Source organism: Sciurus vulgaris (assembly GCF_902686455.1).
Source record: "Sciurus vulgaris genome assembly, chromosome: 1".
Taxonomy (NCBI): Eukaryota; Metazoa; Chordata; class Mammalia; order Rodentia; family Sciuridae; genus Sciurus; species Sciurus vulgaris.
The window spans coordinates 194,532,504-194,604,592 of NC_136461.1; the positions used below are offsets into that span (position 1 = coordinate 194,532,504).

Consider the following 72,089-nt stretch of genomic DNA (forward strand, 5'->3'; position numbering starts at 1 on the left):
TTCCATTCCAGCATCACTCAAAAGTCCAGTCTCATCTGAGACTCCAGTCAAACTCTTTCAGCTGTGAGACTCTTTGAAATTAAAAAATCAGGGCACACACTTCCAATTGACACTGATGGGACAGGCACGGGGTAACATTCCTATTCTAAGAGAGAGAAATAGGCAAATGAAAAGAGATAGTCTGCCCAGAGCAAGACCATACCCCAGCAACACAGATATTAAAATCCAAAGTTCTGAGGCAAGCATCTTGTGTGCACTATGGCAACACATGGGTCCCCAGGGCCGTGGGAATCCCTGCCCTATAGCTTTTTTGGTCATCATTCACATAACTCTTCTCTTGGGCTGCTCAAGAACTCAGTGGCTTTCCTGGGTGTGAATTTCATATTGTTGGTAGCTGTACTTTTTGGAATTCCTTGCTGCCGCTATACTCTTAAGACTCCACTAGGCATCAAACTATTGGGGCCTCTCTACAAGGGTTTCAACCCTCTGGCAAATTTCTGTCTAGCCTCTCAGGCTTTTCTCTGAAGCCTTGGTGGAAGCAGTCATAACCCATAACTCTTGAGTTCTACATGTCTGCAAACCCAGTTCCTTACAGGTATTCCCCAACATGCCATTGGCACAAGCCACTCAGGACCTGGCCTGAGCCATAGTTTTGGTATTATTGATGTGCTAGGCTAGAGGTCTGATTTCAGGGGTCCAATTAACTAGGTCCATCCACTCGCCCCTCAAAACACAAACAGAAAAGATAATAGTAAAAAAACAGATAAGCAAATTTGAATCAGCATGGCTATATTCAAAAGGTAAAGTGAGATCCAGATCCTCAGACCTGTCTTCAGAGTGCTGGATAGGAGCTTTGGGTTCAGATAGAGGAGCATTGGAACAGCAGGTGAGAGGAATGTGTGAGTAAGCAGTCTTGGCCAGATTTTTGTCTAACTGCTCATTCTCTCAGTTCGGGTTCCACAAGGCAGACCCAGAGAAGGCTTTATCAATTGAGAGGGCAGTTGTCACTTGCTGCTCAGGATGCTTGTCTATCAGACCTGTGACCCTGAAAGGGACAATGACTGGAGACTTGTGGGTGCCACTCCAGAAGCCTGAAACAGGATCCTGCAAATCTTGCCTCAGTCTTCAAGGGGAGGATATGGGTAGGTTAATTTAGAGCAAAAATCTTGTAATACTAGTTTTTAGGTGAATATTTCTTAAAAGATTAACATGCCTACAGGCAGAGCTGAGTGGGGACCTGATCCAAAGTTTAAGGTAATAAAAGAGACAGATACACAATGAAGGCAGAGATGTCAAGCTTTATTCTGTTTTCAGTTACCCATTCAGCATTCACAGTCACTGCTTTTAGAAAACGCAACTTCTAAATTCCTGTTATCGTAGTATCCTCAGAGCACTGTTTTGGAAAGATGAAATCTCAATGCAGCACTTGGCAGTGAGCTTGAGGAAAGCACCCCTGCTCAGTCCCTGCAACAAATTCACACTTGTAGGCCTGCAGTTTTGTGATAGCAGGAGAAGTCTCAAAGATTTCCGAAATGCCCTCTACGCCTTTTTCTTGCTGTTCTGTTTCAAAACAACTGGCTCCCTTCTATCTTGCTAATCTCTTTAGCAAGTGGTTTCTTGGCCATACCCTTAACATTCTTTGTTGGTCTTTCCCTGACCAGATTTCAGATTTCCCAAATCATTCTATTGTTTCTTTTTTTTTTAATTTATTTATTTTGATTCATTGCTCCCAAGTTTCATTGCAAATCTGACTAAAAGTAGCTAATAATACTCACAGTCTGAATGCTGTTTTTTGAAATCTCCTCCACCAGATAAATCAGTTCATTATTTTTAAGTTTGGCCTTCCAAAATTCTTAGGACATGGCCACAATGCTTTTGAGTTCCTTGCAATTGTGCAATGAGACTGACCATTAGTCCAATTTCCAATGGAGTCCTCATTTCCATCTAAGAGCAGTTCCTCATTTCCCTATCTTCTAGCCCTTACCAGAATCACTCATCATGTTCACCTTATAACATTCTAGACATTTTCTAGCCTAATCCAAAATTCTTCAACTTCTGCCCTTTACCAAGTCCTAAAGCCACTTCCATATTTTGAGTTATATAGTTAGAGTAACAAACCCAGTCTTTAGTACCAATTTTCTATGTCAGTCTGCTTTTCTGTGAGTCTGTTCTACTAGTCTGTTGTTCTTGAGGCAGGCTAACCTTATAAAGAAAAAAAGATGTTTTTTGCTCATAGTTCTGGAGGTTGAAAGTTCAGACACTGGTGAGAGCCTAATAAAAGGTGCATATATCAAAATGGTGGGAACACATGGAAAGAAGTCATCACATCACCCAACAGAACCCAGAAAGCAAGACAGGGGTCAAAATTGCTCTTAAAATGACTCAATCTCACAAGAACAAAGTCAGTTTCCCATAATAACTACCTTAGTCCATTCTGACAGCATGTGCTCAGTGACTTTAGGACATTCTTCTAGGCTCACTCTCAAAAGTACCACCTCTCACATTGTCACAGTGAGGATTAAGTCTTTAAAACATGAACCTTTGGGGACAAACCATGTCCAAACTATTGCACTATCCCAAAGTGTTAAAACCTCTCACAGGCAATTGAGAGACCGCCCTTGTTGTCTAGGATTCCTTTCTATATATATATATATTGCCCTACAACAACAAACCTAAAATGAAAGTTCAGAGCAGAATGGAGTTAGTAAGGTTTGGATTGAACTTGACTCTTTGGGTATACTATTCTTGCTGAGGGATGATTTTCTTGTCATTCCCAGTATAAATGACAACAAAAATTTTTTTTCTGAAATAAAAGACAAAAAGTCACCAGCAGAACCATTCTTAAAGATATGAAATGTAATCGCTTTTCTATTTAGACATCTGCTTAGGAAACACACTTGTTTATCTATATCTAGAACTTCAATCTTGTGAAAAATGAGAGGAAGAATGATGTCAAGGCAGACAGAAGATGCAGAAACAAGGAGGTTTACAGAGTTCATTGCATGTTTAAGGAAGGAGTATGTTAGTATGTTAGGAGTATCACTGTGACAAAATACCTGAGATAAACAAGCTTAAGGAGAAAAGTTTTATGTTAATTCATGGTTTCATAGGTTTCAGTCCATGGTCAGTAGGCCCCATTGCTTTCAACCATAAGCAAGGATGAAGACCATGGACCACAGTATGGAGTATATGAATGGAGCAGAGCTGCTCGGATCATAGTGTCCAGGAAGTTAAAAGTGGTAGAAGGGGCAGAAGCCAGTGTTCCAATATCCCCTTCAAGGTTCCATCCCTTGTGACCTTACTTCCTTTCACCAGGCCCCACTCTTAGAGATTTTACCACCACCCCAACATGCCACAGCCTGGTAAGCACACCCTTAGCACATGGCCTTTGGGAGGGCATTTCAAATCTAAACCATAACAACAAGGGAATTTCCCCCATGCCATAAAAGCACAGCAACATGTAGTTAGACCTAAGCAAGCAAAGGGACTTGTGCATCCAAGAGAATTGTGCCAAGTTTGCATAACTGCACACATACAGAGCTTAACAGATGATTCTGGTGGATGCTCAGATGACCAGAATGCGAGTAGCAACATACACAACAAATGCCATTCTCACTAAGCTCCAAATGAAAATGAGGACTCTTTGGAAATTGGGTAAGAGACCATACCTGTGACAAAGAATTTGGATCCATTGTGTCCATGCTCTGATGCCCTGGTGGGATACCTTATTGGAAAATTGACTTAAAAGTGATGGACTAATTTACTTTCCAGAGGGGATATCAAGATAGGAACCATTTGGGCAGTGGCCTGGATATTAATAGATGCCTTTAGTGACATTTATAGTGAAAATCAGGAGCAAAAGAGAGCAGAGCAGACAAACTTGAAAACTTGCTGTTTGACTAAAAAGCAGCATAAAAAAGGGGGAAGTCAAGGAAGGGGTGGTTGCTAGTGCTGATCGAAAGTCTTGTGCTCTGCATCATTACACTGAGAAGGAGCTTCGAGAGCATATCACAAATGAGTGAGGCTTCCACCCTCACAAAATGAGAGTTGTAGAAATGCATATTTGTTCCAAAGACTCTAGGGCAGAATGATTGGATTCCCAGGTTCACCTTGGGAATCACTATAGAATTCATTTCCCCGTGTTGTTTGTAAGGAACTCAGAGAACACCATAGCCACAGTTCAGATAAGCCCAGATATAAGTTATGCTGGTGGCAGGACTTGGTGTTGTCCTTGTGATGCTGGTTTTCTATTCATGCAGGATGCAAGAGTTGTGGGTCATGGAGGCTTCCACCAAGATTTAAAAGAAATGCCTGTGAGGCTAAGCAGTGTGTTGTGAGGTCAGAGTCCTTTCAAGCGGCCCCCAGTAGTGAAAAGCATGGATCTGTGGGAGTGAAGCCAAAGCTTCAGTAGAGAGCCAAGGAAGTTAGGGATGCCAGGAATGTGGAATGCTGTCAGAGGGAAACTGCCAGAAGTGAGCAGAGCCAGCCCAAGACAGTAGCAAGGCCATAGGGGTGTGCTGCCCAAGCCCTTGGGAGTCCACATGCTACCTCAGTGTGGCCTGGATGCTGAACATGGTGCAGTAGGATTTACAGTTTGCTTTGCTGGATTCCAAGCCTGCCTCAGGCTGATCACTTTTCTATTCTCTTGTCCTCACTTTGGAATAGAGATTTATACCAGTGCCTATCACACCATTTTATCTTGGAAATATGTAGATTTCTTTTTTATTTTTGTAAGGACGGACAGCAAAGTTTGCCTTGAGCCTCAGATGAGACTCTAGACTTGGATTTTGGAGCAATGTTGAAATAGTTAAAACTCTAAGGACTTTTGCTGATGAAATGAGTGTATTTTGTATTGAGAGATGAACACAAACCTTTGGGGACCAGAGCCAAATGTTGTGGTGTAGATAATTGTCCCCAAATTTCACATGTTAAAGTCTTAGTCCCTAGAGTGGTGTTGTTGGGAGTTAGTAGAACCTTTAGGATGTAAAACCTTGTGAGAGGTCCCATTTGCAGCCCTTGAAGGGTATCATGGAATCCTAGTCTCTTCATTTCCTCTTTTTTATCCTAACAGTGACCCAAACAATGAAGAAAAGTGGTGAATTGTTTTGTTCTGTCATGCCCTCCTGCTGTAATATGAATCGCAGGTCCAAAAGCAATGGTCTAGAACCTCAAAAGTATCTGCCAAAATGAACCTTTCTTTGGGAATTTTGTTACAGTAACAGAAAGCTGACCAATACAAATTGGTAGACCTTTTCTAGCTAAAGCCAATACAGAGGAAAATAATTTAAGGCGTTGTGAGTACCCTTTACCAGACAACAGTGTAGGAGGAAGGTACCCATAGGGCCTTCACGTAGAACTCACACAAATGTCACTCCCTGCAAAAGGAAAACAGCATCAGATGTCTGTTACTCAAAGGGCCATCATCAATATTTGGCCAGTGCTATCCAAAGCATCTAGAAGCTAAGTTTTTCTAAAGGGGAACAGCTAATTGAGGATAAATGTGCCTTATTTTGCTGGCTTTCTTTCTTATCAAAAATAGCCAAAGTTCTAACTAGAAATAGAAGGGGAGGAAGTATCTCATAAACATCTCCCAATACAAGACACTGGCATCTAAACAGGAAAAGTGAAAGGACTGAACTTGCTCCTTTTATACGCAGGGATATGTACAGTTAAAACAGGCAAAAAGGTCAGTGGTAAGCAAGACAGTGTTAAAGACAGTTTTATTCTATTTACTTGTAGTTTCTTAAATTAGTGCTTTAAAGATATGCATAAAGGTGAAAATCACTGTGGAATATACACATATGTATATAGGATAGTTTTGTCAATTTGTTTCCACTGTTCCTCCCTTTTCCTGTCTCTCCCTCCCCTTCGACCTTATTCCTCTACTGTATCGATCTCTGTTCTAACTTCTAATTTTACCCCTTTATGTTTTACTATAAAGTGGATGCATTTGCAATCTTAGAGAAAGAATTAGATTAACAGTGAAGTTCTTTGTGCAAACCAATGCACAGATGTTCAAACTCTACTCACTGTCTTCTGTAGCAATACAAGAAGCTTAATTTTCTTGGATTCATGAAAAAAAAAATCTTCAGACATACAGCAATCATGTATTATGAATCAGCTCATGTTTGGAATGGAGTTCATGCAACTGTATTGATACATCCTATTCTGCATTCACCAAGTACTGAACTTCCTTAGCAAATACCTCCCTCTTGTTTAGATGCTCCAGTTTGAGCATGGTATTTGTAGGAAACACCACAAGCTCTTAGGAACTATGAGCAAAGTGAGTTTTGTATAGGTACAACCATATCACTGTACAACTAATAAAGAACAGTTACCTTATTAAAATAGTAAAGGATGAAAACATAATTTTATCATTCTCATAGGCTAAGAAATTTAAGTTCTGTGCACATTCAGATCATTTGTACTAAATATTTTGAAGAACCAAAGCCTGAAATGATCACATCATGTCCTTTATTGTTCCCTCCTTCCATGGGAAGAGTCAGACATTACAGGCAACAGTATTTGGGAAGTAGGTAATCATTGAACAAACTTCAGCAACCCCCAGAGTCCAAATATGGCTACCTTGTTTGTACACTAAATTCCAAGATCACTGTGAGCTTGTGAAAAAAAAAAAAAAAAAAGAAACTTTAAAATTTGTTTTTTTTTCTTTTTACCAATAGTCTATAAAAATTGTCCCCTTCTCTTTATCTATGCCAGTATTTGCCATTTTTTGTCTTTTTGATAATAGCCTAAACACCCTATTGATTCTTTAGAGATCAGAGATTACTAGTTCAAGTACTCATAGTGAATAACTCTTGACTACAAAATGTCTTATTCAACAAATATGATATTGATGATAATATAGACAACTGATACTTTAAAAATGTTTTACAAATCTATGTGCTTAAAACAAGACTCCTTATCAGCAATTAGTCTTGCTATAAACTTATGTTTACAAATATTAAAAAAAGAAAAATTAAAGTACACTAATAATACTTAGTTACTTCAGTAATTCCTTCCTTTAAAACTGAATGTAAAAGTCTCTATGCCTGGTTTTGAAAACTGTTTTTTTTTTTTTTTAACTAAAAAAATTGTATAGAGTATCTGGAGCAAAAAATGGCAAAAAAGCACAAAAAGTTATAAAGTATTTTTTTAAATGGACATAATGGACTTTTTTTCTATAAAAGTTCAAATTTTTAAACATAATAATTTTACTAATAACTTAGATCATGATTCCAAGAACCCTATTGTCTGTCAAACTTGGGCTAGAGACGTGGTTCATGTCTTTTAAAACTTGGGGAAACCAAATGACCCATAAAACTTATAGCAAACATGGTAAGTTTTAAACCATAAGAAAATTTCCACATTCTTTTAAGATTTTAGCAAACTCAAATACTAAAATATATCAAATAGAAGGAAGGACTGGAGATGAACTTTTAAAGAAACCAGAAATCCAGAAATCTGGAAAAATTTAGTTCAAATCTGCATTAGGAAACATGACTTTACAGAAGCATGGATGATAGCATATATGGAAATGCATAAGGAAATTGGCATAAATAGAAATTTGGGTATAGTGTTGGGGAATAGCATAAAGTGTGGTTAGATAGTCCTTGCAAAACTAACTCACAGAAAATCAAATCTTAATTATACGACTTATATTTAATCCAATAGGAAAAAATAAATCTCTGAATTTTTAAACAGAAAGATGCTACTTTGAAAACCAGGTTAGCAAACATAAGAAACATGACTTGAGCATGAGTGACATCAGGGAAAGTTGGTAGAACGAGAATGCTTAGGGGGTAAAAGCCAGGGCTAAAGACAAGGTAAAGATGGGAATAGGAAAAGTGATTGGATCTGGAGTGCCCTCAAAGCTCGTATGTTGAAGGCAATGCAGTGACTTCAGAGGTGAGATGACTGGATTATAAGACCTCTGACCTCATCAAACAATTCATCTTTTTGATGAATTAATCCATGTAATGGATTAATAACATGAATGAACTATTTGTGGAGCATGGGTGGAGGAAGTAAATCAATGTGGATGAGGCCTTGGAGACCATATCTCGTTCCTGGCCCCCTGTTCTTTCTGTTTCCTGGCTGCCATGAGCTGAGTTTTTCTCTGTCTTGACCTTCTGCCAAGATGTTCTGCCTCATCTCAGGCTCAGAGCAATGGAGTCAACTGACCATGGACTAAAACCCATGAATCTAAACAAAAGTAAATCTTTTCTCCTCCAAGTTGTTTACGTCAGGTATTTTGGTCAAACCACAGAAAGCTAAGTAACACAGAAATGTATATAGATGTTGTAAATAAGAGGAAAAATCCTAAGGACATTTCAAAGAAAGAAGTTATATGAATTTTTGCTACACAAAAAGAAGAAGAGAGACACATAGGTTTTTTTTGCATTGGAAAGGTAGAAGAAAAATAACACCAGTGACAAAAATAAGGTTTCACAAAAAAAAAAATAAATAAAATAAAATAAAAACATTTTGGAGGGCAAGAGGCAGAGAGAAAAGGATGGAAAAATGAAGTCCAATATTTTATCTGTTTTGCTTAGTCTGATATTTACAGGCAAGCAGAGGCAATATCTACCATATGCAGAAGGAAGCATGGAGTTAAGGAAGTGAACTCTGAAACCATTAGAATGGCTTAATTCACTATTGCAATGATTATAGGGAGAAAATGACAGATTAAGTTTGGGGGGAATCTACACATGTGAAAAAAAGAATAAAATGACAACAAGAATGACACACAGTATTTATACATGTGTTAGTTTTACAAATCCACTCCATTATGAAAAAGAATATTAAGATTATAGAAGGAACACTGTAAAAATGAAAATTCTAAGAGGTAAATTTTATTGGTGGATTTTAGCTTAAAGGGCTTTTGCTTTGTTTCACATTATTGTTTTTTGGGTTTAACTACCTCACTCGATGGTATCAATCTCTTGTGAATGTTATTTTGAGGAATAATTTCTGAGACTTACTTTTCATTAAAGTAGGCTAAGTCTGTACTTGGCCATTGATATAAACCCCCATCGAAAATAAATAAGAACTTCATCCTTTGAGTAAAGGGCTGGATAGAGGCCTGGACAGATTTGCTCTTATGAATATTTATTATTAATCTCTTCTTCCCACAGGTTTCCAAAAACATATCCCACAGAACTAAACACAATTAAATGACTTGAATGTATCTCCTGGACACCACCAGGTCAAATAGCTAACAATAGAATTAAAAGGTAGATTTGTGTTTTGTTTCTCTTTTGGTAAAGAATATTCTATAGAATATTCTTCAAATTATGCACACCCTTGTATATTCTTTTAAAAATATTTTTGAACTATAAATCTTGGTATACTAATTTAAGCATAAAAGAAACATATCTTTCTTAATTTTGCATTAGTTAACTTAGTGTATGATTCCAAGCTATATCCTGTTTCTTTGGGGAAGGAAAAAAACGAGTTGCGGTGTTGCTTTAACTTTTTCTAAGATGTGGCAGGGCTCTAAGAGATTTTACAATACCAAGGTCTTAAAGGTGACTTATTTATAAATATGTAATAATGGGCCCTGGCCTCAAAATCTACATACCTTGAGACTGCAGCTCTTATGGCTCATTTTTAACACAGGATTCCTTATAATTCTGTCTGTGCCTACATAGATGCAAAACCCATAGGGCAAACCATTTTAGTCTAAAAAGAGTTCTTGTTGGTCTTCCCACCACCTCCTTCTCGAATATTTTATCTGTATCTGAGGATCACTGGGTCAGGGTAGAGGCAAGAAACAATACACTGACATATTTCAAACAGAGGAAATTTAATACATAAAATTGTTACTCAAGTTATAAGTTTGCTGAACTACCAAAGATAATGGCAACAACAAGGCGTTGCTGTCTCTGGTGTTAGGTGGTGGTGTTGCCAGAACTGATGTGGAACTTTAGTCCAGCTCAATTCCAAAGCAGTGTGTAAGGGGCTGTAAATCCAGGTCAATCAATCTGCCTTTCCTACACTGTTGTACCTTACACGCCCAAACCTTCCATTTGAGTCTTTTATTATATTTTTCATTTCTTTCCTGTTATATCACATTTTCCACTTCCTTCATAAACATCTCATGTTCAATTATGATAGTCACTTTTATCATCTAATTGTTAAAATTTCAATGGATTTTTAGATTATTAACTTTTCAGTGAGTTTGTGTCATTCACGCAGGAGAAATATGTGCTTTTTAGGAATCTAATGACTCGATTTTTGTAATGTTCTGTGAAATTCAAGAAGAAAGTTTTGTATATATTTAGAAAATCTTATTGTAAAAATCAAATTTTTCAACAATTTTGATTTTTAGGAAATATTTGTTTCCTATACTGGTCATGGCCATGTGACTTTCTCCTTTATATCTCAGTTTTGCTTTATATGTTTAATGCTTATTGTTGGGTGTATGAAGTTTATGGAAGATTTTTTCCTGATGAATTTTACATTTTAGTGATTAAATTTTACTTTTTAGCAATTAAAATGACAGTCTTATAATTTTCCCCTTAATTTTAATACATTTAATATTATTTTGTTTAATACTGTGAAATACTACCCATTTTGATAAGATTTATATAAAGACTGGATTACATTCTATGGCTTCAATTCCTCCCCTCTTATTTATAAGCCCTTAAAACCAATCTAATTTGCCTTCATTATTCAACTACAAATACTTATTTTAAAAGTTATTGTTTCCCCTGTTATGATTTGGATATGGAATGTCAATGAAAAGCTCATGTGTTGCAAGCATGGTACCCAGTTCAGCAAGTTTTTTTGAGGTAGAGTGGTAGAGCGTTTAGTAATTGGATAACAAGGTCTTTGATCTCATCAGTGTGTTAATCCATTCGATGGATTGATTCCTTGGTAAGTGGAGGAAGTAGGTCAATGGAGGCATGCCCTGAAAGGCTTCATCTTATCCCTCCACCCTTACTCTCTCTTTTTCTCTGATTCCCGCTTGCCATAAACTGAGAGGTTGTCCTCTACCAGTCTATTCCAAACCAGACCCAGTTGGAGCCAACTGATCATGAACTGAATCCTCTGAAACAAATGAGCCAAAACAAATTTGTTCTTCTCAAGAATGTTGGTAAGGGTTGGGTACAGTGCTTTCCTTGCAAACACAAGACCCTGGGTTCAATCCTCAGCACTGCAAAAAAAAAAAAAAAAAAAAAAAAAATGTTGGTAACAGCAAGAAAATTTGATACCAAGAAGAAATATAAAATTGATAGCAAGAAGTGAGATTGCTGTGGTTATACCTGAACATGTGATTCAGAAGCTTTTGGAAGTGATTTGTGAGAGGAGTTTGGAAAAATTTGTAGATGCAGGCGTGAGAAGGCTTAGAATGTTGTAAGCAGAGCTTAATGGATGATTCTGGTGTGATCTAAGAAGACAAGAATGCTGATAGAAATGTGGACATTTAAATAAAAACTGCACTCATGAAGTTCCAATGGGAATAAAGAACTTATTGGGAATTAGACAATAAGCTATTGATCTCAAGATCTGGAAAAGCACTTATACATTTTGTCCATGTCCTTAGAATTTGTCTGAAGTTGAATTTAAAGGTGATGGACTAATTAATCTAAGGCAGGGCAGCAGTAGCAGGGGTATTTCTGGAAGTTTTTTTTTTTTTTTTTTTTTTTTTTTTTTTTTCTTTTTTCTTTTTTTTTTATTGTAAACAAATGGGATACATGTTGTTTCTCTGTTTGTACATGGCGTAAAGGCATACCATTTGTGTAATCATAAATTTACATAGAGCAATGTTGTTTGATTCATTCTGTTATTTTTTTCCCTTCCCCCCACCCCTCCCACCCCTCTTTACCCTCTATACAGTAGTTCCTTCCTAAATACTTGCCCCCCTCCCTAACCCTAACTCTAACCCTTCCCTCCCCCCCATTATGTGTCAACCTCCACTTATTAGCGATATCATTCGTCCTTTGGCTTTTTGAGATTGGCTTATCTCACTTAGCATGATATTCTCCAATTTCATCCATTTGCCTGCAAATGTCATAATTTTATCATTCTTTATGGCTGAGTAATATTCCATAGTATATATATACCACAGTTTCTTTATCCACTCATCAATTGAAGGGCATCTAGGTTGGTTCCACAGTCTGGCTATTGTGAATTGAGCAGCTATGAACATTGATGTGGCTGTATTTCTGTAGTATGCAGATTTTAAGTCCTTTGGGTATAGGCCAAGGAGTGGGATAGCTGGGTCAAATGGTGGTTCCATTCCAAGTTTTCTAAGGAATCTCCACACTGCTTTCCATAGCGGCTGCACTAATTTGCAGCCCCACCAGCAGTGTATGAGTGTACCTTTCTCCCCACATCCTCGCCAACACCTGTTGTTGCTCGTATTCTTGATAATCGCCATTCTAATTGGGGTGAGATGGAACCTTAGGGTGGTTTTGATTTGCATTTCTCTTATTACTAGAGATGTTGAACATTTTTCCATATGTTTGTTGATTGCTTGTAGATCTTCTTCTGTGAAGTGTCTATTCATTTCCTTAGCCCATTTGTTGACTGGACTGTTTGAATTCTTGGAGTAGAGTTTTTTGAGTTCTTTATAGATTCTGGAGATTAGTGCTCTATCTGAAGTATGATTGGCAAAGATATTCTCCCACTCTGTAGGCTCTTTCTTCGCGTTGCTGATAGTTTCCTTTGCTGAGAGAAAGCTTTTTAGTTTGAATCTATCCCAGTGGTTGATTCTAGCTTTTATTTCTTGTGCTATGGGAGTCCTGTTAAGGAAGTCTGGTCCTAGACCAACAAGATGAAGATTTGGACCTACTTTTTCTTCTATAATCTGCAGGGTCTCTGGTCTGATTCCGAGGTCCTTAATCCATTTTGAGTTTAGTTTCGTGCATGGTGAGAGATATGGGTTTAGTTTCATTCTGTTGCATATGGATTTCCAATTCTCCCAGCACCATTTGTTGAAGAGGCTATCTTTTCTCCATTGCATATTTTTGGCCCCTTTGTCTAGTATGAGAAAATTGTATTTATTTGGGTTTGTGTCCGTGTCCTCTATTCTGTACCATTGATCTACCTTTCTATTTTGGTACCAATACCATGCCGTTTTTGTTACTATTGCTTTGTAGTAGAGTTGAAGATCTGGTATTGCAATACCCCCCGTTTCACTCTTCCTGCTAAGGATTGCTTTAGCTATTCTGGGTTTCTTATTCTTCCAGATGAATTTCATAATTGCCTGCTCTATTTCTGTAAGGTACGTCATTGGGATTTTAATTGGAATTGCATTGAATTTGTATAGCACTTTAGGTAGTATGGCCATTTTGACAATATTAATTCTTCCTATCCAAGAACATGGAAGATCTTTCCATCTTCTAAGGTGTTCTTTAATTTCTTTCTTTAGTGTTGTATAGTTCTCATTGTAGAGGTCTTTCACCTCTTTTGTGAGACTGATTCCCAAGTATTTTATTTTTTTCGAGGCTATTGTGAATGGGGTAGTTTTCCTAATTTCTCTTTCTGAAGATTCATCACTTATGTATAAAAATGCGTTGGATTTATGGGCATTGATCTTGTAACCTGCTACTTTACTGAAATCACTTATGAGTTCTAAGAGTTTTCTGGTGGAATTTCCAGGTTCCTCTAAATATATAATCATGTCATCAGCGAACAGGGATAGTTTGAGTTCTTCTTTTCCAATTCGTATCCCTTTAATTTCTTTGGTTTGTCTAATTGCTCTGGCCAGAGTCTCAAGAACGATGTTGAATAGAAGTGGTGAAAGAGGGCATCCCTGCCTTGTTCCAGTTTTTAGGGGGAATGCTTTCAGTTTTTCACCATTTAGAATGATATTAGCCATGGGCTTAGCATAAATGGCCTTTACAATATTAAGGAATGTTCCCACTATCCCTATTTTTTCTAGTGTTTTGAGCATGAAGGGGTGCTGTATTTTATCAAATGCTTTTTCTGCATCTATTGAAATAATCATGTGATTCTTGACTTTAAGTCTATTAATATGGTGAATTACGTTTATTGATTTCCTGATGTTGAACCAACCTTGCATCCCTGGGATGAAACCCACTTGATCATGGTGCACTATCTTTTTAATATGTTTTTGTATGCGATTTGCTAAAATTTTGTTGAGAATTTTTGAGTCGATGTTCATTAAGGATATTGGTCTGAAATTTTCTTTCCTTGATGAGTCTCTGCCTGGTTTAGGTATCAGTGTGATATTGGCTTCATAGAATGAGTTTGGGAGGGTTCCCTCCTCTTCTATTTTATGGAATACTTTGAGAAGTATTGGAATGAGCTCTTCCTTAAAGGTTTTGTAGAACTCGGCTGAGAACCCATCTGGTCCCGGACTTTTCTTTGTTGGTAGGCTTTTGATGACTTCTTCTATTTCAGTACTTGAAATTGGTCTATTTAAATTGTTTATGTCCTCCTCATTCAGTTTAGGCAATTCATATGTCTCTAGAAACCTGTTGATGTCTTCGAAATTTTCTATTTTGTTGGAGTATAGATTTTCAAAATAGCTTCTAATTATGTTTTGTATTTCCATCCTGTCTGTAGTGATATTTCCTTGTTCATTCCGAATTTTAGTGATTTGGGTTTTCTCTCGTCTTCTCTTTGTTAGTGTGGCTAAAGGTTTATCAATTTTGTTTATTTTTTCGAAGAACCAACTATTTATTTTGTCAATTTTTTGTATTGTTTCTTTTGTTTCAATTTCATTGATTTCAGCTCTGAGTTTAACAATTTCCTGTCTTCTACTACTTTTGGTGCTGTTCTGTTCTTCTTTTTCTAAGGCTTTGAGCTGTAGTGTTAGGTTGTTTATTTGTTGAGTTTTACTTCTTTTATTAAATGCGCTCCATGAAATAAATTTCCCTCTAAGTACTGCTTTCATAGTGTCCCAGAGGTTTTGATATGATGTTTCTTTGTTCTCATTTACCTCTAAGAATTTTTTAATTTCCTTCCTAATATCTTCTGTTATCCATTCATCATATAATAGCATATTGTTTAATCTCCAGATGTTGGAATAGTTTCTGTGTTTTACTCTTTCATTTATTTCTAACTTCAATCCATTATGATCTGATAGAATACATGCTAGTGTCTCTATCTTCTTGTATTTGCTAACATTAGCTTTGTGGCATAATATATGGTCTATTTTAGAGAAGGATCCATGTGCTGCTGAGAAGAAAGTGTATTCACTCTTGGTTGGATGGAATATTCTATAAATGTCCGTTAAGTCTAAATTATTGATTGTGTTGTTGAGATCTATGGTTTCTTTGCTCAATTTTTGTCTGGAAGATCTGTCCAGTGGTGAGAGCGGCGTGTTAAAATCACCTAGTATTATTGTGTTGTGGTCTATTTGGTTTCTGAAATTGAGAAGGATTTGTTTGACATACATAGATGAGCCACTGTTTGGGGCATAGATGTTTATGATTGTTATATCTTGCTGATTTATGCTTCCCTTAAGCAGTATGAAATGACCTTCTTTATCCCTTCTGACTAACTTTGGCTTGAAGTCCACATTATCGGAAATGAGGATGGATACTCCAGCTTTTTTGCTGAGTCCATGTGCATGGTATGTTTTTCCCCATCCTTTCACCTTTAATCTATGGGTATCTTTTTCTATGAGGTGAGTCTCTTGCAGGCAACATATTGTTGGATCTTTCTTTTTAATCCAGTCTGCCAGTCTATGTCTTTTGATTGATGAATTCAGGCCATTAACGTTCAGAGTTATTATAGAGAAATGATTTGGTTTCCCGGTCATTTGGTTCATTTTTAAAATTTTGTTTATTTATTTGTTTGACACAACTTGTTTCCTCCTTTATTTGACAATTCCTTTAGGATAGTTCCTCCCTTTGCTGATTTGCTTCTTTGTTTTTCATCTCTTCCTCATGGAATATTTTGTTGAGAATGTTTTGTAATGCTGGCTTTCTTTTTGTAAATTCTTTTAGCTTTTGTTTGTCATGGAAGGATTTTATTTCATCGTCAAATTTGAAGGTAAGTTTTGCTGGGTATAAGATTCTTGGTTGGCATCCATTTTCTTTCAGGGCTTGAAAAATGTTGTTCCAGGACCTTCTAGCTTTTAGGGTCTGGATTGAAAAATCTGCTGATATGCGTATTGGTTTCCCCCTGAATGTAATTTGGTTCTTTTCTCTCACAGCCTTTAAAATTCTGTCTTTATTTTGTATGTTAGGTATTTTCATTATAATGTGCCTTGGTGTGGGTCTGTTGTAATTTTGTGTATTTGGAGTCCTGTAAGCCTCTTGAACTTGATTTTCCATTTCATTCTTCAGATTTGGGAAATTTTCTGATATTATTTCATTGAATAGGTTGTTCATTCCTTTGGCTTGTTTCTCTAGGCCTTCCTCAATCCCAATAATTCTTAAATTTGGCCTTTTCATGATATCCCATAGTTCTTGTAGATTCTGCTCATGATTTCTTACCATCTTCTCTGTTTGTTCAGCTTTGTTTTCAAGGTTAAATATTTTGTCTTCAATGTCTGAGGTTCTGTCTTCCAGGTGTTCTATCCTATTGGATATGCTTTCTATGGAGTTCTTAATTTGGTTTATTGTTTCCTTCATGTCAAGGATTTCTGTTTGGTTTTTTTTCAATATCTCTAACTCTTTATTGAAATGATCTTTTGCTTCCTGTATTTGCTCTTTTAACTGTCGATTGGTGCGATCAATCAATGCTTGCATTTGCTCTTTCATCTCATCATTCAATGCTTGCATTTGCTCTTTCATCTCCTCGTTTGCTTCTCTGATCATTTTAATTATGTACATTCTGAACTCCTTTTCTGTCATTTCTTCTGCCATGCTGTCATTGGGTTTTATTGATGTAACATCTAGATTTGTTTGCAGCATTTTCTTTCCTTGTTTTCTCATGTTGTTCAGATATCAGTGGACCGCTGAAATATTGCAGATTTCCTCTGTTGATTTACAATGACCCTGAAGATTTCTATATATATATCCCCTCTTAGCCTTCAGTAGGCTGAAGTCTTGGAGGAGGTTGATAATGCGGTGCTCCACAAGGAAGCTGCCTCTCTAGGAGTGGTGGCCTTCAGGTGGGGTATATTCCCTGCTAGTGGGCAGAGGTGCCTCCACTTGTTGACCTATGGTCATCCAAAGGGGACCTAGGCTGTGGGCTGAGGCAAGGCCTGTTTGGGCCTGAGCCTCTGGTTTTACCGTCCTTGTGGGAAACCTCACCCAGCAGGGAAGACTCACCCGGTGGGGAGGTCTCGCTGGTCAGTTTCCTCCTAGAGGTTCCCCTCAATTTACAGCTACTGCCTGGGCTGGGCTGCCTTCCTCTGCAAAGTTTCCAGGGGCCCGGCCCTACCTCCTGGGCCTGGGAGCCTCACCCTTCGCAGATGAATCTCCTTAGGCTGCCCCTCCTCAGAGAATTTGCCCATAGGCCTGGAACCTTCGCTCCGCCCTAAGCCTGTCTCTGTGCGGCTCTTCCACCCAGAAGCCTCCTAGATCCTGGGACCCTGTTCTGCACGTAATCGCCTGGCTGCGTGGCCCCTCCTCTGAGCAGCCACCTGTGGCCCCGAACAATCGCTCTGAGTCCCAGAGACCCGCCACAGGTCTCTTCCTCCAGACAGCCGCCCAGTATGCCGGTGCGGTCACTAGGAGTCCAAGAAACTCACTTCGTGCCTCCTCCTCCCACCAACCACCCGTAGCCCGGGGCAATCAATCACTCCGAGTCGAAGTGACCCTGCCCGTTCCTCCTCCTTCTCCAGATAACCCCCCGGGTGTTCAGGAGCAGTCCCTCTGAGTGGCTCTGAATCCACGTGACCCGCTGCACGGGTCCTCTGGGCCACCGCCCGGAGCTCTGGTGTGGTCCCTCAAGACCAAGCGTCCCACCACGCTTCTCCTCCAGGCAGCCCCCCTGTGTTCAGGAGCTGTCACTTTAAGACCAAACAACTCACCACTCGCCTTCTCCTCTGAGCAGCCGCCTGGAGCGCTAATGCAGTCACTGCGAGTCCAAAGGACCCGCCGCGCTCCTTCTCCTCCTTCTCCTACTCCTCCGGGCAGGCCCCGGGGTTCAGAAGTGGTCAGGGTCCAAACAGCTCGCCACGCAGCCCCTTCTCTGGCAACCACCTGTAGTTCCCGTATAGTCACCCGAATCCAAGCGGCTGCTCCTCTTCCTCCTCGTCCTCAGGGCAGGCCCCGGGGTTCAGAAGCGTCGTTCTGATTCCAAACAGCTCGCCGCGCGGCTTCTCCTCTGGCAACCGCCTGCAGCTCTGGCGCAGTCTCTCGGAATCCAAGTGGCCACGCTCCTCTCCTCCTCCTCAGGGCAGGCCCCGGTGTCCTGAGTCCACACAGTTCTCCCCGCCACTCCTCCCCCGGGCAGCCGCCGGAGCCCCAGTGGCTGCTCTGAGTCCCAGCGCTGTGCCGAGCTGCCTCCTCTATGGCGCTCCAGCAGGGGGAGGGGCGTCTCGCCGGCAGTTCTACTTCACAAAGTTTCCTGCGTTCCGGGACCCCCGTCCCATCCGGGATGCCCCCCCAGGGGGTGAGAGTCACCCGGCTACTTTGAGTTGGTCCCAAGCGTCTCAATATCTCCTCTCTTGAATCCTGAGTTCTGGAGCAACACGTAATGCAGCCACCCTCTAGGCCGCCATCTTGAAAAACTTTCTGGAAGTTTTTAGACAAGTTTACTGTGAGAATTGGGTGCAAAGATCAGAGTGGAAAGATTTGAATGCCTGTAGTTTGACCAGAAAAGAGCATGTAAAATTGAGACCAAGGAAGGTGGTTACTGAAGAGATAAACACTATTAAAGAGAAACCAAGTATTTTGCACAGAGACAATAGGAAAAATGTTTTGAAGGCATCTCAAGAATCAGCAAGACCACAACCAGTGCAGATCAAGAGTATAAAAGTGTCAACTTGCTTAAAGGACTCAACTGGTAATATTTACTCTGTGCCATTGTATATTGAATGTTTTGAACTTGCATTTTAAAACTTTTACAGGAGCTTACAGCTAAAAGTTTGCCTCAAGTCACAGAGGAGACTTTGAAATTGGACTTTTGAACAACGCTGGAACTATTAACACTCCGAGGGCTCTTAGAAATAAATTGAACATATTTTGAATTATAATTATTAAGCGTGAACTTTAGGGGTCATGAGAGGAATGCTGTAGTTTGGATCTGGAATTTTATCCCAAAGCAGCTCGTGTGTTGAAAGCATGGACTCCAATGTAGTAAGATTCAGCAGCAGAGCTTTTAGGTAATAATTGAATCATAAGAATTGTGACCTCATCACTGGATTAATACCATCAAATGGATTAAACCATTTATAACTAAATAGACTACTGTAAAGTGGGAGTTAATTTGAGAAAGTAAGCCATTGGAGGCATACCCTTGGATTATATCCTGTCCCTGGTTCCTCTCTGCTTCCCAGCTATCATGAGCTGAGAAGTTTTCCTCCACAAGGCCCTTCTACTATAATGTTGTTCCTCAGTGTTTTAGTAAGTATTTTTGTTGTTGTTATCACATGTGCAACAAGATCAATATTAGAAGACAAAAAATTTATTTGGGGGCTCACAGTTTCAAAGGTCTCAATCCATAGATGGCTGGCTTCATTGCTGTGGAACTGAGATGAAGCAGAACATCATGAGAGAAGAGTGTAGTAGAGGAAAGTATGTCAGGACACTGCACAAAGAATCAGAGAGAAAGAGGTGGGGGGAGAAAGAGAGAGAAAGAACCTCCCCAGATGATCCCTATTAGGGGATTAATACATTGATTAGGTTAAGGCTTTCATATCCCATCATTTCACCTATAAACTTTCTTGCATTGTCTTACACATGGGCTTTTGGGGGACACCTCATATATAAACCAAAACACATACCGTAGCTCAAAGCAATGGGGCCAATGACCATGGATCGGATACTCTGAGTCAAAATAAACTTTTTCATCATCAAAGTTATTCTCAGGTACTTTTATCATAGGAATAAAATGCTGAATAACACACCCATGTTTCTAAATCAAAGTGTTAATTCTCTCCATTATTCTTTACCTAACTGGAGCACTTGATGCATTGATTATTGCCTCTTTCTTGGGCAGTTGCTCCCAGGACACCACATTCTCTTCATTTACCTCCACTATGATCATGGTTCCTTTGCAGGCTTTTTACATTGTTCTGATTCATCCCTGGTCTTTTCCATTCATACTGAATCCTCAGTGAACTTATCCAGTCACATGTCTTTTAAATACTCTATCATAATCCATCTGTTTCTATAATTCTTCTACCAACATAAAAGGGTTGATAGTATGTGAACAAATATCTACCTCATCATACCATCAAAAAAGAATGAATAAGGGCAACAGACAGTAGACATGTGGGCGGCAGAGCAAAGCCATGAATAAGAGTGCATGCTTGTGAAGTATCACTACTTGTACAACCTTAACCAAGGGAATCCAACTGTTAATACCACAATCTTCTCATTTGAGAGTGGGAATTACATTAGTGCCTCAAGTTTAGCATTTTGAGAATATTCCCTTTTCCTCTTGTGAAAAAATTACCTAGCCTTTGCCCTCATCTCCAGACTAATAGTTTGCCTCTCCCAGTGCCCTTACAGTATATAATCCAAATAATGAATAATCTTTAGTTTCTCAAAACTGTAGAGATTGTTTTTATTCTCAAACTTTCACATATGATATTCCCTCTGCATGGTACCCTCTTTCCCATTCCTCTACCCGATGCTATAGCACACTGTACTTTTCCTACTGGATCACATCTATACTATGTTATCATTTTCCATTGATCTCATTATAGCTTCTATTGGTGAGAATTGTGGGCCAAGCACAATATCCATTTTGTTTTGTTACACCTTGTTTAAACTCATAGTAACCAATTGCTTAGCCAGCTTTTTTTTTCTCCTACACGACCAAAAGACCTAAAAGGAATGATGTAGAGAAAGAAAAATTTATTTGGCACTCACAGTTTCAGAGGTCTCATTCAAAAGATGGCTTACTCCATTGCTCTGGGTCTGCAGTGAGGCAGAACATGGTGGAAGGGCATGACTGAGGAAAGCAGCTCAGGATGTGGCAACCAGGAAGCAGAGAGAGAGAGTGTGTGCTCACCAGGTACAAAACATATACCCCAAAAGCACACCCCCAATGACCCACCTCCTCCAGCCACATCTTACTTACCCACAGCTACCACCCAGTTACTCCCTATCAGCAGATTAATGTACTGATTAGATTAAGGCTCTTGTAACCCAATTATTTTACCTCTGAACTTTCTTGCATTGTCTCACACATGAGCCTTTGAGGGACACCTTATATCTAGATCATAATATCAAACAATAACTCATTTGAATCAACGAATGAGCAAACTTTTGCCTGAGCAACCAAAGAGGTTATTACTAATAATAAATGGCAAAGGAAGAAAATATTTATGTGAAAAGATATATTTTTGGAACATGAATTTTAAACTCCTATTAATGCAAAAGTTAAGTTGTCTGGCAGAAAGAGTATAATTCAAGAAATAGAGTAGGCTATCTGAAAACTGGGAGTAGTCTAAAGTGGTAACTAAAGCTGGACTGGTGGAAGAGATTGGCTAATAAAACCACGTGAATAGAAATGGGGCCTCAGACACTTCACAGAAGATCTACAAGCAATCAACAAACATATGAAAATATGTTCGCCATCTTTAGTAATAAGAGAAAAGCAAATTAAAACTACACTAAGATTCCATCTCACCCCAATTAGAATGGCAATTATCAAGAACACAAGCAACAATAGGTGTTGGTGAGGATGTGGGGAAAAAGGTACACTCATACATTGCTGGTGGGGATGCAAATTAGTGCAGCCACTCTGGAAAGCAGTGTGGAGATTCCTTAGAAAACTTGGAATGGAACCACCATTTGACCCAGCTATCCCACTCCTTGGCCTATACCCAAAGGACTTAAAATCAGCATACTACAGAGATGCAGCCACATCAATGTTCATAGCTGCTCAATTCACAATAGCCAGATTGTGGAACCAACCTAGATGCCCTTCAGTTGATGAATGGATAAAGAAACTGTGGTATATATATACACAATGGAATATTACTCAGCCATGAAGAATAATAAAATTATGGCATTTGCAGGCAAATGGATGAAACTGGAGAATATCATGCTAAGTGAGATAAGCCAATCTCAAAAAACCAAAGGATGAATAATCTTGCTGATAAGTGGATGATGACACATAATGGGGGGTAGGGGGGGGCAAGAATGGAGGAAGGAGGAGGGACTGTATAGAGAGAAAAGAGAGGTGGGAGGGGTGGGGGGGAAGAAAAGAAAAAGAAATGGGGCCTCATTGAAACAGATCACTGTTGAGGACACTAACAACAATCCAAATGGTTGTATGGTATTGAGGTACACATGGACATTACAGTTATTCAGGAAGAGTGATATCCTATAGGAAGTAATGGTGGAATCTCCTAAAATTCCAGTTAATCTCAAATCTTGCTTTTGTTGTTCTTCCAAAAGCTTAAGGTAAACATTAGAAGCCATGTCCTTCAATCTCTAAGAATCTTTTTCTGAATTCAAAATATTCCTAAAGTATGTCTGTATAAGCTATTAACACATGTTTATATCTGAGGGAAGACTGACTTGTGTGGTCCTACCACCAGCAAGATGGGAGTCCACCAAGTGGCATTGAAATAATGAGAATTTGCACCTGTAAGAGCCAACATGGAGTGTTAGTAAATAGCAGAACTCCACACCTGACTGCTTTATGTTTAGATTTTACTTATTTTTCATATTCTAACTTTTCTACTATCCCAGTTTTTACTTTTTTACCTTGGCTGAACCATTCCATATTTTGCTAAACCTCATTACTTACTTTTCTTTTGTCTTTCCTTTTTTTTTTTTTTTTTTTTTTTTTTTTTTTTTTGTACTGGGAATGAATTAAACCCAGAGGCATTCCACTACTGACCTACGTCCCAGGCTTTTTATTTTATTTTGAGACAGAGTCTCAACATGTTACCCAGCCTTGCCTCAAACTTGCCTTGGCCTCCCAAGTCGCTGGGATTATAGGTATGCACCCCTGAGCCAGGCTTCTGTACTTTCTTCATTGATCTGTTCTCTGAGACACCCTTTAGACTCTACTCTCTTGATTCATAATGAAGTTTTTCTCCTCTTCTTCCTCCTTTACCCATAGAGAATTCTTTTTAACATAGACCGGTTCGACCAGGATCTGATATTTTTCTACCTTGTGACTAAGAGCATTCCTAATGAAATGATGTGCCAGCACAGCGATTAGTTCATTAGAATGCAGGGCTATGTGTACCTGTGCATACAAGAGGACAAAGGGTGGGAAGGTGATTATAATCAGAAGGCAGCACAAAGGATAGGATTTTTGTGAGAGAAGAAATATTTGAGAAAATCAGAAGAATTCTGAAGGAGCAATATGAACACATTTTTAATCGAAGAATTATTGCAAAAATAATTCTTGCCATTGAGGAAGAACATTGAGGATTACATTTAGAGGAGGATGAATGAACGAGTTCAAGTCAAGCTAATCTATGGCACCATTCCCACCTTCTCTCACAGCCCCTCACCCACTGCCCTTTCCTTGTTCTGTTGCCTGAGTTCCTCTGACAGACTTGTTTGACAGACAGTTCAGTCACTGTCACCTGATCGTATTTCACAGTACTTTGCTCGGAGGGCACGCTGCTAATTATACTTCTGATACCCTGGTTTGGGATCCCATGGTTTCACACCAGTGACTCTCTCAATAAGAATTCTCCATGTGGGCAGCTAATGGATGGTGCAGAACAATAGGGTCAGAACCCTGAAATTGAGTCCTTGGTCATCTGTGGCCTCCAGGGCATTAATCAAGAAAGAGTCGAAAACCATAATCAGGAGTCAAACAGAACGAGGAAGTTTCTCGAACACAGAAGAGCAGATGTTGACACTAAGAATTTTTGCCCAGGCAAACAGTTAAATCGATGTTAATTTCAGGTGGGAGAACAAAAGAGAAAGTAACGTGAGGCAGAGTCAAGATTAATTTCAAGAGAGTCATATGATATGATGAAAGAATTATAGTGCAAAATCCAATGATGAACCTGGAATTAGTATCCAGACTCTCATCAGGCGAGCGTGAGAAGCATGCTAGAAGGGAAATCTGTCACAGTGATCATTCCACACCAGCAACGTGGCCCCCCAAGATCTGGATTCATCTTTCTGTCTGTGAACCCAGGATCAAAGTGAACTTCTCTGTACTCTGATTTTATTCAGAGCCCCGGAACTAGATCTTAGCCACGTTCTACATATAAAACCAGAGAAAGGATTCACCCCTGGACTTCCAGGTGGTCTGAACAGCTGTTTAGGGCTGGGATTTAGCCTGTGCTGGATATGATAATTAGTTATGATGGCAGCGAACGTCTTGTTTCCAACAACAGCAGAGAAAGTCCCTGGAGAATAATGAGTACCTTCATTAAATCAAAACATAATAGCTTTGCTTTCCACATGTTGGCTCCAATCAATGATCCTCTTACTTACACTGGAACAAGCCAATTCCACCCCCTCATTTTCTTTGTCTTTCTCTCTGTGTGTATGTTTTGAAAAGCCAAGAAGCTGCTAATACCTAAAATGCTCATAGATCAGGGTTTCTTCAGGCAATATCAGCTGAAGTGTCCTTGAAAGGACAGTAAATCACAGAGAAGCTATGCCCACTATGGACACAAAACATAATTTACCCATAGCTGAATATTATTCTGGAACGATTTGGCAAGATTATTTTCTTAAGGTGAATTAATTTCCTCAGTTTTGCTTGGCTTTTATTGTATTCTCAAAATACACATAATATCAAACAGATGGCTTGAACCAGTGAATAAATAGGTCATAAAAGAGTTTTGTATACTTCATTGTTCTGGTTTATAGCTAAACATAGCAATCAGGTTTTGTTGAAACCCGGATAAAATTGCTAGCTTCACTTTGTTTGAGTTCCAGGTGATCTGGAAGAAATAAAACTTCTCCAGGAGCATGTGTTCTGGAACCCCTTCTTCATGTAATTTGTCCAAAAAATTGATTCAACCTTCTGAAATTCTCCAAGCTACAGCTTTAAAAAAAAAAAAAAGCTAGGCAAATCATATCTTTATCATTGGTCTTCCACACACACACACAAAAAGAAACCTGTTAACTAATTAGTTGCACAGATATCATGAATTTTAAATAGTGAGAGTGTAAAAGATAAAGTAGGAAACAAGGATATAAATATCTGTGGAGAGGCTGTGGGGATTCTACAAACACTGAGCTTAAATGAGCAAATACACCTTTAGCATCTATCAGTTAAGAACGGTCTTTGCAGGGAGGCAATGAACCACACTCAAGTGACCTTCAGGATTATATCATCTTATCTTTCCACTTTGAGATTGGATTCTATATTAAAATTGTCAACTGTGCCTTTTCTGTGTAAAATGAACTGCAAAAGTTCTTGTGATTTTTATGAAGAACACAGAGTATTAATGCAGACCTAGAGTCAGAGTGTGAAGTGAGCTATAAGAAACCTCTCAGTTAAACACCACACTTCACCCTTGAACAACAGGGGTTTGAACTATGTGGATCCAAATATGCAGATTTCTTTTTTGAGATTCCAACCCTGTGAAAACATTCACTGAAGAATCACACCACCTAGAAATATATGAAAATTATGAAAAAGATAGGTCATAAATGTATAAAACATATGTAGATGATAGCATAATTTATTATTTAGTGCCATTAAGTGTTCACAAAACTATTACAAAATTAAAATTCAAAATTTCTGCATGCAAACACAGACTACGACGGCACCATTTCTAGACAAGAGAAAGGTAAGTGAACATAAAGACGCAGTATTGTAACATAGCAGCATCAAACCAACTGTAGTATATACTGTACTACATAAGAATTTCCTAGCCACCTCTCGTTGCTTTTGCAGGAGCTCAAGTATGATCAGTGTCGACTGAAAATGCTACACAATGCTCAGCGTTGACCGAGCAGTTCATCCTTCAGTATATTGCCTATTAAAGTAAAAACTGACCTCCCAAGGTTCTCATGCAGTTTTCACTTTATATAATACATAAAACAGATCATAGGTATAAGGGCGTGTATAGGTACATATGCATGCATGCACACACCTATACACACAACTCCTCTGTGTTACTGGGTTATTGGTGAGGCTTCCAGTGAACAGCAGCCTACTAGTAGTTAATAGTCCTAACTTCCACATTGTTCAAGGGTCAAGTGTACAATGAATTATAAGACTCTTGGGAGTTGGGCTTGCAGTGATGACCAAGGGAGTGTGTGTGTCCATCTAAAGCACAAGGTGCTGCTCAGCTCCAGCCCAAACTATCAGCCTTGATTTGTCCTTAACTTTTTTTTTTTTCCTAGAGAAACAAGAAATCTTATTTCCCAGATTCCTATAGGCTAAGACAGACAAAACCTGATTGACCATCCCCTATTCTTGTCTTATGCCGCCCAATTTTCAAACAGGTCTGCAGAAAGCTACCATATGTGGGCATCACACCACTGAGTGAACTAAGAAGAAGCAATGAATCAAGTGTATTCAAATCTGAAGGGACCGAGTGGTTATCTGGTTTGGCAGTTTCATCAGTGTGGAGCCCAACTGCAGCCCAGCATCCCAGATAGGTACACAGCTCAACTCCCAATATGCACCTTCATGGAATATGATTATGTAATGTCATCTACATTTTATATACCATGGTGAATTTAAAAACATTAATTAATGCAATGCTACATTCTGGATTGAGTCTTGGAACAGAAGAAAGGCATCAGTGAAACTGGTAAAATCCAAATAGTCTATAGTTTACTTAATAGTGTATCATTGTCAGTTAATTCCCCAGTTTAGACAAATGTGCCATGGTTGCGTAAGATGTTAACCTTAGAGGAAACTGGGTGTAAGGTAAATGAGATCTATGTAATACCTTTGTAATTTTGTTGGAATCTAAAGTTGTTTCACAATTAAAATATTTATTTACTACAGATTTACAGCTGCAGCTATCAGACAAATTCATCACCAATAAAAGGAAAATTAACTTAAAACTATACCAAGGTTAACACAGAAATTAGAAAAGAGATCTCTCTGATAAAAGAACCTGAACCTATTAACTACCAGCCAAATAACCAAAACCATAAACCAATCATACTGGTGAATTAAACATACCACAATATAATTATCCTGCTTTGCCAGTCACCAACTGAAGGTTTATTTACATTCTTTCTATTATTAGTTATTTACTTTCTTTCTATTATAAGTTCAATAATGAATGGTGAAATATTTATAAAACCAGGAACTACTCTAAGTCCTAGGAAATTCAAGGATAAGCTGAACCAATATGGTACCTCCCTCATGGTGCTCCCACTGGGAACATGGACACTGAAGAACACAAATAAATTTCTGCTGACAGTCAGCCCAAAAGTCAATGACATAATCTACATCCCCAAACCATGGACATACAAATTCTGCAAGATATTTTCAAGTAGGCCTATATTTACATTCTAATCACCAAAACTAAGCAAATGTCAGCACCAGATTCTTGGACACACCAGCCTCTAGAACTGCCAGCCAAAATAAGCTTCTTTTCCACATAAAGTACCCAGTCTCCAGTATTCTTTTATAGACACAGAAAATGGACTAATAAGTAGAGTCTCAGTTTTTCAGGACACTCATGTAACTCTCTGTTACTGTGGTAGTCAGAGACTCTCCTGCAGTTTCTAGTTTGGGTTTCTCAGAAAAAAAGGGAAAATGATAATATCCTATTGTTATACAGATCCATATTTCTATGGTTTTGTTTTGTTGTCTTGTGTGTCATTCTTACCACCTACTTTAAACTGGTTTATCCTTCTGTATTATAGGTATCTTTCTAAGCTTCTATAAATCACTTTTTTTTGGTGGAGGAAAAGATACCACTTGGTTGTGGTTCTGTTGTTTTGTTTTCTTTACTGTATTGGATTCTCAGTGTTCATGTAACAAAATGTCACAAACAAGATAACATAAAACAGCAGAAATTTCTTCTTTCAGGTTCTGGAAAACAGAACTCTGAAGCCCCGGTGTTGTTGGGTCAACCTTTCTCTGGATGTTCTAGAGAAGCAGTTTTCTTTGCACTCACAAAACGAGGAATGGACCCTGGAAATCTTTTAACTTCTTAGCTTGCAGTGGTATCAATTCATTTTCTGTCTATGTCTTAACATGAACTTCTTCCCTCTGTGAGTTTCTATGTCCATCTCTCCCTCCCTGTGTCCAAACCTCCACCTTTTTCTTATGAGACCTCAGTTACTATGCTGCTGGATGAGGGACCATCCTAATCCAATCTGACCTCATTTTAACTTGATTATATTTGGAAATGGGTCACATTCACAGGTCCTGGGGATTAGGATTTGAGCATATCTTTTTATGGAACAGACAGAACTGAACTCACATTTATGTACTTATATGGATGCATGAAAACCATCATAGTCTTTTGTCTTGTGTTGCTTTCTAACCAGAAAATATTCACTTTGGTATGATTCAGCAATCATTTAAACTCACTACAAAGAAAGCCCTTATTTAGAATGTTTTGCTATAGAATAGTGATGTGAAAATTGCAGCAGATTTGGAGGGAGAGAAATTGGGGTTTCTATCCCAATTTCCTACTTATCAAAGAACCATAAATGTAAACCATATGTCAAGTGAGTTGAATTTGGCCTCCCAATCCCGACCTCCTGCCAAAGCCCAAAGCCCTCCCCAAGACATGTACTGATTCTCTGCTGCTTACTTCCTTGGGTTTCTCTCTGACTCAGCATCCCTGTATCAAACTTGTGGCTTTACTGCAGCTCAAACTAATCTGAACTTTTTTTGGAAAAAAATGGTGAAATACTTTGAAATGGGCAAAATGATTCCTGGACATCCCGTCTAGTCTGCTTTTCTGGATTGCCTGTGCCCCCTTGTCTTGGAGATACTTTACAACTCTATAAAAAAAAAAAAAAAACTGTCTAAGTGGTATAAAAATGATAGTAATACCTGTTCTTGTCCATTAAAGCACAAATGCATTTTGGCCAGTGGACGTATAATTATTCCCCTTTCCCATAGGAAGAAGCCAGTTTTACATAAAACTAGTCTGTAACATCTTGTTCTTTTATTAGTCAATGAATTAAAAACTCTTGGCTACCAGTTTATTTTCACACAAGACATACACCTTACAATTTAAAATTATCATGTAAAAGGCAAAGCCCAGTACCTTTAATACAAAATAAAATACATTAATCTCAAGCATTTAACTAATTTAACTGTTTTAAAACAGATGAGGGAGAGTAACACAGAGATGGAGCTAAAGCTAAGTCTTTCTTCATGCTTTTAGATCTTACATTTTTTCCCTCCAGCATCCTTACCTTGAAAATATTCATCCACAGACTGTATAGGATTCTACACATGTTCGTGTCCGGGAGACTCAGTAAATACTCCAAAGAATTTTACCAAATCATATCCTGACCCAAAATAGATGTCTCCCTTGAAGAACTTGTACTGACTGATTGAAAGAAATAAACCTTCTTTTTTTCATTAGAGAAAGTTGTGTAAATTGTCTTAGCCTTAGTAATTCCATGAAGCCAACCGGGCTAGTATCTTACAGGAGTGCATAAGATGTAAACATGATTTATATAGAAAAACATTTAGAATAAAAGCAAACAAAGGAGTATGAAAATTATAGTCAAACATGAAGTTATTTAGATCAGATCCTACAGGGATATAGAGTTTGTCTATAGTTTTAAGTTGTGTTTTTTTAGAGATCTCAGGTGCTAATTCTTTATTAGCTGTTACTTTCTCAGTCAAGAAGGGTTTATGTTCCATATCCATTCCTACCCACCAATCACAATTTTTTCCCAAAAGGAACTTTTCCCTCCTGTTCTCCTAGACACAAAACATGTCACTCATCTGCCAACTAATGCTGCACAATTTCTGTTTAGTCTGAGACAGGCCAGGCCTAACCACCCTCTGATGGTGATGCTGTTATGAAAGAAAAAAAATAAATGTATCTCCTTCTAAGTCCTCATGTGAACTCAGGGTTTGCTTTTTTTCTTCCATTAAACTACAGAAACTTCTTTAGAGCACCAGGAGTCAGAGAGTAAGAAGAACCAGGATACCATAAATGAGTGACTTAACGTGGATTTCTATTCTGTGTCCAAGTATAATCCTGCACAGAAACCTACTCCTCAGTCTACATTTCCAAGTTCTACTTTTGGCTCACTGTTCCTCCTGGACAACCTTTTAGAATCTGAATATTCCCATCTAGAGAAGGCATACCACTATTTCTGATTCTCCTCTCCATTGCTGAACCTCCAGTGTCATTCTTTTCTAAACATTTCATATTCCAGAAGGACCCCAAATCTAGAGGTCAAGTGAAAGAGCACAAGACAAGTGAAGAAGATGCAAAGAAAACTATCAGGGAGGCACTTTCTAAAGTGCAGAAAGAAACTTGCCATTGGTTTGAGGCTTGTAACATCAATGCAGCTCAGGAGTATTACCCATAGAACATCTTCCTAACATGGGTACACTTTATGGTGATGTTTTGTATAGATTAACACCCATTAATGACTGATGACTAGCAACCTTAGCTTGAGCAATTGTCATTTGATTACATGTATATCTCTTAATCATAATTAGCCTTTAGTGTCAAGAGAACTTTTTCCGAAATAATATTAGGCCTCCAATTTTAGCTTGAATTTTTTATGTGTGTATTATGGGTTGAATTTTGACCTGCATGAAATTCGTATGTTGCAATCCTAACTCCAAGTACCTTAGAATGCAGTCTTATTTGGAAATTGGGCTATTGCAGATATATTGGTGAATAATCCAATAGGATCAGGGTCCTTACATAAAGGAGATGTTTGGATACAGATAAAGAAAAAATGTTACAAGAAATGAATGCAAAGGTTTGAGTATTGCTTCTAAAAGTCAGGGAAAACCAAAGATTCCCAACAAGACACCAGAAACCAGGTGAGCACCTGGTAGCAAATTCTTCCTCTCAACTCTCAGAAGGAACCAATCTTCCTAATGCCTTGACCTAAGATGTTAGCCTCCAGAACTATGGGACAATAAATTTCTGTTGTTAAGAGCCCTCAGCTGTCATACTTCTTTACGTAGCCCTAAGAAACAAATGCAGTCAATTATTGAATTAGCAAAGCAACTACTGTGTATATCAAATGTTCATAATATTTAACAGCCAAATCTGTAACAATGAGTTCTTCCAGTTGTCATTTAACTAGGACAGAGACTCTAGTCAGCATTAGTTATTACTAGACTATTTCTCAAGTAATAAATGTCCTAAACAATCAGGTCAAACAGTGGGTCAGTATTAATGACTATAATGATCACAATCTTATTTTGATCATAATACAGCCACAAATTGATGTGAGATTCTAATTAGATGTGAGGTCACTGAATGCCAAAGCACTTTCTAAGCCACATATAAAAAGGAAATGCAACTTAGAAAACATCATCACTATAATATTTTTCTTCAGTTTATCTACATTCCATTTCAAGTAACATTGAATGGACATGCTTGATGAAAATGTCCAGTAAGTTATCTTCAATAAATTATCATTGCCATTCAATGTTTACTCAGTGAGTACAATGATGTTTACTCATGTTTCCAAACATAACTGTCCCATATTGAAATATCCACAATAATGTGGTTGGATTTGTATGATTATAGTGACATTTTATCAACCCAGTGTATTCTGTTTGGGTAAGGGTAGTGAAAATAAATAAATCATGCTGCATGTACTATGCAAAAGATTATATCTTCCCTGTGGTAAATTGATTGCATCCTTATCCCCAGTTAATGTCCTTCCTATGTTTATCATCTTCATCTGTTACTTCATATTCCACTCCTTCACTGACTTCAGTCTTTGCTGTGAAACTTGCTTTGGACAATGGGCCAAAATTTAAACACAAAAGATTTAAAAAGCATGTGCACATTTCCACTTCCTTATATAAACACTGTGATATTCATGAAAATATACCTCAGCTGGCTTCCTCAAGGGGTGTGCATGTGAAAGAGAATCACTTCTCAGCCATTCAGAGTAAACAATGTCTTAAGCCAGTTTTAAGTCAGACAATCTTGGTGTTGTTTGTTACACAGCACTATTGTGATAACTGAAAACTGATACACTTTGTCTCTAGACTCTATGTCTTATGAGAACAAAGATCATGCCGATTTTGTTCACCACTATATACCCAGTGCCTGCAAACAGAAAACACTCTACTAATTTTGATTAACTTATAACTGAGTTGTCATTATTAACTTAAAAGAACAAGTACAAAAAAGGGAAGTAATGTTTTCCAAATATTATTGATTAAATATGCAACTGATTTTTTCAGGGTAGATAAGAAAAAAGCAGACCAAGGTTTAGAAAAGTCCAAGTAAGTTTATTCTGAGAAAAAGAAATGTAGTACTAAGGGGAGAATTTTATGACAAAACTAGTTCTTGCAATGAATCCTAGATCTATCAGTTCGTAAGGTAGACCACAGAGATTTAGATGATCTCTCTCTGACCTTTATTTGTCCATAAAATGATTCCATTACTTCTTATTCATAAGTTTTTGTGTGTTTGACTTAATATACTTTATTAATTTATTCTCTGCCTTATTAGTCTAGTAAGGGTGGGAGTTCTTCTTTAGAAATCGCCTAGTAAGAATAATTAAATGTGTGAGTGCATCCCTTGGAGCCTAACATGCAAAACCTATTGACAAAGATTAACCCTAAGGGAGGCTCTTAAAGGGCTGCCTCAAAGAACAACTATGTTCTCTGGAGGATCAAATAGGAAAGGTGTCATTTCAACAGTGAAAACCACATCAGACTGTAGACCATACAAGAGCAATGGCAATGTCTGTCCACATCAAAAACACTGTTCACAAAATGAATGGGCTGGAAAGAGACTGTGCGAGGTGCTTAGAAATGATGTCAGGACCTCTAACCTCCTCATGCACAGGGTTTCTTTGAAAATCTAAGAGAAAAGTGAGACTCTTCTATGTATTTGAAATTTCCAGATAATTGGAACAACTAGGGGATCATCAGGCCTAGGACCCAACTCCTGAGGCAACATAGGCCCACACAAATTCAAAAACTCTTCTTTATCAGGAATAGAAAAAAGGAGAATTAAGAACCTTCTTTTAAGGAGTTACAGACTAGTGGGGGATAAATTTTTCAACAATTATAATAATCCATCACGGTCTATGATTAAACAAAAAGGTATTTAGTAATTGCTATGAAAATACAAAATTCTGAGTAAGACTATGGTTCTTTTATTCCCCTAAAATATTAAATCTTAGGTAAATCAAAGCAGACTTTCTGAAGGAGGTAGTGCTTGAGCAAGATTTGAAAAACATGGTACCTCTGCAGTCTAGAAAGTTCAAATAACATGCTTCAGAGAGTGTGATTTTTTTGTGAAGTTTTATGGGCATTTGTATTTGTGGCTAATAAACATCACTGCATATTTAAAAGTACTGAGTGATTTTATATATACATATAATATATGTGATTATATGTTTATAATTAAGTTTTGCTTTAGATAGGAGATGTCCCTCCCAAAGCTCATGTGTAAGAAAATGTATGAATTTTCAAAAGTGAAATGATTGAATTATGAGAGGTGTAAAATAATCAGTGTGTTAATCCATTGATATGGATTAAGTGGATGGTAACTATAGTCAGTTATGGTGTGACTGGAGGAAGTAGGTCATTGGGTGTGGGATTTTGGGATTTTGGGATTTACATTTTGTCCTTATTGAGCAGAACACTTTCTCTCTCTCTCTCTCTCTCTCCCTCTCTCTCTCCCCTCTCCTTCTCCACCCTCCCTCTCTCTGCTTCCTGTTACCATGCCCTGAGCCATTTTCTCTGCCATGATCTCTCTGACCTTCTGCCATGCCCTTCTACCATAATGTTGTGCCTCATTTTGCCCCAGAGTTAGGAAGTCAGACAACATGGACTGAATTTCTAGAACTGTGAGTTAAAGTGAACTTTTACTCCTTTAAAGAAATTCTTGTCAGGTTTTTTTGGTCACAACACACAAGTTGACAAAAACAGATTGGTACCAAGAAGTGCGCTGTTTCTGAACCTCATGGTTTGCAGGAGAAGAAATTTTGAAAAGTTCAGAGAAGCAACCTGGAAAGGATTCAGAATGTTGTAAGTGGACCTTAATGGGTGATTGTGGTAGAAGCTCAGAAGACCAGAATGCTGATAGGACTCTGGACAATAAAAAATGGTCTCATGAAGTTTCAAAGGAGGATAGTTCTGTTGAAAAGTGTATTATGGGTCATTCATGTTATATTTTGGCAAATAAGTTGCCTACACTTTGCCCATGTTTTGAGACTTTCCATGATGTTTTGCCTGACTTGGACCCAAAATAATGGAGCCAGCTGTCTATGAACTGAACCTCTGAAACCATGAGCCAAAATAAACTTTGACTCCTTTAAATTATTCTTGTCAGGTCCTTTGGTCATGGTGAGGCAAAAGTTACTAAACCAAATTATATATAATTATATGTTCAAAAATACACTTTTATGTATATATAAGCTTGTGTGTATGTGTGTGTGTGTGTTATTACTGTTGAAAGCAAGGCAACTTGAATAAAGTTTCATTCATTCATATGTAGTAGAAATGAATGAGAGTGTTTTTAGAAAGTTAAGCTATGGCTTGATGAGAAGGCACTGATTAACAGGTTAATAAATACAAAGGGTTTGTAGAAAAAAGATTATTATCCTATGGATCACCAACTTCAGATGAATGTTCATGTTTAATGTACAAATGTCCAAATTTTTTCTCATCACAAATTCAAAATAAAAGACACATGTAAATTCCACATAAAGAAACGAGAGTTTATTTATACTCAGCATACACAATTAAGCCCACCAGATCCCAGTGCACTGAAGAACACACATCCCTACACAAATGATAACAAAGTACAGAGGGTACAAAGATGGAGGTAAGTCCAGTGTGACATGAGATCTTGGAAAGGTCCACTAGGTATTGAGTGCTCAGAGATTCAGGCAACACCCACAGTACTTTGGAGACACAAATTCTACACTGAATAATCAGTCACCCTAGTGATATCAACAAAGGCTTTCAGTTAATAAACAGCTATTAAACAACCTGATCTAGAACAGAATAGACGTACTAGGAATGAAACCTTTGGACACCTTGGCTTTTCTATTTAGGTCAGATTGCTACATTTTATGCAACTTTGCTGCCACATAAGAGGATTCTTGTCTGTGATGGCTGTCTGCATTTACCTTGGCCTCTGAAACTTCACTTGGCTTTGTCAGATAGTGACCTTGCCCATGGCTCTCTCACTTGCAGGGTTTTGTTTTTTTTTTTTTTGTTTTTTGTTTTTAACAGAATAAACAGATTTCTTTGCAGAAATGAGACATTAATGGATTGATAGAAGTTTCCTAAAAAGGGAAACTTCTTCACAGCACATGAAAAGCATCTGTGTTGGATGTGCTTAAAACCCAAGAGGGCAAAAACACATGTGGTTGTTGTTGTTGCTTGTTTGTTTTATAGAGAAACACTCTGCTTCAAGGATGATGGTTGCAGCTGTTGTCAGGTACGTTGAATGGACTGGGAGTGGTGATCAGATTTGGAAGGGAAAATTGCAAAAGTCTCAAAATTCTTTTCCCGTTATAGAAGGTGTGAAGACAGGAGGATTGGGTTAGTGCCTGATAATAAACATGCAATTAAAAAGAAAAATAAACAACATCCTAGAAGAAGAAACAAAGAATTGAAAGGGGGCAGGAATAGTTCCAAAAAGGATTGGAAAGAAACTATTTTCACTTAGTTTTTTGATTTATTGAGGAGAAGAATCCCTAGACATTTGCTAAGAGCCAATTAAATATACAACTGTCACTGTTTTGGATCATAAGTCCAATCTAAACAATGGGTGGAGGTAAAAAGCTGTCTATGGACTACTTCTAACAGAATGCAGACTACATAATGCAAAGAGCAAGAATGGACTTGAGAGATAGACAGACCTGGATTCTAATTCCAGTTCTCCATCTAGCTGGCTCAGTCACCTAAAGGGTGGACTTGATCTCCCTGAGGTTAAAACACCCATGGCATATTGTTACGTGAATTAAATAAGAAAATATCTCAAAAACACTTAATGCAGGGTCTGACACACACATCCATGGCTGTCACAGTTACCTAAGGAGGGCATCTTCTCCCGCAAATCTCCCATCACTAGTAGGACTCATACTCCATTATGAAATATTGGACATATCCCCACAGGATGATGACTCAGGTAGTCTCAAGAGTTTATAACAAAATTTGGAAGGAAGGTAAAGGGGCCATTGCTGAAATATCCATTATTCAAGAAAATTGGAATTCAGATATTCCCTCTATTCTCCCTCCACGTATACCATACACAGTCCCCACACCAGCACCAAGCTTACCATATTACCAACTGAAAGATTGGGAGGCAAGAATTTGGGAAGTAAATGGAACAAGGTCTCCAAGCTGGGCAGAGTGGTCACTGGTACATATCAGTTTCAAATAACATTTTCTGATCATTTGGGGTTGCCAGAGAATGGAATACATTATTTTTTAATTTATTTAATCCTCATAATGACCATTATAAATTGAGAAAAAAAGTCAGAGAAATAAAGCAATTTGACTCAGGCAATATACCTATTAAGTATTACGACCAGAGTTAAAACTCAAAAATTTAGTTATATTTTTTACAATAGATAACAAGCTCACAAACACTTCAAGAGATTTGTGTGAGGGAGTTCTTGTTAAGGCTTATAACTTGGGAAAGGTCAGGATATGGGGGAAATTATATCTCCTCCTTTCTCCAAACCATTACACCTAGAAGAGCGGCAGTATGGGATCTAACGAGCACCTTTCTATATTAAGAGTGAAAAAGACAGTGATATCCAGAAGCAACAAAAATAATCAGAAATTTATGACATCATAGTCTGTCCCATATTTTTGCTTTCTAATTCAAATAATCTTATTGATTGAGGATCAGCAGCTTCTATCTTTCAAAATGCTTTTTTTTAAAGCCAGGTCAGTTCAAGACCAACAAATGATAAGTGAGACTAGGAACAGGTTTGGTCTACACAGCTTTGGTCCTTTTCCTAAAGTAATTCTGGCACCATGGTGACTGTTGCCATTTTACATCATCTTCAAAGATTAGACTAAGATAGCAGAGGGACAAGTATGGAAACAGAAGGATTATGCCTTTGCTCCTGAATTTTAGTCCATCAAAGGCAGCACTGAAAGTCAGTTACCTGCAGATTCCTTTCTCTCACATCAGTAGTGACTTCCTTTTCCTCATGTTCCATAGCCAATCATGAAGTACTATTGCTACCTTCATCCTGTATATTTCCAAATTGGTATTTCTTTTTCAATCCTTATCAGCACTTCAGACCATCATTACCCCTTCCAGGGACTACTGTAATTTCCTATTGTGGGATTTAACTGCTTTAAATGTCACTACTTTTTCTTGCTCTGTCTATTCTGGTGTAGCCACCAAAATGCAATCAAAATGTACATATTGATTCCTACATCTTTCATGGAACAGATTTTCCTTCTTTGATTTACCTCAGTAATTTACATTTATCCAGAAATAAAATAGTATGAGGTTTGGAATTATTCAAGAATTTGTAATAAGGAATAAAATATGTATTTATATTTCAGGTGTTTGTGCTTTGCCTAATCCAACACTTCCATTATTATTAAAATGAAAGAGCCTGTATCTGTCTTGAAAGCTACTGTCCTAGCTATTACATGATGTTAGTTATAAAAAAAAAAAAATTACCAGGAGTGGGGTTGGTTCAGGGGAAAGGAATAAAAAAAGAAAAAAATATATTGGTTGAGTTCGAAAAAGTGTTTGAGGAAATCTGAAGTCAGCTGAAGGACTTTGGGCACAGGTGCTATATGAATAAGAGGGGGCAAAACATAAGTTGAGGAACTTTGCTGCATATTATAAAAGCAACCCCCACTATTGGTGTTTTATACAGTGTGAAGTACCATGGAGATTTAAATTGCATTTCAGATCTTCTAAATATAGAACTCACATCATTTTGAATACCTCATGAAAAAAAAAACTAGTCCATTCTTTGTCTGAACTTATAAGGCAGTTCTATTGAATATCACAGTTTTATTGAGTTTTCCAGAAACATAAGCACAAACAATTCAAATTACATTTCAATAGAAATGGCTATGGTATTACTAAAACTCCATTAGATTGTCACCTACTCACATGCTACGATCATTTGTTGTGCCAGAATTTGATTGTTCAATTTCATCAATAAGAGCACAAGAGACTGCCTGAAGGTGGTCATTTATCTTCTCAACAGCCTGATAACCACAATATCTGCAGGAGAGAATAGGGCCAAGAGTAATGTGGGAAAGCACACATCTTTAACCATATCCATATGAGGGTCATTATCATTCCAAACCATCTCTGTTGTCAGCAGATTTAGAATAAAAATGTGTATACCACATTCATTATTGTCTTCTGCCTGATTGAGGGCATCAGTACCCTGAAAAAAATAAATTCCTACTACCCATTCATATATAAACCTGGGCACTCATGAGCCATATAAACTAGACAGATGGATTGATGATAGGAGGTGCTATAATTTGAATGCTTATACCCCTCCACAATTCATGTAAGAACTTAATCCTACCATGATAAAATTGATAGGCAGAACTTTAAGGAAGTTCTTAAATCAGGAGGATTAGTGGCCTTATAAAAGGGCTGGGAGGAAGGAACTATGTAGCCCCTTTTGCCTTTCTACTTTCTACTATGAAAAGAAATGGCAATTAGTTAACATTTTGGAAGCAGAGATACAGACCTCACCAGAAGCCAAATGCTGGAACCTTGATCTTAGACTTGCCAGACTCCAGAAGGGTAAGAAATAAACTTCTCTTCTTTATAAATCACCATGTCTAAGGTAATTTTTATGGCATCCTGAAGGGACTAAGACAATGGGATAAAAAGATAGATGATAGAAAGAGATAGATAGATAGATAGATAGATAGATAGATAGATAGATAGATAGATGATAGATAATAGATAGCAGATAGATAGATATACAGACTATGTTAGTAGGTTTTGTTTTACTGTGACCGAAATACATGACAAGAGCAACTTAGAGGAGGAAAAGTGTATTCTAGGCTCACAGTTTTAGAGGTTCAGCGTATGGGCAGCTGAGCCCATTGCTCTGGGCCTCAGGTGAAAGCAGAACACCATAGCAGAAGGATTTAGTGGAGGAAAGCTGTTTGAGTCATGGCAGCCAGGAAGCACATAGAGAGGGAGCAGACAGTGGACAAGATATAATACCCAAGGACATGCCTCCAGTGTCCTGGTTCCTCCAGTTATGTCCCACCTGCCTACAGTTACCACCCAGGTCAGTAGTCCTTGCAAATTATTAACCCACCAAATGGACTAATCCACTTATTAGTTTATGATTCTCAAAATCTAATAATTTCACCTATAAACATTGCTACATTGTATCACACATGAGTTTTCAGGGGACACCTCATATCTAACCATTACATATATAGATAGATAGATAGATAGATAGATAGATAAACAGATAGATAGATAAAAATAGAATATGTACCCCTACATGGTCCATGTTTTTAATGACATAATTTTATATAATTATATCATTTAAATAACTGTATTATATAATAATTAATGTTTATGGGCTAAAAGGTATTAAAATTTTAAAGCACTATAATTATTTTCATACAAATAAATACACAAATCAGAATATAGCCATTGTCAGACCATGTACACTGAGGTTATCTTCAAACTATTGTGGCCACAAACAACATTAAGTCTATGAAGTTTCAATTTGAAAATCATGTCATTAGGATAGCATGAGTCAGACCCAGAGTCCCTTCACCACAGGAGCATGAACTCTGTCTAGATCAGGATTGTTGCTCTTGTTCTTTGGTTCTGTTTACTGGTGGAGAATGAAATGGTTGACTGAGGCCAGAACTGGGCTGACCCCCAACTTGGCCATTACCAGCTCTGACTTTGAGCAATTGGATTTCCCCAAGTTCCATTAATCTAGTCTTCAATAATGGAGATAATAAAAACCTACCTCTGAAAGTTTCTGAGAATAAGTAATGAAACTCAAGTTCCAGGACTTTCGGAATACCCAGTGCCAAGCAAGTTTCTAAACAAATGGTAGTTATTAAAATCCTCAAAGACCATGCATGAGGTTAAGGGGTAAAGTAAAGGAAATCTTCAACTCTTGCCCAAGATCTGAAATGAAATCTAACAACTCAGGACAAGAAGCCCCTGCTGAACAAGCCCCTCACAATGCTACTCTTTCCTCTCATTTTCCCAGTTAAAACTGCTCCAGACCACATCGTTTTCCTGTTTCATCACAGATGCAAACAACTGCAGACACTGACATCTCACATTGCTTTTGATCGATCATTACCAAAGCATTTGTTGGTTCTTTCCCATACACCGTTCTTCCTCTGTTATCCATCTCTTCTGCTTCCATCTCTATCCTTTTCCCAATCACTCCCTCATTCTATTTTCTTATTTTTAATTATTACTCTTATTCCTTCTTAAAGAATTTTTTTGGAAGCAATACAATACCTATTTTTTAATGTCAATGACTTTTAAGGGAAAATATGTTCTTACTGAAGAAAATTCACAAAACTTAAGAGTTGTGCTGCCTAGAATAAAATTTTACTAAATTTTCATTTTCAAACAGTTATTATAAATTTCTAACTTTACTTATAACCCATTTACTTTTTTTTTACCTTTTATCATTTATATTTATTTTTTATCTGATGTAAAATTCAAATAGCCAGATTTTGAGCAACACATAAGAACTAAAAAAAATTTGATGAATCTTCTTCCTATATATTAATATAATGCTTATACACATACTTATGAAAAGATAATGTGTAACAAAACCCAGGATTAACAATCTACTCTAGAATTTGAGAGATTTCTGTTGATTAGGCTCAAATGCAGAATATAAATGATGCTGAACCCCTGCTGGGTATGCCCAGTATTTATTACATATTAATCACAATATCTTACCCCTTTCCTTTTTAAGTATGACTGAGGCAACAGATCTTGGGCATATGTAACTCAACAGCCCTTCACCCCAACCATACTGAGTCTCTCTTGCTTTCTGTCAAGACACAGCTGCTGCTGTGAGTGACACCTGCAGGAATCTGCAGTCACTTGGGCTGCTTTCTAAGGAATCAAGAATGTTGTGTATTCCTTACTTCATTTTCCACCCATATTGATATATCTTTTTACATAGGTTAAAGAATGGGACTTCTAGAATCATGAAATGAACGGTAGGGAAAGAACAATAGTGGGAGGAAGTAGGGAGGAGGACTGGCCCACTGAACTCTAAAAATCTCCACATAGGCTCTAAAAACTTGACACATATGGTCAAAGACAGAAATAGACATAGGTTTTCCTGCCATATATCAGCATATCAGAGGGGTGGGTAGGGGCAAAGGCTTAGCTGGTTCAGTATGGCTGCATTAATAGCATGCATCCAACGTACCAGAATTCAAAGTGAGTGCTCTGCATGTCTCCACACCCTTCAGCTCCATGACTGAGGATGCTGCTACACCCAGGTGGACACAGCACTGGAACACATGATATCAATTGACCAGAGCATTTGCAAAAGTACTTCTAGAGAGGGGGAGATCTCCATAGTTCACATCAGAAAATTGTTAAAAACTGTTAAAAAAACTGTAGTTGTACTCTTTTTATTGTTTTCCCTTACAGCAGGACTTTTCCAAAGCTTGCTATTCATTCTGTGGCCTACATCTACACTTCATAGCATGCATTACTTATACTAATCTCCAGGATAGCCTCTGCCTGCATTCTTCCATTTACTTCCCCTGATAAGATGATTCATTTGTAAACATTCATATTTTGTTGTAATTGCTCTATTTCTGTAAATTTCCTCAGATTCATTTCTTGAACAATGCAATGTGGTATGTATATAGAAAGTATACTTGAAGCTAGAATACTGAACAATGGTAAAGCAAATAATGAAAGATATAAGCCAGGAAGCAAACTTTCAATACAGAAATAAAATACGACTTTTCAGTACTTCTACTACAGGTCCTTACTGATCACAGTTCTTGGCTTCACCGATATCTCAGTGACACACTGATCCCCATTTTACCTTCCTATGTCTCTGTCCTTCTCCTCTTATTGTTATGCTGACTTGGATTTTCTAAATCTCAGGGGCACCTTATTATACCTACTCTTCCCTTTGGAGCTGGACCCCAGCTGTATAATTTCTTTTTTCCTTCATTCATTAGGAAAATGAATGATCAACAGTATGTATCAAGATTTGAACAACTGGTTATAATGAATTATTAACATTACCTTCCTTTAATGAAGAGATCATATCACAAGAATGCAGTGGTAGGAATTCAAGGTCACTGACTCCTGCCTAGGAATATTCATGGGACATAGAGTCATCCAAGCACCCCTAAGCACCCTCCCTAGTCATTGCTACTGTTGCAACCAATACTCTATGGAAGGTAAAATCAACAAAGTAGTGACCTCCTCGGCCCAGTTCAGTCTTTCCAAAGAATGCTATATTTTCCATAGCCAAAGTTCCAGCAGTAAATCAGACCCACTTAACAAGACCCCAATTTAAAGCCTGCATATATGTTATTAGTATCATACATACCTTGATGGTTCATTAGCGACCAGTTAACTCTCCATCTGAAATGTTTACATAATCCATTGTACTGAGTTTTTTTCCTCCCGTTTCTTTTTCATTTTATTTTTTACCTTTTGCCATCATTCTAAAAAGGCAGATGGGCTTGTATTGTTTCCTCATTTTGATGAAATTTGCAATGGTGAAAGTACAAGCTACTCAAAGAAAATAAGAATACATATTCTTCTAAAATCTCTTTGAAATCATTATAACAGTGGATTAGTAGTTGAAAGAAAGGAGAGTATTTAAAGAGCAGAAAAAGGAGAAGGAGACTCCAGTAGAGAGGAAAGAAGTCGGAAGTTAGGAGGCCATGTGTGGTGGGGAACAGTCTGACAAGCAGTGGTAAAGCCCCAGACAAAGGAAGGATCTTCAGAGGAATGATTCATCTGGAGACTCTCTGGAAATGGCTTTCATGGAAACAAAAGTTTGGCTGAGCCTAAGGAGACCACCTGGGATGGAAGAGTACGATAGAATTCTTAGCAGATCCCAGGGCAGACCTACAGTTGAGAAAAAAACCCTGGTACACTAAATAAAACGATCAAACTTTTCCAACTCCCTGGTGAAAGACAGATGCTCCAGTGTTCTCTGATGGAATTGCCTATCACCCCGATGAGATAAATACTCAGAACCTGATTTCAATTCAAATTGTTATCTGGTGTATCAAAGATATCCCAAGTGCAGTGGCTGGTTTAGAAGTTTGTTTTCTGTGCCAAAGTCCAAAAGACAATATCCCAGAACTAGCACATCGCTCCTCTCCATGATGCCTCAGGTCATTGTTTACATGGTCCAAGCAGACACCCCCTGTGCCCATGTTCCAGCAAGCAGAACGAGTACTGAAAGAAGTCTGAGTTTTGTCTTTGAGGACCTAACCAGGTAGTTGCACATGTTACCTCTGCTCACATCCCAGTTGGCTTGAACATATTCACTCCCATGGCCCTATAACGAAGACTAAGGATATGTAGTCTCTAGTTGAAGACCATGTGCTGAGTGAATTCCACAATTCTATTGCTGGAGGAGGAAGATTCAATGCAAAATGAGAAATTTTGGCAACCATAATTTGTATGTGTGATAGTTCTTGATATCTGAACCTAAGTGTCACGACCACTCTAAGCAAAGAAAAGAATCACTATACACACGAGACTGTGAGTTTGAATCACTGTCTCTTTAAGGCATTATTCTTCATGTTATTTTATAATTTTATGAGAAAGAAGTCAAGGCTGGGTATCATAGTGGTGGCACACCATGAATATACCAGAGAATAAAAACATTGTAACCTAGATCTTTTATTATTAGATTATCATAATTGTAGGTAGTAATTGTGTTCATTTTGACAAAATCGTACATACAAGAAATTTGATTTCAAGCCCATTTCTTCTTTTTCCTCCTCTCCCCCTGTTCTCCCTCCCCCATGCTATTAAATTTTCTTTCATCTACATATACAAAAAAGTGAAATTTCCTTTGTATTTTTGTTGTTGTTGTTTTTTGGTATTGGGGATTGAACACAGAGGTGCTTAACGACTGAGCCATATCCCCAGCCCCAGCCCTTTGTTTATGTGTGTGTGTGTGTGTGTGTGTATTTTTTTTTTTTAATTAGAGACAGGGTCTCACTGAATTGCTAAGTGCATTGCTAAGTTGCTAAGACTGGCTTTTGAATTCGAGATCCTCCTGCCTCAGCCTCCTGAACCACTGGGATTTCAGGTGTGTGCCACCGCGCCCGGCTCCCTTGCTATCTTTGTATATGAATATGACATGATGTTGTTAAATTCACTTCACTGGTCTTCCCCTTCCCCTTTCTCCTTCCTCCCTCTCGTTCTCCTACATCGACTCCACTGACCTTCCCTGTACCTTTATTATATCTGATCCCTTCCCCACTGCCTTCTCTTCCTTGTTTTGCTCTAGCTTCCATATATGAGAGAAAACAATTGCATTTTTCTGAGTCTGGCTTATTTCACTTAGCATGATTTTCTCCATTTCCATCCATGTACTGGCAAATGTCATTATTTTGTTCTTCTTTATGGCTGAGCAAAACTCCATTGTGTATATGCACTGCATTTCCTGAATCCATTTCTCCACTGATGGGCATCTATCTGGCTTGATTCCTTAATTTTGTCATTGTGAATTGTGCTGCCATCCCCATTGAAGTGGCTATATTGTTATAGTATGCTGATTTTAGATCTTCTGGATAAACACTGAGGAGTGGGATAGCTTGGTCACTTGGTGTTTCATTCCTAGTTTTTGAGGAATCTCCACACTGCTCTTCAGAGTAGTTATACTAAATTTTCAGACCCACCAACAATGCAAGAGTGTATCTTTTCCCCCACATCCTTGTCACCATTTATTATCATTTACAGTCTTGAAAATTGCCTTTCTGCCTGGAGTGAGAATAGATCTTAGTGTAGTTTGATTTGCATTTCCCTAATTGTAGAGATGCTGAACATGCTTTCATATACTTCTTGGCCATTTGTGTTTCTCCTTTTGGGAAGTTTGTGTTTAGTTCTTTTTGCCCATTTATTAAGTGGGCTATTTAATTTTGGATTTTGGTTTTTGGCATTCAGTTTCTTGAGTTTTTTTTTTTTTTTTTTTTTTAATATATTCTGAATATTAGTCCCCTATCAGAGGAGTAGCTGGTAAAGATTTTCTCACATTTCACCGGTGCTTTCTTCACTCTCTCTTAATAATTTTCTTGGGGGTGCAGAAGCTTTCTAATTTGATGACATTCCACTTACTGATTCTTGCTTCTATTTCTTGAGCTTTACATGTCTTGTCAAGGAAGTCAGTTCCTACGCCTGTATGATGGAGTGTTGATCCTGAATTTTTGTCTAGCTGCCGCAATGTTTCTGGTCTAATTCTTAAGTCATTGATCCACTTTGATTTGACTTTTGTGCAGGGTGAAAGATAGGAATCTAAATTCATTCTTCTACATATAGACATCCAGTTTTTCCAGCACCATTAATTTAAAAGACTCTTTTCCCCATCATATATTTTCTGCACCTTTTTAAGTATCAGATTGCTATGTACATTTGGGTTTGTTTCTGTGTCTTCTCTTCTATTCAATTGATCTCCATGTCTACTTTGATGTCATAACATGCTGCTTTTGCCACTATAACTCTGCTGGATAATTTGAGATGAGTATTATGATGCCTTCTGCTTCACTTCTCTTGTTCAGAAATGCTTTGGCTATTCTGGTCTTTTATTCTTCCAAATTATTTTAGAACTTTTTTTTCTATTTCTCTAAAGAATGTCATTGGTATTTTGATGGGGGTTGCATTAAAGCTATATATCTCATTTGGTAGTATGGCCATTTTGACTATATTAATTTGGCCTTTCCAAGAACATGAGAGGTCTTTCCATTCTTCTGGGGTCCTCTTCAATTTCTTTCTTCAGTCTTTTACAGTTTTCATAGTAGAGATCTTTCAGCTCCTTGGTTAGACTAATTTCCAGGTATTTTATTTTCTTTGAGGCTATTGTGAGGGAGTGATTGTTCTGCTTTCTTTCAGCTGAATCACTGTTGGAGTAGAGAAAAGCTATTGATTTATGAGTATTGATTTTGTATCCTACTACTTTGCTAAACTCATTTATGAGCTCCAGAAATCTGCTGGTGAAATTTTTGGGGTCTTCTAGATATAGGATTATGGCATCAGCAAACGGAGATAGTTTGACTTCTTTTCCAATTTGTATCCCTTTCATTTCCTTCTCTTATCTGATTGCCTGGGGAGAGTTCAGAGATCTAGGTTGAACAGAAGTGGTGAGAGTGGATATCCTCATCTTGTTCCTGATTTTAGAGTAAATGTAAACCTAATATTTATAGGGAATAGAGTTGGTGGCCGTGGGGGTGTAAGAATGATGGAAAAGCACAGAGGACATTCTGAAGTAGAAAGTGAAATATGCCTCATGCTAACATGTGCAAATCTTTTTACATTTTCTGACATTACAGAGCACATCAGTATAGAGTCCTTTACCAATTTCCACACTTCTCAAACCTCAAATATCATCAGATATTTTAAAATACACTTCAGTACTCATTGATGAAATGTGCACATGTACCTATGTGCATGTGTTTATCCCAGCATCCAAACTTCTGGCTGAAGGAATTTCGTGTTTTTATGAATTTGGAAAATCCCCTGAGGGTTTTCACCATGGCACTTTTTAAAAATTCCCACCACTCAGTTTATCCTGTGTATCTCTTTGCACCTAATCATGATCTCTTGTTGCATCTCTGAATCTATCTGAACCTGTTTCTAATGTCACCTATCCTTGGTCCATAACCCCTATTCTTTCTCTTTGTTAAATAACTTTCCTGCGTGACATATGCCCACTTGCTGGCTCAGCCTAATTCTCTAAGTAATGACTTGATTTTGAGATAAATACAGACATCTGCTCTTTCTTCTATGAACTTAGTGTGAGTTGAGATTCTTCTACACAAAGAAATAAATTCCCATTTTAACCTCTATTTTTTAAATACCATTATGATCATCAGAAATTTCCTTCATGACAAACTATAATACATCCTATATTGCTTTTGAATTTACAGTGTAAGTTTCCCACAGAACCAATGTGAACTTCACAGTCAACTTTGGTTCCTAAGTGACACTAACACTTTTTTGCTTCCAAGCATCCAGCAGCTTCTGTGTCATATGTCTTCTCTTTGTGAAACAAAATAGTTAAGATAGATCTCTGAAAATAAATGTATATTCTTTGATGTCTTACTAAAATAGTAAACTCTTGTTTCATTGTATGGTCTTTATCCACACTTAAGGATACTTTATTAGATTTAAGTCTAAGTGACTCTGGAGGATAAAATCTGAAACAGACCTGGAAATCAAGGTCATAGTATGAAGCAAGGTCATAGCACAAAGGTCAATGATCACTTTTGGCAAAACCAACACAAGAGCTTAGATTTTCCAAAGAATAGGTCATATTTATACTGCATCCACATACAAAATTGTCTCAACAAAGCTAATGGATTTTCTTTACAGTGTAATTGTGTTTTAATTAACTTGTTTCTTAGTTATTAATGCATCCTCTGAGTGTCCTTTATCTCTTAATGCAGGAGGTCAGATAATGCAGGAGGTCAGAGGACCCACCTCCCTAGTTACCTGTACAATCAAGAAGTATGAAATCAGAAATGAACAGACCAGAAAGAATATGTTAGCTTCCTCATGTGCTAATTCTTGGTGTACAATGGAAAGCTAGAGAGCTTAAACACTGTAAGATAAAAACTATTAAAATTGTGAACTGACATAAAGTATAAAAATCACTAAACTGTCAAGTCAATATTTGGACATTTTGTATGTGTTAACAGGGGTTTACCATCTGTAGTAGTTTTTCAATTTTGATCATAGATAACACATTTGTATGCCTGAACACCCAGAGGTTCTTCATCTTCTCCATTTATGTTCCATTTGAAAATTAGAGTCAATAGCTATGGTGGGATGGAATAAAACCTGGGATGCACATGCATGTTCGTCATCAAACCAAAGAAAATATATTGTCTCTTACTTGCCTGACACTGTATCAAATTCCTCAGAGAAAAACAAAACAAAACAAAACAAAACAAAAAAAAAAACCATAAGATATTTCCCTTCCCAACTTGATATTCCCTCCATCTCTAGGCAGGGATGCAATGAGAGTTGCCTGAAGCCAAACTACTGAGGGAAATATTGAAAATGCAGATAAATATCCAGGAACTTTGCCTACTTGACGTCAATCATCTATACTTTTTGAAAATTTACTTTCCAAGGACATTGATAATTGTCATAGCTGGTTTTATTTGTGTGTGTGTGTGTGTGTGTGATTATGTTATTACTTTTTAAATTCTATCCATGAAAGCAATTCAGGCTTTGACAATTTACTTTCTCAAGGACATTGTCCTTCACCTTGTAGCATCTTTCCCAATCATCCCAGTGGTTACATGTCAAGTCATTTAGATTCATTTCAACTCTCGCATAAAAATTCTGCTGAAGACAGATTTCTGGGAGTTATTAAGGTAGAATTCATTTCCTCAGTTCTCTGAATATCCAGATGTTTGGCAGAACGTAAGAGAAACATCAGAATAATGGCCTCCATTTTTCTCTAAATCACACATCCCTTATCTAATTCACTCAAGGAAATGTCACCTGTCAAAATCTGAGACCTGCACCTTTCAAGGTATCTTTCACTCAGAGCCCAGGGTCAGAATGACACCTTCCCTGGGGAGAAGGAAGATATATCTTTGACAAAGGGCAATGCCAAGTAATTCCTCATCAGAATCTTATAGAATGCCAAATAACCAAAACTTTATGTTAGTAATGGAAACTACAACGAAAAAGAGACAATGGCTGACATTCATGTTTTTACATTAAACAGTTGGATATAGTTTCAAAATTATCAGTAAGCTTGAATTGCTCTCATGGATAGAATTCAAAGAGTAATAACATACACACACACACACACACACACACACACACACACACACACACATAAAACCAGCTATGACAATTATCAAGGGCACTGACTTTGCCATCAATACACATTGTGGGTGGTAGGCTTCCTGTGAGATTTCTTGAGATGATAACAACTGGGAGAGAAAAGCACACCTGGCCTGAGGTTCCAGGAAGCATTGATTTCAGAAGTCAAATCAAGAAATTCAGCAACAGAGGCAGGATTACATAGATCAGGTTATGTCTCATATTCCCTTGAAAGAAAATAACCAGAAATGAGATATCAGCCCTGCCTTGTCAGACTCACTGAGCAGTAGTCAGCATTATCCTTCACTCCACACTTCATCTGGTAGCTCCATCTTGGCCCTGAATTCATCTCCATCAAGACAGGACACTTGGGAGGATCGGACTGTGGGTCCAAAATAAGCAATGCTGCCCTATCACCATCACTGACAGAAGGATTCTTTTGTAGGTGTCCACATCCAATGACCAGTTAGTACAGGCCTACAAAGACCCAGGCTTCTTCTTCAGTTCAGTTCAACTCTGAAGGGCCATCCAAGTTCTAGAGCACTTCCAGAGCACCTGATGGGATTAGCTGAGTCCATAGTCCCATTTGCCTCACAATTAGCTGCTTCTTGACCTGATCCTACTCCTTTCACTCTTCCACAGGTGGCGGACCCAAGAATACCCTGTAATAAAGCTTTGTATGTAATGCTCCATCTCAGAGTCTTCCCATGAGTCTCTACTGAAGAGAGTTTCTTATCAAATCTTCAGTCTTTATAGGTCAGATAAGTCATGAACCTAATGCTTTAGGGCATTTTAAAGATCATAAACACTTCTTTCCACTTTAGTCCACTGACTGAAAACCTTGAGAAGTCAATACAGGAAACACATAACAGAGGCAAAACCTATCATGAATCATGGATTTGCACATCAGTACACTAGCAATAATACAAAATTGCGTTTGGGTACCTGATACAAGTTTTGCACTAGAATTATAAATGATAGTGAATCACAAATGAATTAAAAATAAATGATGAACATTAAGGATATTGGTCTGAAATTTTCTTTCCTTGATGAGTCTCTGTCTGGTTTAGGTATCAGTGTGATATTGGCTTCATAGAATGAGTTTGGGAGGGTTCCCTCCTCTTCTATTTTATGGAATACTTTGAGAAGTATTGGAATGAGCTCTTCTTTAAAGGTTTTGTAGAACTCGGCTGAGAACCCATCTGGTCCCGGACTTTTCTTTGTTGGTAGGCTTTGATGACTTCTTCTATTTCAGTACTTGAAATTGGTCTATCTAAATTGTGTATGACCTCCTCGTTCAGTTTAGGCAATTCATATGTCTCTAGAAACGTGTTGATGTCTTCGAAATTTTCTATTTTGTTGGAGTATAGATTTTCAAAATAGCTTCTAATTATGTTTTGTATTTTAATCCTGTCTGTTGTGATATTTCCTTGTTCATTCCGAATTTTAGTGATTTGGGTTTTCTCTCGTCTTCTCTTTGTTAGTGTGGCTAAAGGTTTATCAATTTTGTTTATTTTTTTCAAAGAACCAACTATTTATTTTGTCAATTTTTTGTATTGTTTCTTTTGTTTCAATTTCATTGATTTCAGCTCTGAGTTTAAGTATTTGCTGTCTTCTACGACTTTTGGTGCTGGTCTGTTCTTCTTTTTCTAGGGCTTTGAGCTGTAGTGTTAGGTCGTTTATTTGTTGAGCTTTACTTCTTTTATTGAATGCGCTCCATGAAATAAATTTCCCTCTAAGTACGCTTTCATAGTGTCTTCAACTCTACTACAAAGCAATAGTAACAAAAACAGCATGGTATTGGTACCAAAATATAAAGGTAGATCAATGGTACAGAATAGAGGACATGGACACAAACCCAAATAAATACAATTTTCTCATACTAGACAAAGGGGCCAAAAATATGCAATGGAGAAAAGATAGCCTCTTCAACAAATGGTGCTGGGAGAATTGGAAATCCATATGCAACAGAATGAAACTAAACCCATATCTCTCACCATGCAGGACACTAAACTCAAAATGGATTAAGGACCTCGGAATCAGACCAGAGACCCTGCAGATTATAGAAGAAAAAGTAGGTCCAGATCTTCAACATGTCGGCTTAGGACCAGACTTCCTTAACAGGACTCCCATAGCACAAGAAATAAAAGCAAGAATCAATAACTAGGATAGATTCAAAAAGCTTTCTCTCAGCAAAGGAAACTATCAGCAATGCGAAGAAAGAGCCTACAGAGTGGGAGAATATCTTTGCCAATCACACTTCAGATAGAGCACTAATCTCCAGAATCTATAAAGAACTCAAAAAACTCTACACCAAGAATACAAATAATCCAGTCGACAAATGGGCTAAGGAAATGAATAGACACTTCACAAAAGAAGATCTACAAGCAATCAACAAACATATGGAAAAATGTTCAACATCTCTAGTAATAAGAGAAATGCAAATCAAAACCACCCTAAGATTCCATCTCACCCCAATTAGAATGGTGATTATCAAGAATAAAAGCAACAACAGGTGTTGGCTAGGATGTGGGGAGAAAGGTACACTCATACATTGGTGGTGGGGCTGCAAATTAGTGCAGCCACTCTGGAAAGCAGTGTGGAGATTCCTTAGAAAACTTGGAATGGAACCACCATTTGACCCAACTATCCCACTCCTTGGCCTATACCCAAAGGACTTAAAATCAGCATACTGCAGAGATACAGCCACATCAATGTTCATAGCTGCTCAATTCACAATAGCCAGACTGTGGAACCAACCTAGATGTCCTTCAATTGATGAATGGATAAAGAAACTGTGGTATATATATACAATGGAATATTACTCAGCCATAAAGAATGATAAAATTATGACATTTGCAGGCAAATGGATGAAATTGGAGAATATCGTGCTAAGTGAGATAAGCCAATCTCAAAAAGCCAAAGGACGAATGATATCACTAATAAGTGGATGATGACACATAATGGGGGGAGGGAAGGTTTAGTGTTAGGGTTAGAGTTAGGGATAGGGAGGGGGGGCAAGTATGGAGGAAGGAAGGACTGTATAGAGGGAAAAGAGGGGTGGGAGGGGTGGGGGGAAGGGAAAAAATAACCAATGAATCAAACAACATTATGTAAATTTATGATTACACAAAGGGTATGCCTTTACGCCATGTACAAACAGAGAAACAACATGTATCCCATTTGTTTACAATAAAAAAAATACATTATAAAATAAATAAATAAATAAATAAATGATATTATAGTTTGGATCTAAAATTGTCCCAAAAGCTCTTGTGTTAGGCAATTTAGCATTGTTCAGAAGTGAAAAAATTGATCTATGAGAGTTGTAACCTCATCAGTGGATTACTCTATTTGATGGATTAATAATTTGAATGGACTGGTGGTGATAATTATAGGCAGGGAAGGCATGACTGGAGGAAGCAGGGTTCACTGGGAGCATTGCCTTAGTCTGTATCTGTCCCTGGCCTCTTCCTCCCTGTCTATCTGCTTCCCAGCTAGCATAAACTGAGCAGTTTTGCTCTCTTATACCCTCTGTCATAATGTTCTGCCTTATCTCAGGCCAGAGCAAAGGAATTGACCAATTGAGGACTAAACATCTGAAATCACAAGTCCAAAATAAACTTTTCCTCTTCTAAGTTGTTTCTGTTAGGTGTTCTGGTTTCGGTGATGAAAAACTGTGATGACTAACACAAGTGACTGTTGTCATGTTTTGCCAACATAGTCCCAGCTGACACCTATTGCTAGGAAACAAGTATTAATAATGCCCCTTTTAACTCTCAAAAGGATCCCTGTTTGAACATCAAAATATATGCAAGGGGATTTCCTCATTTTACAAATTAATAGATATGAGCATTGCATGGTATAAGGGGAGATGGATAAATGAAAGAAAAATAAGTGTTGACAGTCAAATTATAATATGCACTTAAGGCATAGGTCCTTCCTCTCTATGAACATCAGCAAATGGAGAAGTCAGAGCAGCATAAACTCAACAACTATTTAAAGACTGAAGATTTCCAGATACATGCTGAGACATGGGTTGGGGTCCTTTGCATGTCACTGATATTGCTTTATTATTAACTCATGTTTTATCATTTGTTCTCCAGCAGAGAAACCTGCCAATTGCCTGTGACTTTAATAATAGCACTGGCAATCTTTTGTTTCCAGAGCAACTACACCATTTGAAAGCTATTAAAGTACATCAGTATATTACAACCTGTGAGGCTGTTCTCAGAAGTTATCAGAGACACTAAATTCTTCTATGGAATTAGCTATTGATTCTCTTGGTTTTGTAATGACTGAACCCCAAATGAATCCAGATATTGAAACCAAAGAGAAGGAAATTTTATTTTTCCGAAGGAGAAAAAAAATCACGTAAAAGAACATGACTCCACAGGTTACTATTTAATATATGAAATCAGATAGATAAAAGATGGCTGTCATACAATAAAAATCCTGCCTAACTTTAATGTCCCCTAGAGTTTGCTTTGGCAAGTTCTAATAAAAATCTTGCATTTACCAGCTCTTACAGCTCTTTAAAGAAAAAAAAAAAAAAAAAGATTACTCCACACATTGACCCAATCCCTTTCATTTGGCTACCTGATTATTTCATAAAAGTTATAGCAATGTATCTATCACAGATTCTGGGATTTTTTTTTTTTTACAGGACTAACTAAACTGCAAGAGAAAGTAGTGGGACAGAGGTCAATTAGGTAACAAAGAAGAGGTCCTTGTTACCTCTATCTGTCTGCCTGATGCCCACAGAGAGTGGCGGTGGCTCAGAGCTACGTTTACCACGGTGCAGCATCAGGAAGCAGGTGAGAGGATGCGTCCTGTGAGCAGGAACAATGGGGGAAGGGAGTTTATTATTTAAACTTTAAAATGGACTCCAATCAAATGAAAAGATAAAGAAAAGCAAGATGTGTAAAGAGTTAGGAAAATGCAACTTACCCAGGGAAATCTTATCCAAAGATGCTTGGCAGCCGTGAGGGAGGAAATCTTGAGGTTCCAGCTGAAGGTGACTCCATTAGTGCCCGGAATCCAACAGGATAATTGCAAAAGGCCACTCTCCCTTTTCCTCAATTATTGAACCCAGATGATAACACTGGACTGGTGGGACAAAATCCAAGAAGAGAAACATCCAAAAAGATGCAAACACCATACTTTGTAATGATTACCATCAGCAATAAAGAAGACCTAGCCTTGAGGTATCAAGATGCCCCTAGAGAAAGGAGCCCTGATATTTCAGAGGTCAGTGCAGTGAAAAAGAAAGCTTTTGCCAAACATGATCTGCAATTCTTGTGTCTAAAATTATATTTTCCACTATATAGCAAGGTAGAAATTTGAGGCACTATATGGAGAAAAACTGGTCTTATAATGGTGTGTTCTTTAGGAAGTTGAAGAAAGTGTTAGTAAGTGCTACCACCCAGGGAGACTGAGCTGTCCATTCAAGTTTGTTTAGTATCAACTCAGAGAATGATGGCTGGGAACCAGTCCCCAGCCGAAAGTCCAAACACACTCTGAGAAAGGAAGAAAACAATCGGAAGGTTTGGCAAGGGACTTTTTTAATCATTAAGGCAAGCTCCTGGTGTAGAGTTTAGAGTCATCTTTTCAGAATGCTACGAAAATTTCAAACAGCTTCTGTTTTCCAAATATGTTTTAATGTTATTTGAGATAAGGTGCACAGTTCAACAGAAATAGAACTTGCCTGCCGAGCAAGAAAGTGAGGTGAGTCTGGCCTCACCACCCATTGCACTAAGCACTCTGTGCACATGAGCTTGCTTAATGCTGAGAAAGTAGCATCTTCACTCTCATTTGACACAGGAGGAAACAGACACAGAATGTTACCATCTTCCCAAAGCTACATAAATAACAAGTGAATGTGCCAGCATGGAACATTCTGATTGCCACACCATCTCCCTTGTCTCATCTGCTTATCCCACAGGTGTAAACAGCAGTGGATGTGAAAGAGAAGCCAACTATAATTCAACTGTCAGGTGTCATTATTAATATCAGTAATTGTAGCAAATAAAAATTATGTTCTATTAAAAAATTACAAAAGAATAAAATCCCTATTATATGGTAGCATGTGAACCAGACTTTGCATTTATTCATGTTACACCTTTTGTGCAGTCCTTGTGACCTGTCTGATTTTTCGTCAGGGCTTACTAATACTGATTAACAGAATCCTGAGGAGTGTAAAGAAACAGCAGGGTCATGAAATCTACCCATTTCAATAGTGGTGAAGGGAGTTTTGAGAAAACATGAATAAACAGAACTTCCCATCTGTCTTTTACAAGTGCAGTCGTTTTTGAGTGACAACAAAGTAATTTAGTCATCATGTTTAAGAACCGATGGTATTAGAGATGGAAAATGTATGATCACACTGAAGGATGAAAGTCTTTATTCTGTTAAAGTCTTATCTTTTCTAGATTAACCAGACTTCATTTGTGACAACTTCACAAATTTCTCCTCTGGGTATTTCCAAAATGTTTTGCCTGAGTCATGATCCCGATCATAGAAAAGTCTTGAATTCCAAAAGATGAGATCAAGTACTCACCTAATCTTACGGAAGTCAATGGACATTAACCCTAACACAATTTTTACATGAAAATAATAACTTATGGATGGGAATTGAGGAGATTTCTAGGGCGATTCAAATGCTCTGTATCTTGATAAGTGTGGTGGTTAGATCTATGTTTATCCTAAGTATTGAGTGGGACTTGCCTCTAAAGCAATTGTGTGGTTTCCAGATGGGTGAAGGGCAAGGCTTGGGCAGAAGTGAAGTACTAGCTTCGAAATCCCCATCTGTCCCTGAACTTCGTGTCCCAAAATGTGTAATGGAATTTGGCATCAAACTCACGCAAATGGGAGAGAAGCCCTGAAAATGTTTGAGGTAGAGGTATCAGGGCTTCTCAGCCCTACATGCAGGCTCCTGTGATGACCCCCAATCTGGTCAGCCAAACTTCTCCCTTAAAAGGCTTCCTTTTTGCAGTCTGTCCGGTAGGAATGATTCATGAGTCCTCTGTCCTCAACACCACTCTTCATAAGCACTCTATCAGCTCCGTGACTGAGTTACTGCCCAATGGGTCAGATTCTCATGCTGTATAATAACTCTGGGGGAATCCAGGATGGAATGAAGCCCACATTAACAGTGCAGTTAACTGCAATCAGAATGCCAGTGTCAATTTCAGAGCTCCCACATACTGTGGGTGGCCAGAAAGACATTCTTCTCTAGCTGCTAAGTCAACTAACTGCATGATTTCTCATTAAAAGTGATCCTCCTATTGGTCCTGAATTAGATGCATCAATTATAATCTATTGTAAATAAGAGCGGCTGGTCTCTCCCACTAGTGACATGTTCCTAACAGTTTTAGTAGAAATTTTCTGGTGTAGGATAAATGCTACTTACCAGCTCTGATCAATTGTCTGTGGCCTCCTGGGTTCCATTATTGACCACACGTGCAAAGGACATCCTGGTTTAGAGTAAAGGAGATTGATTCAGTGATTTCCAAGAGGTAAAGTAGAGAAGGAAGTAATAGTTCATCATGCTAGCAGCACCTGTGGGACTCTTAAAAGATACAGGAACTGGTCATGAATGGATCTGAGTCCTAATTGTACACCTAACGTAACTCTCACATTATCATGGGTCTTAATTTATTTTCAGAAATAACAAAGTGACAAAATCATTAGTAGTTGATCTCTCACACCACTCCACTTCTATTTTTCCATGAGACATCAAATCTGCATCACTTTCCCCAAAGTAGACTTGTGACTTCTTGATTTTTCTCTCATCACAAAATATAGAGTACAGAGAACTGAACACAAAGGATGAAGAGAGACAGAGAAACACTATTGACACCTTTTGGATTCTCTCAATTAAAAATCAATATAGTTAGCTTAAGTAACATATTTTATCTGGGAATCAATATGTTTTGTTCCTTTTAATCAATGATGTCATTAGGAATTGATTGCAGGTTGTAAAGTAATGTTATTATCAAGAATTCCCATCTTTCTGTTGTGTTTGTTTCCTGAATGAGCCCACTCTGAACCTTCCCTATAATTCTGGTTATACTTTCTAGTTTACCAAGTTTTATCTTCATTCTCTTATTCCAATCACACAAGTCTTAGAAGTTAGCAGTAGATGATTCTTACCTCACTCTAAGGTAGATAAGCTGAGATTTGGGAGAATGAGGTGCCGTGCTCTGACCTGGCCAGTGGTGACTCTGGAAGTGAATGCTCTTCATGGTCACTGATCTTGCTGCAGGAGGGGAGGATTCCAAGTCTTCTGCCTTCAGAGGAACAGCTCCTCGGGTGAACTGCACTAGGAACTTGAAAACCTGAGACAATTAGCCTTCTATTTAGAGTGATCAGAGGCAAAGGAGGCACTGGACAGGGATATGGTGGAGGGGATTCAAGTGCTGAGAGAAGGCTCAGAAGAGATGACCCTTAAGGTGTATTCAAAGCCTGACATGTCTGATCAGCTCAATGACAAAACCAAACACACTTCCCTTCTCTTTTACCCAAGAGATCTTTTGAGGGTTTGCTGACCATTATTTTTGTTCTTTCACTCACTCATTTTGTTTTCTGGAACTCCAATGAACTGTTTTTGTTGTTGTTGCTGTTCTTTCTCTTCTTCTCCTTCTTTTTAGATAAACAGAATAGTAGAGTGCATTTTGATACCTACATGAAGTGTAACTTATTCTAATTAGGATCCTATTACTTTGGTTGTACATGACGTGGAATTTCACTGATCATCTGTTTATATGTGAACAAAGGAAGGTTCTGTCCAATTTATTCTACTGTCTTTCCTATCCCCCCATTCCCTTTCCTTCATTCCCCTTCATCTAATCCAATGAATTTCTATTTTCCTCCCTCCCCTTATTATGCTTTCGTATCCACATGTCAGACAAAACATTTGGCCTTTGGGTTTTGGGGGCTGGCTTATTTCAGTTAGCATGATAGTCTCCAGTACCATCCATTTACCAGCAAATGCCATAATTTTATTCTTCTTTATGACTGAATAATATTCCATTCTGTATATATACCACACTCACATTGCTGGTGAAACTGCAAATTGGTACAACCACTCTGTAAAGCAGTATGGAGATTCCTCAGAAGACTTGGAATGGAACCACAAATTGACCCAGTTATCCCACTCCTCAGCATATACCCAAAGGATTTAACATTAGCATACTTCACTGATGCAGACACTTGCTGAATTTGATTTTCCTTTCAGCCAAAGAAAAAAACATTAGACTCTGACATGAGGGAAAAAACTGGCTTGGCATAGCCAAGCAATGCTGTCACCCATTCCCAGTAGACAAATCCACAAACAAAGCAGGAAGAACTGGGGACTCGGTACTCCATACATCATTCACTACCACCACCTACCCCAGGCCCTATGCTCCTGTGCGCAGAGGCAATAGATTCACAGAAAGCATATTTTTATCTATATGACCAGAGGATAGAGAAAGCATAGTTTATATTTGGTTATGGTCACAAGAGAACAAAGGAGAAAGGAAAGGATTGGTGTTCGAAGAATACTATCTCACCTCCATTTAGTGTGGTCTATATACTGAAGAAGGCATTTCTCCAGATAAACTTTCTGTCACTCTAAAGATGGATGGGACACTTAAAAGGCTTTTAATGTCCCCTGCAGATCTATGTGTGTGTGCGCATACACATGGTGATTTTGGCAACTTGTTTTGTTATTGTTGTGGTGGTGGTCATTTTTGTTTTTGTTTTTGTTTTTTGCTCTAATTAAATTGCCAAGTGGAAAGGTTAATCAAATTGAAGAGATAAAAATCAACTCCCTAAATATTTGTTTTCATTCTTCCAATTATTGCTTGGATAATAAAAATACCAATTATGGATAAGAAGAATGTTAGGTCTAAACAAAAGAAAATTTTGTAAACAAAAGAAAATTTTGTAAACTTAGGTACTTTCAAGAAGTAAAGCCATACTTTCTGGAAAGAAATTAAACTTTTCCAGCAAAGTACTGGAGTGACAAGTGAGGAAGGCAAAGAAAACCAAGAACAATGGAAGTGTCCAAAAGTTTAAAATCTATTACCATGAAGCTTCTTGGGAGGGAGGAGATTTTCCGTGCAAAATTCTTCACTTCGTTTCTTTTTCTCTGTCCAGGTAAAAATGTCATCAATGTCTAGACAACCACTGAATTTAAACTGACTTCTACTTCTTCATGATTATAGGTATTGTTATTTTACACCAGCTTTCATTGGCAAAGCCAAGCATCATGATGAAAGAGCTATCAGAGAAATTTCAGTATTTTAGCAAAACATAATCAAATTAATGCAGTAAAACTTTAAACAGAAATAAACCTAAGTGAAAAAACATTGAGAGTCATAAGAAAATGGAAGGACATATTTTAAAAAACACGTTCTATTCATGGATTTGTGCTCACAATGTACACACATACACATAAACACACAATAACTATACTGCGTCTCTAATTGTAAGTGTGTGGAGTTATCCCCCCCACTTCATTTTCTTCATTCCCCTTTGTCTAATCCCATGGATTTCTATTTTCCTCCTTGATCATACTTCCTGAATCATAAAATCTGAGTCATTCAAACTTGTAAAGATCCTTAAAATTGTAATTTAAACGATTGTCTTAAAATGAAATTACAGCAGACGTGACTGTTTAATGGTACTATTGAATTTACTCTAGCTCCAGTTTGAGATTGTGTTAACTGTGGTTTAAATTTTTTAACTAGAAAATCCAATTTTATAGTCTTCATGAGTAGAAAAACCAAGAAAAGATGTGTACCATCAGTAAGCCTCTTCAAATGCATTATTCTTCCTCAAAGAAGAACGGAAGTCCACAGGGAACATTTTTGTACTTAATGAAATTTCTCAGTGAAATGAACATCACTCCGTGTGGGAAAAATTACTATCAGAACACATAATCACAGGCATGCAGTTATCAGACCACTCTACAACATTCAAAAGACCAGGAAGAACCATTCTTTCTAAAAGAGCATTTTCTTAAATGGAATTTCAAGTAAATTAGTCAGTATTCAAAAGTCTTATTTTCCAATTTAAAGGTTTGTGCCTTTGATGCATCTTGATAGAAAAAGAGGTGATTGGGGGAGACGGGTCTAGAAAGGCAGTTCATGCTGCAAAATGAAATATTGTAAATTACATGTGAAGAAAGATGTACTTGATACATACTTCTTTTAATGATTTGAAGAAAAAATGCAAGCTAAAACAATCTATACTTGACAAAATGAACTCTTTAGAATGAAGTCAAAACAAAGATATTTCTAAAAACAAAATAAAAATAACAGAAGGATGTGTGTAAAATAATGACAATGGTCATTTTTAAGCACAGTGATTGCCACGTTATGTTTATAAATTAGCATTTATTGTGATCCTAGCTTTGCACAATGGTGCAGAACCATAAAAATGACCATGTACACTGAGATCTTGGAAAACGACATTTTAACAACTAATGGGGAAAATCACAAATTGTTTCATGACCTTTATAATTGTTTTGTCAAAACATTAAATATTTTCTTTCTGATCATATGAATATATAAAGAAATGAAAAAATTATAACATTAGTATTTATGTAGTACATAGTTGTTGAAAACATTAGAACCTTGAGAACGAAAAGTGTTTAATTCTCTATAAAAACTTACCAAGAGCAGTTTGAACAGTGTTTGTCTTCATCTAATCAGATAATTTACCATTCATTGCAAACATTTTTTATGCCTTGTTTAACTGTGATACTCACTCCTAAGTTTGTATCAGCTTCCGATTCTGTATCCTTTGTGCCTTCAGTATCGTGGAACATCACTTAATGTCTTTAAAATGCCAGCTATTTTGCCAGTATCACTTCCTCTGGGCTATGTTTTGCCGTGATGACTTTTTCTTATGTATGTCAACTAGTTTATTTCTTCACAGAGCTCCTATAGTGATATGTCTATAATCCTCCAATCTCAGTAGCTCACATTCTCACAGGAAGCTACTTCTTCCTAATGAAATTGCTCAGTGAAATGAACATCCATTTACATTAGATTCAGATTTCACAGCAGCATTATCATCTATTTTTTTTTTTTTTTCTTATTCCATTTTCATCTTCATTGATCAATTTTCTCTTTTGGATATCCATTCTTGCAAAACGCTGCATGGGCTCATCATTATGAGATAAGGAGAACTAGAACTCCATGCTTTGCTTTCTGTAAATGAACAGAACAAGAGATGTCCAATGACCAGTCACTGCCAGACCTGGAACAAATGACCTGACGTGATTGGTTACTGATCAGATTAACACCTCTCATGGGTAGACTGGAGTCATGGGTAGACTGGAGAGTTGGCAGCAAAGTTTGTATTTTATGTAATTACCTTAAACACAACATGGCAACTGAAACTTGAATTTTGTTGAGAGACAAGTATTAGTTAACTAAACCGTGTTAACTGAAATCTGTGCATGTCAAAAACATGCAAAGGGAAGATTATCTGCACATGACAATGTGTACTATTCTGTAGGGTTCTTTGTATTTTCTATGATGAACATTTAATTTTTTTGGTGATAAACAATCAGACCAACAAAATGTTGGGAGTGTGTATGACCAAACATCATTCAAAAAAGTAGTTATAAAGAAATATTCTTTAAGTCTTTTGGGTATAAACTGAGAAGTGGGATAACTGGTCAAAAGGTGGTCCATTCCAAGTTTTCTGAGGAATCTCCATACTGCTTTCCAAAATGGCTGTACCAATTTGCAACTCCACCAGCAATGTATAAGTGTCCCTTTTTCCCCACATCCACACCAAAATCTATTATTTTTTGTGTTCTTAATAATAGCCATTCTAATTAGAGTAAGATGAAACCTTAGTGTTGTTTTAATTTGCATTTCTCTAATTACTAGAGATGTTGAATAGTAACATAGCCACATCAATGTTTGTAGCAGCTCAATTAACAATAGCTAGATTGTAGAACCAACCTAGATGCCCTTCAACAGATAACTGGATATAGAAACTGTGGCATATATACACAATGGAATATTATTCAGCCATGAAGAAGAATAAAATTATGGCATTTGCAAGTAAATGGATGGAATTGGAGACTATCATGCTAAGTGAAATAAGCTAGTCCAAAAAACCCAAAGGCTGAATGTTTTCTCTGATAAGTGGATGATGATATATAATGGGGGTTGGGAGCAGGGAGTAAGAGAAGAATGGAGGAACTTTAGATTACATAGAGGGAAATGAGAGAGGTGAGGGGGCAGAGGTATGAAAGATGGTGGACTGAGACAGACATCATTACCCTATGTACATGTATGATTACATGAATGGTGTGAATCTACATCTTGTAAAAAACATAGAAACAAAAAGTTGTTCCCCATTTGTGTACAGTGAATCAAAAAGGAGTCTGTAAAAATTTTTTAAAAATAAAATTTAACTCATTAAATTTCAGCTCCCTTCAAAAAAATAAAAAAGAAATAATCTTTTAGGAGAAAGAAAATAGCAAATTGGAGATCTGAGATGCAAGAAGGAAAGAGGAGAAAAATTATTGGTAAATATGCTCACATATCTTTTTTTAATGACTTTATTAAAATATGAAAAGTGCAAGAATAAGTTAGAATTAAAATATTAAATGAAAATTAATTTGAAAGCATCATAAGCAGAAGTAAATTATTCTAATATCTTTTTAGTTTACAGAAGGAAATAAAGATAGTGATAGCTTCACTAAGTATTATGTGTATGTTAAAATGGCTAGAGTAAATGGGGACAATTTGATTTCTTTCTTTCCTATTTGTATCTCTTTATTTCCTTCTCTTGCCAAATTGCTTTGGCTAACATTTAAGGACTATATTGAATAGGAGTGGTGAAAGTGAATATCTTTGTAACTGATTTTAGAGGAAGTGCTTCTATTTTTCCCCATTCGGTATGATGTTGGCTTTGGGTTTGTCACATAAAGTCTTTATGATGTTAAGGTAAGTTCTTTCTACCTCGTTCTTCAGAATTTTTTATCATAAGTGGGTGTTAAATTTTGTTTAAGGCTTTTATGCATCTCCAAAAATCATGTGCCTTTTGTCCTTGCTTTTTTTTTATATGATGTATTATGCCTATTGATTTAAACATACCAAATACAAACATTTATTCCTGGAATAAAACCAACTTAGTCATGATGCACAATCTTCTTAATGTGTTGTTGACTTCAATTTGCTAAAATTTTATTAAGAATTTTTACATCTACATTCATCAAGGATTTTGGCTTATAGTTTTCTTTTCTTGATGTGCCCTTATCTGTTGTTGGTATCAGGGTTTTTGTGCCTTTGTAGGATGAATTTGGAAATGTTCCCTACCTTTTTGTTTCATAATTTAAAGAGTATTGCCATTAGTTCTTCTTTAAAGGTCTAGTTGAATTCAACTGTGAATCATTCTGATCCTGGACTTTTCTTGGTTAGAAAGCTTTTCATAACTATTTCAATCTCCTTGTTTGTTTTTGGTTTGTTTAGGTTTTCTATATCCTCCTGGTTCAATTTTGGTTGGTCATATGCATCTAGGAATATATCCATTTCCTGAATATTTTTAAATTTATTGTTATGTAAGTTTTCAATGATGCTCTAAATTTCAGAGGTGTATGTTTTAATATCTCCATTTTCATCTCTAATTTTATTGATGTGAGTCTTCTTCTTTTGGTAAGTTTGTCTAAAGGTTCATTAGCCTTGTTTGTCCTCTCAAAGAGTCAACCCTTTGTTTCATTATTTTATTCATTGTTATTTTGCTCTTTATTTCATTCACTTCACCTCTGATCTTTATTATTTCTTTCCTTCGACTGTCCTTGGAAATGGTTTGTTCTTGCTTTCCTAAGACCTTGTGATATACACTTAGGTTATTTTGGAAGATTTTTTTAATGTAGAAACTAGTGACTATAAATTTTTCTCTTAAAACTTCCTTCACTGTGCTGCAGATGGACTTTAATATGTTATATTTCTGTTCTCAGTTGATTCTCAGTATATTTAATTTTTCCTTTGATTTCCTTTACAACCCACTCAACATTCAAAGTGTGTTCTTCAAACTCCATGTGTTTGCATAGTTTCTGCAGGTTTTTTTTTTTCCTGTTTGTCTCTAATTTCATTCCATGAAGAATTGATAAGATGCATGGAATTCTTTCAACATTTTCATTTTTGCTATGACTGGTTTAGTGGCATAAAAGATGTTTGTGGATAAGCAGAATTAATATTGTTAAAGTTGCCATACTACCAAAGCAATATACAGATTCAGTGCAATCCCCATAAAAATACCAATTGTTTACGTGTCCTCTATTCTGTACCATTGATCTACCTATCTATTTTTGTACCAATACCATGCCGTTTTTGTTACTATTGCTTTGTAGTAAAGTTGAAGATCTGATATTGCGATGCCCCCTGCTTCACTCTTTCTCCTAAGGATTGCTTAGCTATTCTGGGTTTTTTTATTCTTCTAGACGAATGTCATGATTGCTTGCTCTATTTCTGTTAGGTACATCATTGGGATTTTAATTGGAATCGCATTGAATCTGTATAGCACTTTCGGTAGTATGGCCATTTTGACAATATTAATTCTGCCTATCCAAGAACATGGGAGATCTTTCCATCTTCTAAGGTTTTCTTTAATTTCTTTCTTTAGTGTTCTGTAGTTCTCATTGTAGAGGTCTTTCACCTCTTTTGTGAGATTGATTCCCAAGTATTTTATTTTTCGAGGCTATTGTGAATGGGGTAGTTTTCCTAATTATTCTTTCCAAAGATTCATCATTTATGTATAAAAATGCATTATATTTATGTGCATTGATCTTATATCCCGCTACTTTACTGAATTCACTTATGAGTTCTAAAAGTTTTCTGATACAAACCCAAATAAATACAATTTTCTCATACTAGACAAAAATGCCAAAAATATGCAATGAAGAAAAGATAGCCTCTTCAACAAATGGTGCTGGGAGAATTGGAAATTCATATGCAACAGAATGAAACTAAACCCATATCTCTCACCGTGCACGAAACTAAACTCAAAATGGATTAAGGACCTCAGAATCAGACCAGAGACCCTGCAGATTATAGAAGAAAAAGTAGGTCCAGATCTTCAACACGTCGGCTTAGGACCAGACTTCCTCAACAGGACTCCCATAGCACAAGAAATAAAAGCAAGAATCAATAACTTGGATAGACTCAAACTAAAAAGCTTTCTCTCAGCAAAGGAAACTATCAGCAATGCGAAGAAAGAGCCTACAGAGTGGGAGAAAATCTTTGCCAATCATACTTCAGATAGAGCACTAATCTCCAGAATCTATAAAGAACTCAAAAAACTCTACACCAAGAATGCAAATCACCCAATCGACAAATGGGCTAAGGAAATGAACAGACACTTCACAGAAGAAGATCTACAAGCAATCAACAAACATATGGAAAAATGTTCAACATCTCTAGTAATAAGAGAAATGCAAATCAAAATCACCCTAAGATTCCATCTCACCCCAATTAGAATGGCGATTATCAAGAATACGAGCAACAACAGGTGTTGGTGAGGATGTGGGGAGAAAGGTACATTGCTGGTGGACTGCAAATTAGTGCAGCCACTCTGGAAAGCAGTGTGGAGATTCCTTAGAAAACTTGGAATGGAACCACCATTTGACCCAGCTATCCCACTCCTTGGCCTATACCCAAAGGACTTAAAATCAGCATACTACAGAGATACAGCCATATCAATGTTCATAGCTGCTCAATTCACAATAGCCAGATTGTGGAACCAACCTAGATGCCCTTCAATTGATGAATGGATAAAGAAACTGTGATATATATATATATATATATACACACACACAATGGAATATTACTCCACCAGAAAGAATGATAAAATTATGGCATTTGCAAGCAAACGGATGAAATTGGAGAATGTCATGCTAAGTGAGATAAGCCAAACTCAAAAAACTGAAGGACGAATGATCTCACTGATAAGTGGATGGATGATGACACATAATGGGGGGTGGGAGGGGTTAGTGTTAGGGTTAGAGTTAGGGTTAGGGAAGGGGGCAAGAATGGAGGAAGGAAGGACTGTATAGAGGGAAAAGAGGGGTGGGAGGGGTGGGGGGAAGGGAAAAAATAACCAATGAATCAAACAACATTACCCTATGTAAATTTATGATTACACATATGGTATGCCTTGACTCCATGTACAAACAGAGAAACAACATGTATCCCATTTGTGTACAATAAAAAATTGAAAAAAAAATGCCAATTGTATTCTTCTCAAGACTAAAACAGAAATCCTAAATTTTGTAAGGGAAAACAAAGATCCAGAATAGCCAAAGCAATTTTATGCAAAAAGAACAAAGCTGGAGGTGTCACAATACTTGACTTCAAATTATACTGCAGATCTATAGAATAACTATGGCACAATAAAGATCCACTCTCCTGTATTTTATTTTGCACCAATAAAAATGTAACAAAAATACCTAGTGTGAGCACTAAAAGAATAGAGATATAGAGCATATGGATACCCCAAAATGGAAGGAAAAAATAGGAGGAGTGAAATAAATTAGAAACTCAACACAAAGAAAGAAGAAAAAGAATAAACATTAACTTAAAAAGTAGGGAAAATTGAGTTAACAATATCCATTTCATAGAGTCCCTGAAGATTAAATAATATAGTACATGTAAAAGTGACGATTGCATGCTAGGCCTGTACCAGGTGTTCAGTAGGTTGACTTGAATCTGAATCAGAAGTTTATCATATATATGAAATGAAAAAAAGAGTTCCTCTATTTCCAAATATCTGAGATAGAGTCAGGAAGAACATCAAAATAAGTGGATGCAAAACATTCTACGACATAAAAATGCTCTATTGCTTGTTTAGCAAGTAGAAACTCTGTGACGTGGAGAATTTGTCAATGCAGTGTAAGTGTAATCAATTCACATATTTGGGGGTTCATTCTGGTGAACCCCAAATGCTAACTGGCCACCCATGATTTTAATACTGAATTCTAAGACACACAGCATCCTGGCTTTAATAGTCACCAGCAGCATTCCTCACTAGATTGTGAGTATTTCCACTGACAAAGTACACAGGCTTTCTGTGCCTGTCATTTCTTAGCAATCCTGATTTGGAACAAATAAAACTTGGTTCTCTTTTGGTAATGACTGAGGATTCTTACCTTAGAGCATAGAAGTTGAATTTGGATCTGGTCACTGGACTAAGTTCCATAAAAGTTAATAATTACTCAATGCAATGGATTGGGCTGGAATGTGCAACAGGGATAAAATCCAGGGGAAGTTAAAAGTATTAGAATTGGAGAAAATACTATCCATGGGGGCGACAAAAGAACTTTTGTATGATTATTCTAGGAAAAGTTAAGGATTAGCAAAGAATATAAGATATTAAGTAGAAATTCCCCATTCCACAGAAGACTGATGGTTAATATAAAACAGACTTTCAGTTTTAAGAATGCATATGGTGGTTATTCTCATATGGTACCCAGCATAGTTCTTTAACATAAAAGTGAGCAAAAGCAATACTTCCAAGAAAGATTATGAAACTTAGGTTTTCTGAATACTTTTAGGAGGAAGAGAAAAGTAAAGGGAGCTACTTTTCTTTTAGCACCTATTTATTGTGTTACAAATTTTGCTCAGTGAGATAGGGACAAAGATGATAGAGATAAATAGATGTTTGATAGATAGATAGATAGATAGATAGATAGATAGATAGATAGATAGATAGATAGACTGACTAATTTTCAAGGCAACCCTTATAGAATGAAAAGTTATGCTGCATTTTGCAATGGAGTAAGCAGAGAATCCAAGAGATTTAATACTCTGCCTAAGGTTATTCACAACTCCACAATGGAAGATTAAGGACTCAAACTGAAGTCTGTCTGATGTCAGTTCCTCTGCCCTTTACTGTCTACCACCTTGAAGGCCTGTTTGGGCTGATGTCACTGAACACAGCTCCACCTTCAAGTCAGTGGTAGAATGGTAGAAAACCCCAAGCATCAGGTTGGGCTTTCTACAGGAAGCAGAAAACATGTTGTATAAAGGATAAGATATTAAACAGTTTACGTTTTGCGAGCCGTATGCTCTCTGTCACAACTATACTGCTGTAATTTGCATGAAAACAGTCATATATAAACTCAAATGAAAGAGCATGACTGTGTTCCAATAAGACTTTGTTAATGGATGCTGGAATTCTAAGTTCATATCATACTAAGGCTATCACAAAATATTGTCTTTTGAATTTTTCCCCAATCATCTAAAAACGTGCAAAGAAGTCTTAGTTCATGGGTTATAAAAAAGAGAAGGCAGCAGGTCAATTGTGGCTCCTGGGACATAGTTTGCCAACCCCTTCACTAGTTAAAGCCTGCAGGAGGCCATTGGCCTCTGTGGCTTTACTTGCCAGTTGATGGGGAATCAAAGCAGTCTTCTTTGGTGAGACCCCTGAGTGAAATCTGGCCTGGAGCCTGTTGGAAAACAAGCCATGTTAATGAATAATCTCCCTTTGTCTTTGACTAGAAAGGTTGTTTGCAATCAGGCATGCTCTTTGGATTAAATTTAACAGTTGGAGAGTAACCACCCTGGGCATTGGTTCATTAGCTTCACAATCAGAGTCTGTAGGCATCAAGGGTTTAACAGGCCGAAAATGGCCTTGGAAAGAAAGAATGAGACTTCAGTCACTAATCCTAAATGCTTCTGAAAAAACAAAAACATTAAAGTCAATATAATTGAAAAATCACTTCTTAAAAATAAATGTATCTGGAGACAATACGAAATTAATGAAAAAGTGAAGTTTGACAAATCTGGGGATTTTGGCATATCTGCAGATTTCTTAAGGTTCTGAGGGTTAAGGATAGACAAATCATTATCATAACAGAGATCCTAGGTGCTTCACAGTCCTTTTCAGTGCTAATTCATACAAAACTTGAGACTAATGATTCTGGCCCTAAGGTGTTTAGGAAAACAGTCATGATAGTTTTAGCAGTTTTCTCAGATCACAAAAGTTTTAGTAGGAAATTATTGCATGAATCTCTAACTTTTATTTAACCTTTATCTATTCAATAAAAGCATACACTAAGGGCAGCTTGAGATTTGTGGCTGCCTCAAAATCAGTTTTGGACTCAAACTTAAGTTTCCATTTAGTAGCTGCTACCAGGAGCTGAGGCTACCTACCCAGTGTTCCCTCTGGAAAGAGGCACCCAGCTTTTATTGACCTTAAATATCTCTTTTACATTCAGCCAACACTTTTTGAATGTCTGTTGTGCTAGTACAGACAGAAAAACAGATAATACATTTTATTACTAGTATACAAACAGTTCATTTACTTGTACTCAGCTGGTGTTTAATTAATGTTTATATGAAAGATGACTGACTTCTCAACAAAAAGGATTTTTTTGTGTTTGACAAAAGTTAGTGTCAACATTGAGTAATGCCCCTCTTTTCAGAAATTCTTAGCAGTTATTGAAGAATTCCCCTGTGCCAATAACTTACTTCCAGGTAAGAAAAGAGTTAATATGATGCTCCTTTTACAGAAAGGCAATTTAGACTAAGAAGATAAGTAAATTGATCAAGTTTGTGCAGAAAGGACTAAACGAAGACACAACCCCACTACTGTTTGACTCAGAATCTAAGCCCTTCACCACCAAGTACCGTCTCTTAGTCCATAAGCTTGCTGATGTTTTCATCAGAGATATCCTAAGAGAATGATTGCATCCATCCATAGGTCTTTTCTTTACAAAACTCACTCAATTCCATTCAGGGCATTTCTGGGGGAAATGGATGATTTTCAAACACATGGACAAATTCCAGACTCAGCAGGATCAAAGCAATTGGGCTAGCCTTCAGATACACAATTCTCTTCAAAGTTTCCTTTCATTTTTACTTTTTCTTTCCTTCCCATTAACCAGTCCATTGGTCCTACTTGCTGATTTCCTTTCAAACGTGCCTTTTTCTGCCTTTTTAGATTCGAGACTTTGTTTGAAAAGGAGAGGAAATGCTAGAGAATCAGAAAAATGAGCCATAAGTGTCTAATGCTGCACTTAGACAGAAACTTGTTAAAACCAGGTGGAAGCAGAGTTGCAAACTGCAGATTAGCCAAACAGGCAATGCATTTTGGAAGTGAGTGCTATTTTCTATGTTGGGGATGAAGTGTGAAAGAGAAGGCAGTAAAAGCCTCTTCATAACCATGTTTTCCAGGAAATAAGCTCATTCTTCCACAGAGAATGAGTTGATTAACAGGGTGGGGCCAAGATAACCAAATACAGATTAGTTAGTCACAAAAGAGCATACAAATCCAGCCCAATGAGCTCAATCGATCTTTAATTTTAAAGATAATGAATATTAAAGTGTGTCTCTCAAATCTTTGAGTTTTTTAAGACATCTGAATATTTTTTCTTTGAACTAGCTGTCACATGAAATCTATGTGATTATACCTGTACTTTCTATGTGTTTGGGTCAAAATTAGAAGACTAAGAGAAAAGTCTCCCACAACAAAGTCAATAATATAATCATGCAATGTAAATAAATTAAAAAACACAGAACAAAATGGGCAACTCATAGGCCTTTTCAGACTATGAATGTTTCTTTAGCAGGGATAAGATTATCTTAAAAATCTGAATTTCTAATACTTAAAAATCACATAAAAATTTAAGATAGAGCTTGTGGGGAAAAAAAAAGCCTCTCCAGTGATGATTTCCATATAGCCACAATCAACTGAAGCTACGTAGAGTTGGCCCCTGCAGATCAAGGGTACATGCTCCAGTTAAGCTTTATGTCCAGCATGCTGGTCCCTGTACAGCATCTGCTGGGCTCCTGAAGCATTTGAGTTACAACCCCTGATGCCAAGAAGCTAAGGACTTTGCATTAAATTATACTCAAAGCTGCTTTGTTGAGTATGAGGAGGGACTTCACACCTTTTATGGAGCAACTGCACAACCCCTGGGGCACAACAGATAATACTGTGAAAATCATGGAAAACAATCCTACATTATAGTTGTAGGTCACTTTCAGTTCTAAATATCTCTAATTCACTTAGACTCAGGTAGCATGCATTTCTTATAAAAGCACCAATCATATGACCTTGAGAAGGTAACTGGATGCTTCTGAGTCTCTTCTTTTATATATTAGATAATAAACTCTAAAATACATGGAGAGAAGGAGATGTGTGTGTGTGTGTGTGCGCGCGCGCGTGTATGTTGATCCATTCCTTCTCCATCAGCAGCCTAGTAGGTTCAGATAAGGTTGATTCTACCTCCTAATCCCAAAGGTGCACAAGGCCCAGGCTGAAATCAGAAAAATGATATCTGGGAACTGTCAGTAAAATGTTACTTTTCCCTGGGTTGCTGAACTACTAAAACAGAGAAGATCTAGAGTTATTTGCAGGCATCTTTGCTAATATGTTACAAAAGCCTACCTGACAGTGATTTCAAAAGAAATAAAGGCAGAGCTGAGGGAAGAAGAGAGAAACCTCCCAGATTCTACTGCTTGAGTATCTGAACCCACCCACACCCAGAACCATTTCAGAATTTTTAATTTATATAAACAAATAGATTTTCTTAATTTCAGAAACTAGTATATGTTGAGTTTTCTTCCATTTGCAACAAAAAGAAAGTTAATAATAGGTTATTAACTAAGGGTGGCTATTTAGAGGTTGAACTTAAGTGATGTGAATGGACTCCATGTGCAAATTAAGTGCTGGTTTTAGTTTCTTCTGATCAGCACTCAAGGACTCATCATCCTCATTCAAAAAGAATTTTCACCTTGACCATCAAATTTCATAAATGATACTCTTTCTGTTTTAAGGTGACCAATGTTGGGTCTGCTAGGTAGACATTCTTTTCATTCATAAGGCACAATAATTTCAGCTTCTACTTAACCTTTAATGTAAGACTATTTCCAAATGGCAGCATTTCTGTGAATTATACTATGGAAACTCACTACCAATGTTTGCTACTAACAAGAAAGTCACAGGT

General features: G+C 37.4%; 1 long non-coding RNA gene across 1 annotated transcript; it reads right to left on the minus strand.

Annotated features, from left to right (window-relative positions):
• Positions 1 to 47,932: 47,932 nt before the first annotated feature.
• On the minus strand, positions 47,933 to 54,539 carry LOC306663719. Its single transcript, XR_013764501.1, has 3 exons — positions 54,077 to 54,539; positions 53,864 to 53,958; positions 47,933 to 49,966 (listed from the first exon to the last, which is right to left on the minus strand). It is a non-coding gene; the product is annotated as an uncharacterized lncRNA (long non-coding RNA).
• Between the last annotated feature and the right edge of the window lie 17,550 nt (positions 54,540 to 72,089).